We start from the raw sequence: 68,976 nt of genomic DNA on the forward strand, positions 1-68,976 counted from the left end.
GTATAAGCCTAGCCTAAGCTGATTAACAGAATGGGAATTGTGGAAAACATGGAAAAGACTGAAAAAAAGAATGACAATGGTTAACCTGTTCATGTATTTCATGTATTTCTTCTTGTCCTTCCTTGTGCGCATTTTTATGTAGATGTCATGTTATATGGACTAGTTTATAGTATTTTATAACCACTTAGTATTATAATATAAACATACCCTTTCCTCTCCAGAAGTCTTTTGGCTGAGAGTTAGTTGTTGTTTTTGGTTTTGGAGATTGAACCCAGAGGCACTTTACCACTGAGCTCCATCTCCAGCCCTTTTATTTTCTATTTTGAGACATTTTTTATTTTCTATCTTGCTAAGTTGCTGAGGGTCTCAGAAAATTGCTGGCATCAAACTTGTGACCCTTCTGCCAGCACCTATCTAGAAGTCTTAGTCAAACTTTTAATTATTGAATAATATTTCATTGTGACAACAGCTCTCAAAGAGACATTTAGTTTTCCTATTTACATGATCTTATAAACAATACTGCAATAAATATCTTTATGCAGTGTCTGAATCAGTTTGGGCTGCTACAACGAAACATAAATTAGATGGCTTATTAACAATAGGAACTTATTTCTTATACTTCTGGAGGCTGGAAGTCTGAGATCAGGGTGCCAGAGTGGTTGGGTTCTTTTCTAGGTTGCAGGCTGGCTTTGAACTTGCGATCTTCCTGCTTCAGCCTCCTGAGCCTCTGGTATGACAGGTGTGTGCTGCTACTCTTTTATTTTCTCCTCAATTTATTCCCAAGCAGAAGAGTTCCATGGATTTTCTCAGTCTTCAAACCCATGATGTACATACATATTTCTACATACATACATGATACTCTATTTCTGGGAAAGTCAAGTGCATATCAGGATTCTTCTTGCAGGAAAGTAGAGACTTAGGGAGAAATAGATAAAGATATGCTGGCAATGATATGCAAGAGAATCAGCAAGAGAAAAGTTCAGTAAGTGGAGAAAGTGGGAAGGAGGTGTTGCAGGAGGGAAGAGGCCATTCATAACTTTGCCTCACTCTTACAAAATGAATTAGTGTTTTCCAAATCAAAACTTCCTTTCCAAACCTTAGAAATTTTGACCCCAGTTTTGGAAACTGTTCTCTGCTCTAAGTCCTATGGTGTGTGGCTCTGAGCCTATGTCTCATGCCTTTGTTCCCTGTTTCTTGGTTGCTTCGCCATTTAGTTTCATTTCCAAATTTTGGTTTCCTTTCCTAAAAGCTGTCTTGCCTTATGTATGAGTCATAATGCAATACAGAGTAATGGTATATATTGAGGTGGAAACTGTTCTGCAGGGAATATGGTCCCTGCTCTGAGTTCCTTGTTCTGGTCCAATCACCTTGCCCCTCTTCTAGAACCAGGTGTTCCATCTGGAGATATCTGCCTGTTCTGGCATCCACCAGACCTTTTGTTCTGAGCTTGAGCTAAAAGTTAAGAAACTTGTGCTGGGTCTGGAGGCACACAGCTGTAATCCCAGTTACTTGGGTGACTGTAGAGGAAGATCTCAAGTTCAAGTCCAGCCTGGGCAACTTAGTGAGAGCCTGTCTCTAAGTAAAAAAATAAATAAATAAAAAGGACTGGAGAAGTAGTTTAGAGGTAGAGTGCTTGCCTAGTATATGTGAGGCCCTGGGTTCAATCCCTAGCACTGAAGGAAGGAAGTTAGACAGAAAAGGAGGAAGAAGGAAACAAAAAAACGTGTGTAGATTTGGGTTGGAGGGTGTGGCTCTTCACAAACTCAGAGGAAGACCAGATGAGGCAGAGGAGTGACTAGTTGAGGCTAAAGATGACTTGTTTACATAACAGTTTGTCCTGCTTGTGAACAGGAGTGTTTTCAATTTGACATGCACGAAGAGTCATTGGAAAGGCACAAAAACCTTTTGCAAGATTTGGCCAGGGACTTGTGAACCACACACATCAAGGTTTAATATACTATTTTCTGCCTTTTCACAAAAATGGTAAGAATTTGTATTCTATTAGTAATTTTAATAGCAATAACATTTACTACTACAACTATTATTACCAGATCTACTGTTTATAATGCCCCTAGCATTTCCCAGGTGCTCTGATTTGTGCTTAATTTACACTATCCCTAATCTTTATACTTCTATGAGTATAGATTCTTTTCCTCATCTTACAAACTTTATAATACAGAAATTTATGTACTGAGCAGTTAAGCTACTTACACATTGTCACAAAGGGTTATGCAGCTAATAAGTTGCAGAATCAGGTCTATATGACTGCAAAGTATAACAGTTCATGTTTTCATTTGAAAAGGAATTTTTAAATGAAATTATGCTTAAATTTCTTTAGAGTATCAGTGAAATATTTATGTCAGAATTCTCGAAAAATATATTGTTTTTAAAATAGATTCTCTTGGCAACATTTGAATTGAGAGTTTCTGTTGGATTTTATTTAATCTGGCACCAAGTTTTAGAAGCTTAACACAGTGTTCAAACTTTGCATGTTGTATACTTTGAGCTAGTTTCATAAAGTAAGTTTATTCAATATATATATATATATATATATATATATATATATATATATATATATATACAAACACATACATACTAGGGATTGAACCCAGCCAGAGTGCTTTACCAATGAACCATAGCTCCAGCCCTCTTTATTTTTATTTTGAGACAGGGTCTTGCTAAATTGCTTAGGGCCTCCCTAAATGCTGAGGCTGGCCTTGAACTTGCAATCCTGCTGCCTCAGCTGGGATTACAGGGTACACCACCACACCTGGCTATTCAGTAAACTTTGTTGAGGTTAATAGGTTGTCATTTATAAGAGTTAGTGTTGAGAAATAAAGCATTTGCTGTATAATTTTCCTCTACTGGCAGAGAAGGTAATGTGCAAATAATTTAGGAATTTTCCATGGAAGAAAGCAGCCATTGTGTCTTTTCATATGAGTATTTGAATAGGATTTATACTTACCCATGATTATGCTTATTTTTAAATAAAATAATACATAGTTATTCAAGCAAATAGATAAAATACAAAAAGAAAGAAGAAAAGGAATCATTCATAATCCTGCCAAAGATAAAAAATTGACAGAGCACTGTATTTTAAGTCTTCTTTATACTAAAGGGAACATTTTTAAATGTAATTCACTAATCTACAAGAGATTTATTTTAGTATAGGGTGTTTAAACCTTACGTTTCTGCTAAGATGAAGGTAAGCATAAACCTAGTTCCTTAGTTTTCAATGTGACAAGTAAATGATACTCTGTTAGAAATATATAAACTTAGTGTGGAGTAGGGTGAATTCCTCATCAGTTTATATCCATCATTGGGAAAAAGTCACAGATCTCTTGACATATACTAGGTTTATATGTTAAAACTCTGAATGTAAAGATCAAATTTCAGCCAAGAAAATTTAATTTAAAAAATATGAATAAGTGCCTCTGATCAAATTTGAATGTCTCGTTTTTTTTTTTTTTTTTTTTTTTTTTACTGTAAGGTGAGATAGTTTGACAGATGGTAAAAAGAGCAGTAGTCTGAGAAATACAACTTACAATAAGTCTTTGAAGAAATACATTTCAATGCCTGCCAAGAGTTTCTCAACTCCCCAAGCTTAAGTTCCTACTTCTCCTTAAGACATATGCAATATTTTCTTTTTGAATAGATTTTACTTTTTAAGGCAGTTTTATATTCACAGTAACATTGAATGAAAAGTACAGAGTCTCCATACACATCCTGCCTCACTTCCCAAAACCTCTCCGACCATCAACAACCTGCACCAGACTTGGTTGTATCTATTGAAATAGATGAATCTCTGGGCTGGGGATGTGGCTCAAGCGGTAGCGCGCTTGCCTGGCATGCTTGCGACCCGGGTTTGATCCTCAGCACCACACACCAACAAAGATGTGGTGTCCGCCGAGAACTAAAAAATAAATATTAAAAATTCTCTCTCTCTCTCTCCTCTCTCACTCTCTCTTTAAAAAAAAATAAAAGAAATAGATGAATCTACATCTATATGTCAATATTGTCCAAAGGCTTAAGTTTGCACAAGAGTTCACTCTTTTTCATTGTTGTTGAGACAGGCTCTATTTAAGTTGTCCAGGCTGGCTTTGAACTTGTTATTCTCATGCCTTAGCCTCCCTAGTAGCTGGGATTTCAGGTGTGTGCCACCACACCTGGCTGTGGGTTTACTTTTTTAATGGTACTAGGGATTGAATGCAGGGGTGCTTAACCACTGAGCCACATCCCCTGCCCTTTTTATTTTTATTTTGAGACAAGATTCCATTAAATTGCTTAAGGCCTTCCTAAATTGCTGAGGTTGGCTTTGAATTTGTGATTCTCTTGCCTCAGCCTCCCAAGTCACTGGAATTATAGGCCTGCATCACCACACATGGCTGTAGGTTCACTTTTGATGTTGTATGATCTATGAATTTGTACAAATTAAAATGGACACATAGTCACCATTATAGTATCATACATGTTTTCACAGACCTAAAAAATCTTCTGTGCCACATCTATTCATTCCTCCCTTCTGCTAATACCTGACAAACACTGATCTTTTCCTTTTTTTAATATTTATTTTTTAGTTGTAGTTGGACACAATACCTTTATTTTATTTATTTATTTTCACGTGGTGCTGAGGATCAAACCCAGGGCCTCACATGTGCTAGGCAAGTACTCCACCGCTGAGCCACAACTACAAACCAAACACTGATCTTTTTATTGCCTCACAGTAACTATAAGGGAACCTTCTATGTCATTTAACTAGGAAACTTTTCTAAATGCTTTTTTGGAGAGCTGACTGTAAGGATCTCCGATAAGATGGCATAGAACTGTATTTCTATGCCAGGGGCTTTTCTGCTTCAAAACAACAATAGCAAAAAAATGTGCAATGTTCTGGTAATATGGTAATGATTTATAATTGTTAATTTTTGGAGGAGGGTGCTGGAGATTGAACCTAGTGCCTTTGTGTACTAAGTATACACTCTACCCCTGAGCTACACCCCAACCCTTGTGGTTATAATTTGGATTATACTCTTTGCATAATGAGTTTTTATAAGGAATATATGTTCTCACTTCGTACAGTCGATGATCTGCAGCAAATGTGAGTGTGCCAAACTAGTTTGTAGGTTAAGGTCACAAGTGTCCCATATTTAATTGTTTAGAAAGATGCTGAGAGTATGATGAGTTATTTTTTCATAGCCAGGGAACATCTTGTTTTCTGTAAGAAGAGTAAATTCACTCTCTGTTCACTGGGAAATTAGAAAGAAGCACAAAAAGTATCACTTTTAAATCACGTAGCTGTCTGGTCCTATTTGAGATCAGATATTTATGATAACTATCCTAATTTGTATTACATTTGTCCATTTTTGTTTTTGTTCTTTTGATGCTGGAATTTGAACCCAGCTTCTGGCACTTGCTAAATACATGCTCTACCATTGAGTTATACCCCTGGTCCCTTTACTTGTTTTTTGAAGAAATAATTCTAAACTTACAGATAGATTGCAAGAATAGAAATAGTATAAAAGTCATTCATTTATGTTTTATTCAGGTTCACTCACTAATAGTTTGCTTTATTTGATTTATATTTTATGTTCTTTATGTATACTATTTAAATTACATTATATGTGATTTTTTTTCTGAATTGTTTGAAGGCAAATTATGTACATCATGACTCTTTACTCCTAAATGTACATAACCCAAGAATAGAAATATTTTCTTATATAATTAGGACAGAAAATTTAACTTTGATGTAACACTTTTATAAAATTTTCCACTCATCTTCCAGTTTGTCAATTGAGCTGATAATGTCCTTCATAGTATTTTTCTCTTCTATTGCAGGATCCAGTGTAGGGTCAGGTATTGTGTTTAGTTATCATATTCTTTCTCCTCTTTTAATCTAGAACAGTTCCATGCTTTTTTTAATTTTTTTTTTTTTAGAATACAGCCCCCTTCCTTTAAAAAAAATATTCATTTGTGTGTGTGTGTGTGTTTGTCTGAGATTGTCCTAGAAATCTAGAGAAATACATTATTCCCTATGATCTGAGCTACCTGTTCAAAATTATACTGGTGTCTTAGTCCATTTAGGCTGCTATAACAAAATATCTAAGACTGGCAATTGATGAATGATAGAAATGTGTTGCTTACAGTTCAGGAGACTGAGAATTCAAAATTAGGGCACTAGCAGATTTGGATCTGGTGAGGGCCCATTCATCTTAGGTACTTTCTGTATGTCTTCAACTTGGCAGAAGGAACAAAAAAATGCTCCCTGAGACTGCTTTTAAAGGGCACTAATCCCATTCTTGAAACTCCTCATTATCTAGTTACCTTTCAAGGGCTCCACTTTTCCCCAGCTTTCTTTGCAATGATGTTAGGGATTGAATTTGGAACCTCATGCATGCTGGATGAGCACTCTCCCACTCCCAGCCTCCCACCTCTTAATATCAACACTTTGGGGATTAATTTCAACACATGAATTTTGGAGGGACACGGATTCAGATCATAACAGCTGGAGAATACTAGTTTCTCCTTTTCTTCTGCTCTTTAATCTCACATACGAGTCCACTGGCAGAATTGAACATGGAATCATTCAGTAAAAGCACTCTGAAAAATTAGAGTGCTAGGCCTTCTCCCTGTGGTGCAGAGGAGAATGTAGAAATAGGTGGCAGTAATGCCACATAGGCTGCTGACAAGCTTATAGTGAGGCCCTCATAAAGCTTCTAGTCTCCAGGGAGACCTGAAAGTACTGTGAGGAAAATAGAGTCCTGTCGCTGAGGATAACAGGGGCATCCTCTCAGAAACAGTGATAGGGAAGGCCTCTCTGAGGCCTGCAAGATAACAAAGAGCTGCACCTATGTGAAGGGCAGAGAAGGACAGAGTTCTCTCTGACTGCTTAGGTAGAGAGGTGACCATGGCAGTGAGTCCCACAGCAAAAAAGAGCTTGATATATTTTGGGAAATGAAAGAAGGTCAACGTGACTGGAATTTGGTGGAGCTGAGTGTCATTTTAAGAAGGCGGGGACGTCAGGAACTGATTGTGCTAGGCCTTACAAGACCTGGGAAAAGTTGGCATTTTGTTCTAAGTGAAAGAGAAATGTTCTTAGCCAATATGGCACATTTGGGAGAATCAGAAAAATCCGGGGCAGCTGGAAAATTGTTGTAATACACTTTGTTAGAACGAGACATTTTACTGAAATCTGCCAGAAAATATTTATAATAAATATAAAGTTAACAGTGCCTCCAATGTGAAATGTACTCTCCATAGGGTTGTGCTATGGCAGCTTCAGAGATGAGCCACTGAAGGGTTTCTACAGTGGAGAGACCCAGTCTCATGTAGTCCCTGTGAAGAGGAGACCAGAGGAGAGATTAGATGAAGCAAAGATATTTGGAAGCAAAGAGACTGATGAAGGAAATGGGAAAGAGGATGAAAGGATTATGACTCATTAGGTTTGTGGATGGCAGTGCCATTTTACTATGATGGTTAAAGGAATGAAGAAATTAAGGACTAATTCAAATCCAGATATTTTCCATTTCCTTTTGAAGAGCTCTGTTTTCAACTAACAGTTAACCAAACTTCTCTTGAAAAACTTATTCATTTGATTCAAGGACATAACAAGGTCTTCCTTTGACTTTCAGGCTTATAGAATTGAGTTGATTTAAACTCAAATTGTACTAATATTTTCAAGTTCCTCTGGATGGTAGGTACTCTGCCAGAGACTTTACTCACCTCATCTCATTTCTTTCATTCAGCAGTCTATGAAGTAGTTCCTATTTGGGGGCTGGGTACTAGAGATTGAACTCAGGGGCACTCAACCACTGAGTCACATCCCCAGCCCTATTTTATATTTTATTTAGAGACAGGGTCTCACTGAGTTGCTTAGAGAATTGCTTTTGCTGAGGCTGGCTTTGAACTCATGATCCTCCTGCCTCAGTCTCCCCAGCCACTGAGATTACAGGTGTGCAATAATGCCTCGCCCAGCAGTAGTTCCTATATTTTTGTGGCATTGGGGATTAAACCTAGGACTTTCTGCTTGCTAATCAAGTGCTCTGTCACTGGGCTCCATCTCCAGCTCTGTAGTTCCTATTTTTATATCCATATTATGGATATGCTGTGAGGATCACATAAAGATCTTATCACTTGATTTGAACAAGGTACAACAATTACAGGTCTGGGCCAGGAGTTGATCCAACTGCCTTTCAGTCCTTTAAGTGCCTTTGTTCAGCTTGGTCTGTGCCAACAAATAAACTTTCCATGATGTGAATATTTTATAACTCTCTGTCACTTGGTCAGTGTGACTGAGGGACTGAATTTTTTTTTTTTTAAAGAGAGAGTGAGAGAGAGAGAGAGAGAATTTTTAATATTTATTTTTTAGTTCTCGGCGGACACAACATCTTTGTTGGTATGTGGTGCTGAGGATCAAACCCGGGCCGCACGCATGCCAGGCGAGCGCGCTACCGCTTGAGCCACATCCCCAGCCCCTGAATTTTTAATTTAACTAAATTTTATTAAGACACATGATTAGTGATTATCACATTTGTCAACACAACTCTAAATAGCACACATTTCAGGGAGAAGACAGAATATGAAGAATGCAGAAAGAAAAAAATCTATGTTTAAATCATTATTTCTGATTTTTAAAAAATGAGATACCCAACAATTAGGTAAATTGTAATAGGTGTGTAGGTACATATACACTATATGTATGTTTAAGAACTTCTTTTATTTCACACTCATTTAGCAATTACCATGTTCCAGGAATATACTTTACAAATATTAATTCATTTAATCTTCATAATAACTTTGTAAGGTAGTTTCATTTTGCAAATAAAGAATCTAAGGAAATAGTTGGATATGCCCAAGGATATAGGTAGTTGGTGGCAGAGCAAGATTTTGAGTAATCATTCTGCTTTGTATTTATGTATTTTGCTGTAAGCTAAATAAGTATATTGGGGGGAGGGCAACATTTTTACTAATAGAGGTGAGTGACTAAAAATGGCGATTAATGACTAGATCTTGGACAACCAATCAGATACAGCAATTCTTAATTTCAAAATTAAAAGGGATTTTAGAGATTATTTAGTCCAGCCCTACCTCCACTGATAGATATTGCTGTGCGCTTAGAGGAGGATGAGGCCAAGTGAAGATGGGATATGGTAATGGGTAAGCCAGGAGTCCTGGCCACTTGTGATCCTGTCTGTAGGGACAACTAGAGCCAACACATGAAAAGATTGCGTGCTCGTGACCCTATTACTTTCCCTATTGCAAGCTTCATCTTTGCTCTTTTCGTCCTAGCTATTATTTTTTAAAAAACTATTTCAGACATTAAAATAGGGAAGGATGGGAACTAGAAAGCCTGGAGAATTCCAGACTGAAGAACGGGTGGCAAAACGGCAGAATCCAAGCCTGTTCATTTTCTCCTCAGTGCTCTTCTATGTGCAGCTTGGCGTAAATCAGAGCAATCAAAAGTAAAAAAAAAAAAAAAAAAAAAAAAAAAAAAAAAAAAAAAAAAAATCCTTTCATAATAAATCAATAGGAAATATAAAATGTTCCAGACCCAAACTTCATCAACACACTCACACTTTTTGTTTAAAGAATAAGCCGATCTCCCCCACCCTGCCCCCATTCCTTGTCCATCCTAGCTATCTTTGATGCCTCTATAGAAACCCATCAGACGCTTAGCAAACAGGTGCTGTGGAGTAAATGAATCAGGGCACGTTTAACCCTGTATACTATCTTATCATTGCAGTTTCTAGGTATGTGGAGCAGGTAGCTGAATTTTCGCGGCGTCAGAGAAGTTTTGGGAAGACCGGGAGTCCTAATGCATGCACTAAAAAGAATGGGCTATGCGAAGCATGTGGGGTATGTGTGGTAGCTTTCCCTCGTTTCAGGAAGTAGGGGCCTTAGAGCAAGTAAATGGACCGTTTGACGGGAAGCTTCCTCGAGCTAACTGAGACCGGCAAACAACTGTTAGTGAAGGCTTTGGCGTCTAAATCCAAAGCCTCTCTTTCTCATTCTTCAATTCCCCGGGGAAGCGTGTAAAGGGGTGGTAGCGGAGCCGGGGTTTCCTTCCATTCTTCTAATCTCCGTGAGAATTTCGTAGACAGTTGAATAGTCAAGCCAGGAAAGTCAGGTAAGGCGCCTCACAGCCCCAAACCTCTCCTCCTCACGCCTCACCGCGATAAAGCCAAGGAACCCACCTACCCTCGGGTGGCAGCCCCGGGCTCACTGGGCGGGCGTGGCCTCCGCCAATAGCCCCGCCCCTCGAGCGCGTCGCGCAGCCGGGAGAGGCGGGGCAAGGGAACCGGGAAGAAAGGGCGGGGAGCGAGCGGGTTGGGTGTGCTCGTGCCCGCGCGTTCGCCCTTGGCGTGTGGGCGGGGGCGCGCCGTGCCCGCGCATGGGAGAGGCCGGCCCAGGCGGCGGTAGTCGGGTTCGACTGGAGGGGCGGGGGAGTCACCTGCGAGCCGCCGCGCCGGCCGGCTGCCCGCCGCGTCCGGAACGCGCTGGCTGCGCGGGTCCGCAGGCCGCACACACCCAGAGAGGTCGGGCTTGGGAACTGGCAGAGTCCGCGCCCGGCGTCTGCGACGAGGAGTCGGACCTTCGCGCTACTGCCGTTGCCCGTGCTCGGCCGGGTAGGTGAAGCTGGGGTTGGTGGTCCGCGGGCTTCTGGCGGACTGGGAGTGGAGAAGCGAAACTTTCCGGGCGCTTCCTCCGCGGTCCCAGGGCCGTCCGCGGCGCCGGGAGGTGTCGTCGCGGGCGGCGACGGCGGCCGACGCCATGTTGGGGTCTAAGAAACGGGGCGCTCCCGGGCCGCTCCCCTCGCGCTGAGGCCGGCCCTCGGGCTGGACGCCGCCGCCGTCCCGCGGTGCCCGCCAGCGCCTTGGCGAGCCGCGCCCGCCCGCAGGACGCCGCCGCCGTGGGGGGCCGCCGGGAGGGTCCGGCGGGCGGACGCGGGAAGGGGCCCCGAGGTCCGGCGAGAAGTTGTGGGACGCCAGGACTAGGGTCCTAGACGTGGCCAGTGGAGTCTCAGGGCTCCAGCATTTTCCTGCCCCCCAAAGTTTTCAGGGTCTGGGCATCACGGTGCACGTTGCAACTTGAACAGCGTATTTTGTAGGGAGTTTTGGGTGAAAAATGGCACCACAGAATTTGTTCGTATAGAAGCGATGGCTACTACGCTCTTTATTTGGAGTCTTTTAAAGCTTTATGGTCTTAGGCCGAATTTATTTTTCTTTAAAAAATGTTATTAAAGACCGAGAGCTCGCTACTGATGTTGCTTGACCAGCTTTCTGTGCTCCTAGAACATTATAGCAATAACCTGTGTGGGTGCGCAATGGAAATGAGGACTGTGAAGGTTATAGATACCTAAGTCCTTCGTAATTCGTGCACACAAAAAGTATCTTAGATCGATAAATGCCCTCTTTATAGTTTTATTGCTTTGCTGAGGAAACTCATTAAAGAAAGATTTTGACACAGTAAAGGCATGTGTTGTTCTCTTAAGAATAAATAATCTTGACATTTTGAAGTGTTCCACTCCCATTGGTTCTTTGAGGGTGCATTCCTTCCTATTTTGAGCATTTACCTTTTTCTCAACTCTGGTAGCTCATGGGGTCCTCAGGTTAATTCAGTATTAACAGAGGCTTCTATTTTTAATCTCTTTAGGTCATGACAGCATTGAGAGGTGAATGGTATTAGGTTACTTTTTTGGAAGGCACATGTAATCGCCTCAAACAACAACAAAAAAGACAAAAACCAAAACTGGTGTACTGATTAAGGCATCAAAAGTAAAGATTCAGCATGAATTATTCCAGCAAATGAACATAAAAATTTTTTAAAATATAAAGACAGCTTTAAAATTCTTTTAAATGAATTGATAAACCCTGAACCATGTCTTGGAGAATTTCTCTTTTTACTCCTTAATAGGTAAAAATGTACTTTCTGCTTTGATTTTACTCCCAGTTTCCTTAGTTCTTAAAAATCTTCTTTTGCTTCATTGTCAAGTTAATGCCATTGTACATATTTATTGAGTAAACTTAACTAATTTCTCAAATTTAGAAACTTAGCTGGTATTTAATAAGGTCTTTTCATTCTCTTATAGTGATAGGATATATAACTCATTCCTGTCTGTCCACGGTGTTTGCTCTTTTCTTATCACTGCTGTTTCTAATTTGAATTTAGTTCTTAAGTACAAATACTTATTTCCTAGAGAGCTGTTAAAAGGGCTCTTGTCCTGAAGTTTTTCCTCTTAAAGATATTTAAACCTATACTTTTTGAAGGCTTTCTACTTTGCTTCCATCTACCTTCTCTACCCAGGAAATCAATTCACTTCTCCAATAGTATCCATCAGTATTGTATGGATCTGTAAGGGCTCCTTCTTGACAGCAGGCATCACATTGGGTTTGATTTGCCTCCCCATTCTCAGCAAGCTGAGAATGTGGCAGGTGCTCAGGAAAGGTTTAAATGGATAACTCCACATGTTTGTTTCTTGTAAATATGCTTCATGAGTTTCTTATTAAATTTTAATTTCCATGGCTATAGTTGTTAAATCTCGGTGGTATTTTCCTTAGTAGATGCCATGGACACCATTAAATGCGCAGATTGTGTGCTCTCTCTTGTTTTTTTTTTTTTTGATGAGAATTTATTGTTGTGAAGATTCAGATTATTGTGGTAACTCAATGAATTTTGGCCTGGGGTACAGAACTTGAATGTTCATGAAATTTCCAAGAAGATAATAGACTGGAATGTAACCAGTGATGAATGGAGAGATGCCATGGATCAATAAAAGGATTATAATCATGATTCTAAAAGGAGATTGACTTTTTTACACTTGATGAAAATTTGGTTAATGCCTCACATTTTGAAGGTCATGTTTATATAGACTGCTTAATAGAGCAAATTTTTGTTTTTTCAGAATTATCTTTGAATATTAAAGTCCCCTTATTGGAAAACAAAAACATTACTTTTCTATTGATAAGTTTATCTTTGAGAACCAGGTTTGTGCATTAACTGCCTGCTACTTGCATGCTTATTTGAAAATAAATAAAATAAAATAAATAAAATACTTAATAGATACACTTTTATGGTGCTAATTTAAGTTTCAGAACATCTCTAGGTTAAGGTTTTCTGTAATTCTGTAATGACTATAGAATTTGGGGCTAATTTCCTGCCTCTACCCAATACAACTTTCTCCCCAGCAAATCTGTAAACCACAAGCTAGTGTGTACAATTTGAGGAAGTCCTGGGAAAGAGATAGAAGGCATTCAAATAATTGGTCTGAGTGTAATAGAAAGCAAATTTCATATAGGTGTACTGGAAAAATCAAACTGAGTGCTTGCCACTGTTGCTAGCTAGTTTATGACTCTTGAACAGATCACTTATCTAAGCTTCACTGGAGTCATTTATAAAATGGACATAGAAATATTTGCCTACAGGGTTGTTTTGAAGATTCAGTGAGAGTTTATGGAAATGACTGACACATGATAGTATTGTTTTAACAAGTAAACAGTAGCAGTGAATCACAGAATTTAAAATTTTAAAAGGTTAGCAGTCTTTAGCAATAACTAGTTCAGTTGTCAACCTTGGCTGTGCGTTAGAATCACCTCAAGAGCTTCTTAAAAATCCTTATGTCTAAACTTCACCCCAAAATGAATAGGATTATGGATGTGGGGTCAGGCTTAAGTAGTTTTATGCCCCTGCCCCCTTTTTTTTCGAGCACTCGTGATTTTAATGTACAGATTGAGAATCTTGAATGAAATATAAAGGTTAAGTGTCAGCCAAGTTTACTAATAGGCTAGAAAGGATATATTTGTAACTGAGAAAAAAGTGAAGTACATAGAAATTAGGTAACAGTTAAATTATTTCTGGCCAGACTGTATATTTGGGACTAGGGTTCACTAACTCCCATGATTTTCACCTCCCCTCTGTATGAAAAATCCACACATATGACCCTGTTATTTCACCTTATTATTATTCGGCACTACTGTACCTGAAGTCTTCACCCTGTGGCCAAATGGTGATCCAAAGGCCAGCTTTCTCTTTCTCTTTTTCCATCATACCTGGGGAAGTAGTTTTTTGTCCTCATTATCATTTTCAGGCCTTCACAGTGTTAATCTTCCTTCTTTCCAACCTTGAACTCTTCAGTTATATTTGAAGTTTGATCTTTGCTGAATATAACTGGTCAATTCTTTTTGTGTGTGTGTTGCTGGGGGGGGGGGGTGTTGGGGATTGAGGATTGAACCCAGGGGTGCTTAATCACTGAGCCAAATCCCTAGCCCTTTTTATATTTTATTTTGAGACAGAGTCTCACTAAGTTACTTATGACCTTGCTAAGTTGCTGGGGCTGGCTCTGAATTTGCAGTCCTCCTGCCTCAGCCTCTAGAGCCACAGGCATGCACCACTACACTGGACTGTTACTGGTCAGTTTTTAATTTGTAAATATCAATTTACTTTTTCTGCTGTGCCTCTGCCCCATAACTCTCCAAAAGGTCATACTGTGGTGACTTTGTTTTCCTGTGACTTATGTACTAATTGCTTTCTGATCCCATTCTCATCCTCAGATTGACTTTACTTGTTCTATTGCTATTTCACTCTTCAGGCTGGGAACCCAGGTCTTAAAACATGTTACTCTTGGTAACAACCTTGCTTCCCTCTATGGTCATTTAAGATTTTATGGGACTGGGGATGTAGCTCCATGGTAGAATGCTTGCTTGCATGCTCAAGGCCCTGCATTTCTTCTCCAGTAACACACACCACATACACATGCATGCACACTCATGCACGCACACAAAATTATGATGTGAATTTTCTGTTTTCTTCTTTGCATCATCATCTTCATCTTTTTTTTTTTCCTTGACGCTTTTGGAAGTGGAGCTACCTTTGTACTTGTTTTGTTTAAACAATAGTTGGGGGGAGTCAAAAACATTTTGTATTTATATTTTTATTAATTGTATATGTATTTGTATTTTACTTTTTATACTTGTATTTTTCTACATATTGTTCGCATTTTGTTCTTAGATTTAAGTTTTTTTTGTAGGCAGTATCAAAATATTATCAAAATATTGTCACTCTAGTGCTTAAAAGAGAGCCAGTATTAATTTTTCAGTGTGTATCTTTACAGTGTAATAAAAAATAAATAGGTTTATACTATATATGTTGTTTAAAAAGCTTTATTTAATAAAATGTCTTTTTTAAAATCAGTTTTCCACATTAAGTATTAATCTATGTTCTTTCAAAAGCTGCCTGAAAATCCATGGGTATGCCATGTTTTATTTAATTAGTTTTCTGTTGTTGAGTATTTAGATTGTTTTTGACTTTTCATTATTATAAACAGAGCTACAGTGAATTTTTTTTTTTACAAACAGCTTTGTACAATGATTTAATTATTTTTTGTGTGTATTCTTGGTGGTAGATTATATAAACTTTTGAAAGCATTTATATTGCCAAGGTGGCAATTAGAAACGTTGTTTCAGTGTATTCTGTCCAGAATATGAATGCCTATTTTCCCCACATCTTAGAAAGGTGAATAATTTATCATTTTAATTTTATTTTTTTTTTATTATGAAGGAGTCAGCTTTTTTTTCTATTTAGGGGTTATTGTTTTTTTTTTTTTATGTGAAATTGCCATTTGTGTCATTTTTCTCTTGGAGTTTTCTTATGGATTTACAGGAGTCTTTTGTGTATTAAGAATGTTGAGGGGCCGGGGCTGTGGCTCAGTGGTTGAGCACTTGCCTCATGTGCATGAGGCACTGGGTTCGATCCTTGGCACCACATACAAAAAATAAATAAATAAAACAAAGATACTGTGTTCATCTACAACTAAAAAAAAAATTAAGAATGTTGACCCTTTGCCATCTTTTGCAAATATTTTTTAAACTTTTAATAGATTTTGCTTCCAATGTTGAAATTTAAAGTTTCATGTAGTAACAGGTTTTCATTTTTGATAGTTGACTTTTTCAAAATATGTTTAACTATTCCTTTGTGGCTAGAAAATTAGGTTTTGTTTTTTCACTATGACCTAGAGGAAAAACTTTTTATATGCAACACCCTCTCTTCCTTCTCCTTTAATTTAGTTCTCCAGGATACATTTATAAGAATAAAAATTCCAGGATCACAGTCAAACTTTCTAAAATATTGCCATACATTGCCATTAGTCCTCAATCATTCCACATGTTCCGTTGCTTATTGTGATCTTGTGTCAAGTTATTTAGTCTCTGAGAGTTGTGAAACGTGAATGCGCATTGAAAAGATGCTGTGTTCTCTTGTCTGCCATTCTTGCTTTCCTTAACACTCTTGCTTTATAATCTAGGTGGTACCTCAAATTTTAGTCCTCTGCCCCTTCTTTCTTTCACATATTAGCCAGCATCTCTAGGTGGGTGACTACCAAATCTCTCTGTAGTCTTGGAATTCCCTCTTGTCCTGGCATCTCTGACAGATGGTCGTCTATTGTGTACCCTGAAGGACTTCAAGATAAATATGTCCCAAACTCATTTCTTCTCCCTCCTGAAACAAGGCTAGCATCTGCCCAGGGACTTATACTTAAACTCTTCAAGTTGAATTATACTCACTTGGTGTTCCTTAGTAATCTCTCTTCCTTTCATTCTTCCCTTTTTATTTCTGCTGCCAATTATTGTGGTTCAGGCTTTTATTACCTTTCATTCTCTCTTTGGAGACTATCATCATATTCTTCTGATTGGTTTCTTTGCTTTCTAACTTGCTTCCTTATATTCTCTCTAGCCCATTTTATGTACTACTTTTGTGCATTGATTAGTATTTTCCTATTAAAAACCTTTGTCTTCCATTTCCTATATATTAAAATCTAAACCCTTTAATCCAAAGTTTACTTTCTTTTGCAATTTGTTACCTCCCTATCTTATTAATCTTCTATTCTGCCACTGTAACTTCTCCTGGGCTTGCATCCTCCATCCTGAACTCCAATATTTCCATTTCTGAGAAATAGCTCACCCTGCTAAATTGTTTGGCCTACTATTGCTGTGAGACCCAGTTTGAATTTGTAGTCCCTTAAGATTTGTTCCTAGATGTTCCACCTGGTCAAAATTACATCACAGCTCAACTCCAAATCAAGTCCTTTGGCCTTGGGACCTTCATTGTTCTTTTTAATTCAATTTAATTTTCTGTTAAATGGTTTTGGTTTGTTTTTCCTTTGCTGTTTACACTTTGAGTCTGCAGATTTGAGGTAATTGTATTCCTCAATTTATAGTATATTACAGGGGTACCAAATGCCTTTCTTCTTTTTATTTTTTCCCTTGTCAGTTACTTCTGTCATTTTCTTTGCCATAGAAACACACCTGTATAATATATAATATATATGTATATATATATAAAAAATATATATATGTATGTCTGTATAAATTTAAGAATATAGCTGTCTTTCCACAGAGATTTTAGTTTTGAGTTTTTTTCTTTCTCTTTTAATACAGTTTTGCACAGAGCAAGTGATCAGTACATGTTTGGCTATTTGGAATTCATTAAAAATCATTAATGCTTTTATTTGCTTCCATACTACTTAGACTAAATTCTGGAGATTGATTCTAGCTTTACTCATCCATATTCAGTTAGTCATTGTAATCCTGAATCTGACCTATCCTTTCTATTCTGTTGCAAGCTTCAGACTCTTCATCAACTTTCCTCTGTTTTTTTTTTTTTTTCCTCCATGCTAGGGATGCAGGTACATCCCTATCCCCTTTTATTATTTTTGGAACAGGGTTTTATTAAGCTTGCAGAGGCTGGCCTTGAACTTGGAATCCTCCTATCTCACTCTCCCAAGTTGCTGGGATTAAGGGCCAGTGCCACCATTCCCGGCTTCCCTCTAATTTTATAATACCTCTATACCTGGATCTTGCTTTTAATCTCTCCGTTCTGTTTGTCTTTCATTGTTTCTAGTTACCTTAGGAAAATCCAGATCAAATCAGGCCACTCCTTAAGTTTAAGAAAGAAATCTCGGGAATCAACAAGGTATCTCGTCTTGCGTTTCTCTTTTCACACTAAGTAACTCTTTATATCCTTTGCTGCATGTTTACCATGTGACTTTTAAAATATTTTTATTTTATTTTTTTGCAGTCCTGGGGATTGAATCCAGGGCTTTAGGCAAGTTCCCTACCACTGAGCCACATCCCCAATGTGTGAGGGTTTTTTATGTTTTTTGTTTTTTGTTTTTTTTTGGGTGGGGGTTACTGGGGATTGAACTCAGGAGCACTCAATCTTGAGCTACATCCCCAGCCCTATTTTGTATTTTATGTAGAGACAGGATCTCGCTGAATTGCTTAGAGCTAAATTGCTGAGGCTGGCTTTAAACTCTTGGTCTTCCTACCTTTTCTTCCCAAACCACCAGGATTATAGGCTTGTGCCACTGTATCTGGCCAACTTTTTTAAAACACATTTTTACTTCCAGAACTTTATGCTTTTGCTTAAGGTAAGTAAAGTACCCCCGCCTTTTTTTTTTTTTTTTAACTTTTGAAATTAATCTTTCAGATGTGCAAATGCTACTCTATGACTTGCCCTTAATCTTTTTTTTTTTTTGCTTCCTTACTACTTTGTTGATATTCTTAATTAATTAATTATAGTACTTATCGTATTGTGCTGTGTATTAAGCTTTGTGGTATATATCTTTTTCCACATTTTTTATTGACATTATAGTTGTACATAATGGTGGGATTTGTTATTACATATTCATGCATGCACACAGTATAAGAATATTATATGGACAACATCATTTCCAATATTTCCCTGCCCCCTTACCCTCTTTTCATTCCTCCCCCAGTCCTTTTCTTCTACTTTATTGATCTCCCTTTGATTTTCATGAGACACCCCCACCTTCTTTCCTTTTTCTATTTTAGCTTCTGTAGATGAGAGAAAACATGATGGTGATATATATCTTAATTCCCAGTGTCTGTTTATTCTTTTTTCTATTAAGCATAAAACCTCAAATGTCATGAGAAGATCACAACTATTTTGAATGATAACTGTTACTGGGACTATCCTGGAGAGGTCCCCCCAAAAGAGAGATGGACCTCAATTCAGGGTCCTTATCTCATTGCAAAAAGGAATTTAAGGATGGGTCAAAGTGAAGCACAGACAGAATTAGGAGAAAGAAAAGGTAGATTATGGGCATTGGAGAGGAATATGCTGGCTACATTTTAGCTAGACACATATATATGTATAAGATCGGTAAAGCAGGGATGATCTGAGCAGGTGTTACTAGTACTCCATTGTGTTGATAACTGGACACGTTGACCATTAACCAGGATGGGGGTCTGCCGCAGTCTGGCTGGGCACAATTCAGGAGCCACTTGTCAAAAGAAACAAACTTTATTTTTAGAACTACAAACACCAAACAAAACAGCTCCTCAGGAAAAAACCCTCAGAGCCCAACTGTCACCACCGGCTTCCCACAAGCCTCTCACCCACACAAGCCTCACCACCTCCCACAATCCTCCTGCTCTTGAGGCCGATTGGCTGGGTCGCGTGGGCGGAGCCAAAGAAGTCCCCCAATGAGCAGCTCCGTGGTCTGAAAGGGCAGGGAAACAGCCCAATGAACATCACCGCAGAGGAGCCAATCAGCTAGATGTTGCTGGGGCCGCTGTGAGCCAATCATCAGCTTTGCAGTCTGAAGGGCGGGGAAACAGCCCAATGAACATCACTGCAGAGGAGCCAATCAACTAGATGTTGCTGGGGCCGCTGTGAGCCAATCATCAGCTGGCAGTCTGAAGGGCGGGGAAACAGCCCAATGAACATCACTGCAGAGGAGCCAATCAGCTAGATGTTGCTGAGGCAGCTGTGAACCAATCATCAGCCGGCAGCTGGAAGTTTGCTGGCAGCTGGAAGTTTGCTGGGGCCCCTTTGGCTGTGGCTCTCAACATCTCCCCCTCTCTGTTTAAACAACAAGCATGTATCTTAGGGACCGTGCCTGCCTTAGGTTGTCCAATACTACATATGGTCCTTACCCGTTTTCGGATGAGCTGACCTCAGGGCGTCAGCCTCCTGTCTTAGGTTGGTACCATTGTAATTGGATCTTACCCGTCATTGACTACCGGTCCAGTATACAGCCACACCTGTGGAGAGGTCTTTGTCATGACAAGCAGAAGGGAGGAAGATACACCAAGCCAATTGACGGCTCTTGTTGGAAAAATTGTACCACCGATGACATCATCAGCAAAAATACCCCAACACTACCACAAGTCGCTTCACCAACAGATAGTTCACAATGCCTAGTCTAGGCAAGTCCTGCAAGTTCTGCACATAGTCTAGGCAAGTTCTGCAAGCAGTTCAGTGATGGCTATTGCAGAAGCTGTAGATTAGTTTTATCTTTGTCTTCACCGGCACTGGGATGAAGATAGGAATTCTGGCAATAATGGCTAAAGAAAAAATTATGTAACATTCCAGAAGGCACTAAAAGAAAACAATTTTCTTAACAATTTACATTATCTTGAAGAGAATTATTAAATATAATGAAAAGGAAAGGTGAAAGTAAACAAACAGATCTGTTAACCTCCTTTTTTTTTATTGGTTGTTCAAAACATTACAAAGCTCTTGACATATCATATTTCATACATAAGCTTCAAGTGAGTTATGAACTCCCATTTTTACCCCACAGATTGCAAAATCATATCAGTTATACATCCACATTTTTACATAATGCCTTACTAGTAACTGTTGTATTCTGCTACCTTTCCTATCCTATACTATCCCCCCTCCCCTCCCCTCCCCTCCTCTCTATCTACCCCACCTACTGTAATTCATTTCTCTCCTTGTTTATTTTCCCATTCCCCTCACAGCCTCTTATATGTAATTTTGTATAACAATGAGGGTCTCCCTCCATTTCCATGCAATTCCCCTTTTCTCTCCCTTTCCCTTCCCCTTCATGTCTCTGTTTAATGTTAATCTTTTCTTCCTGCTCTTCCTCCCTGCTCTATTCTTAGTTGCTCTCATTATATCAAAGAAGACATTTGATATTTGTTTTTTAGGGATTGGCTAGCTTCACTAAGCATAATCTGCTCTAGTGCCATCCATTTCCCTGCGAATTCCATGATTTTGTCATTTTTTAGTGCTGCGTAATACTCCATGGTGTATAGATGCCACATTTTTTAATCCATTCATCCATTGAAGGGCATCTGGGTTGTTTCCACAGTCTAGCTATTGTGAATTGTGCTGCTATGAACATCGATGTGGCAGTATCCCTGTAGTACGCTCTTTTAAGGTCTTCAGGGAATAGTCCGAGAAGGGCAATAGCTGGACTCAAATGGTGGATCCATTCCCAGCTTTCCCAGGAATCTCCATACTGCTTTCCAAAGTGGCCGAACCAGTTTGCAGTCCCACCAGCAATGTAAAAGAGTACCCTTTTCCCCACATCCTCTCCAGCATTTGTTGTTGTTTGACTTCATAATGGCTGCCAATCTTACTGGAGTGAGATGGTATCTTAGGGTGGTTTTGATTTGCATTTCTCTGACTGCTAGAGATGGAGAGCATTTTTTCATGTACTCGTTGATTGATTGTATATCCTCCTCTGAGAAGTGTCTGTTCAGATCCTTGGCCCATTTGTTGATTGGGTTATTTGTTATCTTATTGTCTAATTTTTTGAGTTCTTTGTATACTCTGGATATTAGGACTCTGTCTGAAGTGTGAGAAGTAAAAATTTGTTCCCATGATGTAGGCTCCCTATTTACCTCTCTTATTGTTTCTCTTGCTGTGAAAAAACTTTTTAGTTTAAGTAAGTCCCAATTGTTGATTCTTGTTATTAACTCTTGTGCTATGGGTGTCCTATTAAGGAATTTGGAGCCCGACCCTACAATATGTAGATCAGGGCCAACCTTTTCTTCTATCAGACGCAGAGTCTCTGATTTGATATCAAGGTCTTTGATCCATTTTGAGTTAACTTTTGTGCATGGTGAGAGGAGAGGATTTAGTTTCATTTTGTTGCATATGGATTTCCAGTTTTCCCAACACCATTTGTTGAATGTTAACCTCCTTTTTTGTTTACATATTAAAACAATCCTTAACAGTTATTTACCCAATTTAAATTAAACTATTTAAATCACGTGAATAAAAAAAAATATTTGGATCCATTTTTTCATGAGCACTCATCATATATGATATATGGACATACGTACATTCAAACATATAACACAAAACACAAGTGTGCCCACATAATATAATACATACAACACATAACATAATAGTAAAGGCCTTATAACTTTTTACAGGTGAAACCTCCATTGCAATGTTTAAAAACTCTATAGTCAAAAAAAAAAAAAAATAGAACTGATCAGCAAAACTTAACCTAGGTCTGTATGAGCTCAAAAAACAAAATAGAACTTCATGATATGGGAAAGGGCAATAATAAAATAGATATTGAAAAAAGCATCCTAGTTCTGTTGCAGATGTAAGAATAGCCAAACTGGAGTTTTGGATATCAGCTGTTATGGATTTGAGCCAAATCATCTTTTTGGTCTGTAGAAATCGCTTTAGTTAATCTCTCTGGAATCCAAATCGGCTGCTGTTCTCCCTGTGGAAACGCACAAACAGGCCCCCGAATCCAGACAATCACTGGGTCAGGACTTTAGTAAAATCTCTCCAGAATCCAAATCGGCTGCTGTTCTTCCTGTGGAAACACACAAACAGACCCCCGACTCCAGATAATTACTGGGTCAGGACCTTGGTTGACCTCTCTGGAATCCAAATCGGCTGCTGTTCTTCCTGTGGAAACACACAAACAGACCCCCAACTCCAGACAATTACTGGGTCAGGACCTTTCCATTGTCCTGTTAGAATATCTTTCCAAAGTACCTTGGGCGTATGTACATTTTTTGGACACATATGCCTTTCTGCAGCACTAAGTCCTGATGAATCCAAATTTAAAAAGTTTAGAGTAAAAAGGGTTATTTTAAGTTTATCTTTGGGGAATATATACCCCTTCCCAATTCCATCTTTTTGCTTTAATAAGTACATTTTAATAGTTTGATGAGCTCTTTCAACTATGCCTTGTCCCTGTGGATTGTATGGGATTCCTGTTATATGAGTAATGCCAAATGATGAGCAAAATTGTTTAAAAGAGGTAGAAGTATAACCAGGGGCATTATCTGTTTTTAACTGTTTTGGAATGCCCACAGTGGCAAAATTTTGTAAGCAATGAGCTATAACATCTTTAGTTTTTTCTCCGGCATGAAGGGAGCCCATCAAAAATCCAGAAGAAGTATCAACTGTAACATGCAAATATTTTAATTTTCCAAATTCTGGCAAATGTGTGACGTCCATCTGCCAAATATGGTTAGGTATCAATCCTCTAGGATTGACTCCAAGATTAACTTGTGGTAAAAAGGTCACACAATTTTGACATTGTTTTATTATTTGTCTAGCTTGTTCCTTAGTTATTTTAAAACACTTTTGTAAAGTATTAGCATTGACATGGAACCTTTTATGAAAATTTATAGCTTCTTCTAGTGTAGAGAAAATATGTATGTCATGTGTAGTTTTATCTGCTAAATCATTGCCCAAACTAAGGGCTTCAGGCAATCCTGTATGTGCCCTGATATGTCCTATAAAGAATGGATCTTTTCTGTCCCAGATTAAACTTTGTATAGTGGAAAACAGAGAAAACAGTAGAAGAAGGGGAACTCCTACCAGCATCTTCAAGGGATACTATAGCATTAACTATATACTGACTATCAGAAAATAAATTAAATACAGAATCTTTAAACATCACAAAAGCTTGTAATACTGCATTAAGCTGTACCTTTTGTGCTGATTGTTTGGGTACTAAAAATGTAAAAGTTTGATCAGATGTAACTATTGCTGCTGTACCATTATTTGACCCATCAGTGAATATATTTGGAGCATTCATGATAGGTGTTTTTCTTGTCATTTTTGGAAAAATTACAGGATGCAATGACCAAAAAGACAATAAAGGATTAGATGGTAAGTGGTTATCAAATGAAACATTAGATTTGCACATGATTTTTGCCCAAGTATATAACTCATTAGCTAATTCATCAATTTGATTCATAGTATATGGAGTCATAATTTTATTGGGAGAAATTCCAAATACTCCCTTTGCTGTTTTTATTCCTTTTGAGTATCAATTGTCCTACAGCCTCAGGATACCTAGTAAGAATAGTGTTAGGAGAATAAGATAAATGTATCCATAATAATGGACCTTCTTGCCAAAATACTCCTGTGGGAATATTTTTTGTTGGTAGTACAATAAATAATAAAAGCAAACTTATATCAATTCTATCCAAATGCATATTTTCCATATATGTTTCAATGATTTTTAATGCCTTTCTTGCTTCAGGCGTTAACATTCGGGGTGAATTTGGATCTGATGGACCTTTTAGGATATCAAATAAAGGTCCCAATTCTCCTGTTGGAATACCTAGATAAGGCCTTATCCAATTTATGTCTCCTAATAACCTTTGAAAGTCATTAAGTGATTTGAGTTGATCTACTCGTATTTGAATTTTTGGTGGACGGACCATGGTTGAGGATAATAGAACTCCTAAATAATTAATTGGAATATTTAATTGTACTTTATCTATTGCTATCTCTAGATTATAATTTTTTAATAAGTTTGTAAGTGTGGCATAACATTCTAGCAATGTGTTTTTAGCTTTGTGTGCTAATACATCATCCATATAGTGAAATATTTGTAGTTCAGGATTTTGATTTCTAAGTGGCTGGATTACTTTGTTAACGTAAATTTGACACATAGTTGGGCTGTTAGCCATCCCTTGAGGGAGTACTTTCCATTCATGTCTCTGATCAGGACCTTCATGATTCAGTGCAGGGATAGTAAATGCAAAACGTGGACTATCCTCAGGATGAATTGGAATTGAAAAAAACAATCTTTAATATCTATAACTAAAACATACCAAGTTTTTGGCAAAGCAGACAATTGAGGAATCCCTGATTGAGCAGGTCCTATAATGACCATTTCATTATTAATGGCTCTTAAATCTTGCAATAATCTCCATTTACCAGATTTCTTTTTGATGACAAAAATGGGAGTATTATGGGGAGATACAGAAGGTTGTATATGTCCTTCCGCTAATTGTTGTTTGACCAGATCATGGGCTACTTGTATCTTTTCTTTAGTTAAGGGCCACTGAAGAGCCCATACTGGTCTTTCTGATTTCCATGTAATTTTTATTGTCTCAGTGGCCCTTTGTGAAAATCCAACCCATGTCTGTCTGTTCCTTGATCTATTTGTATTGGTGCTGCTATACCTTGTTCTTGTTTTTCTAATCTTTTTCCTTTCCTAAAACCTTGTCTAGCCATAATAGTGGGTGCATTTTGATTGATATTATTTGTTAATGTCAAACCTAATTGATCTAAGACATCTCGTCCCCATAAATTTATGGGACGATGATCCAATACATATGGCTGTATAGTTCCTTCACATCCTTCAGGATCCTTCCAATCTAATACCATTGCACTTCTATGGGGATTAGTCGCCACTCCTAGGCCTCGAAGCGTTTGAGTGGCTTGTTGTAATGGCCAATGTTTTGGCCATTCTTGCCGAGAGATGATGCTAAGGTCTGCACCTGTATCCAGTAGCCCATTAAATTCATGTCCTTGAATATTTAGTTTTAGCATGGGGCGAGAATCTAAATTTAAAGAAAGCATAGCCCAATCTACACCTGTGGAGCCTAATCCCTTGGAACCTCTTTCTACAGCATGACTGGAAAATTTATCATGTAGGCTTGGTATTATTAGTAACTGTGCTATTCTATCTCCTGGTGAAATTACTGATATACCCTTTGGAGAACTGGCTATAATTTTTATTTCACCTTCATAATCGGGATCAATTACCCCAGGACTTATCAAAAGTCCTTTTAGAGTAGAAGAGCTGCGTCCCAATAATAAGCCTACTGTTCCTTTGGGAAGAGGTCCTTTTACCCCTGTGGGAATGATTTGAACTCCCATCTCTGGAGTTAGTACTGATCTGGCGGAGGCGCAGATGTCCAACCCTGCGCTCCCTCTGGTTTGTCTGATGAGGGATCTGATGGACAATGTGTCCTGGGCACTACCCTGATGGGGTTGCTGGGTTCCTCCAGTGCTCTGTATATTTGTGGTTTGGGGCCCCGGAGCATTGGGGCCCCCTGTCCATTCTTTGTTTTTGATGTGTTTTGCTCCATGGATTTACTCAGTACAACATTTGTGTACAGGTGGATAAGGTCTGATAATTGATTTAAATAGTGCTGTTTGTGATCTTTAAATCTGGATATTTAATCCATGTGAAAGTGGACTGTAAATCTTCACATGGTCAGTCTTGTCCCACATGCCTCCTTTCTACCTGTCCTTATGTCCTCTGTCCTACCTCAGTACTACAGAAATTTGTTAGGGATTTGAAGGGATTACCAATTCCACAGTAGTGTTTTAGTTGATTTTTACCAACATTTTTTTTCAAATGTTATACTGTGCCGTCTTTGCAGCTGTTAGCACTGTATAACTGCCCCACATAAATACTTTTTGAAATGATGCAGTTTTTTTGTCTGAATTTCATTGGTGAAAATATGCACACATCATCATTTTTTATTTACTAACTAAACAGCTGTGCTTTTTGAAGAGTGAAGAAATCATTTAGATATATTATCATGAGATTAAGATTTAAAAAAAAATAGATCTGCCCTCCCTTAATACTCAATAGCATTCATAATTAAATATTATAGTTAAGTAGATGATGATGTTTGCTGGTAAATTTAAAATCTGAATCTAGTGAAGCAGTTGATGTATAGGGTGTGGTTCCTGTTTTTTTTTTTTTTTAATTTACAGATGTGGAAAATGAAGTTTGGTTTTCAGCAAACTCCAGATTGAGAAGCTGCTGTCACTTCTACCTGCCGGTTATATTCAGTGCTCAGTGTACATTGACTGTATACACAATCATTTTTTTTAAAATTTCAATACTTATTTTTCGGTGGACACAACATCTTTCTTTGTATGTGGTGCTGAGGATCGAACCCTGGTCTCACGAGTGCCAGGCGAGCGCGCTAATGCCTGAGCCACATCCCCAGCCCTACACAATCATTTTTGTGGGTACTGTTGAAAATTCAAAGTTGTAGGAAATCATGTTCTTTTCTCAGGAATTTCCACATCTGTTTGGAATAAGCAGGTATTCAAATTGTTACAAAACATAACAAAGTGGTATAGGTAAAGCCATGTGAGGATTTGAAGATCAAATAGTATCTGGCTGTGAGGCTGTTAATCTAAGGTATGTCTTGATGTCTTGAGGAACTGTTGAGATTTCAGCAAATAGAGAAGAGCAAGAGATGGAAGACACACGAGCTTAGAAGTAGGGAAGATCTATTATTACTTAGAAGTAGGGACTATCCCAGAGAATATTCTGGCAATAATAGCCTGTTTTGATTGTAATAAAGAAAATGTATAGAAAGAAGTAAAACTGTTAAGATAGACTATAATTGTAATTGGCCAGGACTTGACTGTGAAAGGCTTTGAACACCAGGTTAAGGATTTGGAGTTTAATTTTTCTGGTCTGGGTATTGATTTTTTTTTTTTTTTTTTTTTTTTTTTTTTTTTTTTTTGTGGTCCTGGGGATTGAACCCCAGAGCCTTGTGCATCCGAGGCAAGGACTCGGACCAACTGAGCTATATCCCCAGCCCAGGGGTATCTGATTTTTGAATAATTACCTGATTATAGTGATAAGGAATATTAATCCTAGCTGTATGCAGTGGTGTATACCTGTAATCCCAGTGACTCAGGAGGCTGCTACTAGAGGATTGTGAGTTAAAAACCAGCCTCAGCAGTGGCAAGGTGCTAAGCAACTCAGTGAGACCTTGTCTCTAAATAAAAATACAAAATAGGGCTGGGGATTTGGCTCAGTGATTGAGTGCCCATGAGTTCAATTCCTGGTACCCCCCCCCCCAAAAAAAAGGAATATTAATGTTGTCTTCTGTGAAATGACTTAAATATTAAAGACTTAGAGTCTTATTAGAATTTGAGGTTCACATTCTTCTCTTCTTTTGTCCTATCTCTCTCTGAACATCTTTGTTTGTTTGTTTAAACTCCCCAATATGGGTATTCTGGTTTTTCAAATTAATTTTCTAAATCCTCACCTGTGACTTAGTTATTCTTACGTTTTCTCTTTCAAACTTAACCTGCTTGGAACTGCTTTTACTGATACCCCAAATTAGTCAGAGCTCTACTTTTTGCTTCCTTGTGGTATTTGAAGAATCATTTTGAATTTATTTTATACTTACTATCATTTGTTTAAATTTTTTTTCTCCTCTAAATTTGTTAATGTCATTCCCCAAATACATAATAAAGGTCTACGTAAGTGAAGTATTTCTGAAACTAGCAAGATATAATACAAATATCATGAATTAAAAAAAAAAAAAGCTGGACAGTTGTGAGTTTGAAGTCAGTCTGGGCAACTTAGACACTATCTCAAAAAAACTGGGGGGCTGGGGATGTAGCTCAGTGATAAGGCACCCCTGGGCTCATTTCCCAGTACTGGAGAAAGGAAAAGAAAAGAAAAGAAAAAAAAATTAGGTGTGAAGTCAGAGAACAATTGCTCAACTAGTTTAAGACTAAGTAACTTTTTTTGTAAAATGGATGTAATTTCTATTAACAAAATTCAGATTATTAAGTGAAAGATAAAATGTGGATGTGCCTAGCATACATTGTGGTATTAAATAAATCTTAGGTTTTTCTTTTTTCCTTTCTTGGCTTGACTTTAAAATAAGTCAACTTTTCAATAATAGGCATATTTGGCACCCAGTAGAGGTTTTTAAACATAATTACAGCTTCACTGTGATTTAAAATTTTGGTTTCATTTTTTTCAGTTCAGCTTTAATAAGTTTAAGCATGAAATATAAAAGTTTGTTCCCTTTTTTCTTAACTAAGAAATGAACCTATTTCCTTTATCACTACTGATTTCTGCAGTGCATCTGTGTAATTGGTTAGATACAGTAGCAGAAATCTCAGTGGAAAGAGACAGAGAAACTGTCTCTTTTTGTTGATGAACTAAGTAAAATTTTACTGAAATTTCAAATTTAATTCCCTAGATTTTCAAATATTTCTTCTTTGCTTTATCCTAGTATTTTATGTAGACTTTTATCTAAAATTCCCTGATGATTATGCTGTTAGTTTTTACTTTTAATATTTCTATAATCTATCTTAGAGTTCCTTAAAAATGGTAGGAACTCCAAATATTTGTTGGTTTCATTTAGATGCACTGGAGAGGGAGTAGTTTGTTCTAATATTATCTAGTTGCCCAGGGAGAATACCTCTGGTAGTTTGTTGTTGGTTTTTGGGGTTTGAGGAAGGTGGCTGCTTGGGGTCCAGCAAGCTGTACTACAGCTCTTTTTATTCCTCAGCACTTTTTTCCTTTTTTTTAATACATGACATAGAATGTATTTTAACATACATATATGGACTACAGTTTCCCTTTATTCTGGTTGTACATGATGTGGATTACATTGGTGGTATATTCATATATGAACATACGAAAATAATATCCGATTCATTCTATTAATATTCCTACTCCCAATCCCCTTTCTTTTGTCTAATCCAAAGTACTTCTATTTTCCCCTCCCCCCAACCTCTTATTGTGAGTTAGCACATCAGAGAGGACAATCATCCTTTGGTTTTTTGGGATTGGCTTACTTTACTTATGATAGTCTTCAGTTCCATCCATTTACCAGTAAATGCCATAATTTCATTCTTCTTTATGGATGAATAATATTCCATTGTGTGTGTGTGTGTGTGTGTGTGTGTGTGTGTGTGTGTATATATCACATTTTCTTTATCCATTCATCTGTTGATGGATTCCATAGTTTAGCTATTGTGAATTGAGCTGCTATAAGTACTGAATGGTTGTGTCACTCTAGTGTGCTGATTTTAAGTCCTTTGGGTATAAACCTAGGAGTGGGATGACTAGGTCAAGTGATGATGATTTGTTCCATTCCAAGTTTTTTGAGGAGACTCTGTACTGCTTTCCATAGTGGTTGCACCAATTTGCAGTCTTACCAACAGTATATGAGTGAACCTTTCCCCCCACATTCTTATATTCTTTTTTTTTTTTTAATTTTTTTGTAGTTGTAGATGGATAACATGACTTTATTTTATTTATTTTTGTATGCGGTGTTAAGGATCGAACCCAGTGCCTTACACATGCTAGGCAAGTTGTCTGCCACTGAGCCCCAGCCCTTTTTATATTTTTCTTTATTTTTCCCCCAACAAAATGAAAGTTAATTTTATTGGGATTTTACAAGATATTTTTCATAACCAAGTGTCTTTGAGAGTTTATTACAAAGGGTACTGAAATATCAAAGAAGCTAAGATATTTATTTATTTTTTAAAGTATTTATTCTAATTTTTTATATATGACAGCCGAATGCAACTCATTTCATATCATACATATAGAGCACAATTTTTCAAGTCACTGGTTTACACAAAGTATTTTCATACCATTTGTGTCTTCATATATGTACTTAGGATAATGATGTCTAATTCATTCCACTGTCTTTCCTACTCCCATGACCCCTCCCTTCCCCTTCCACCCCTTTGCCCTATCTAAAGTTCCTCCATTCCTCCCATGCTCCCTCACCATCGCCATTATGAGTCAGCATTCTCATATCAAAGAAAACATTCGGCCTTTGGTTTTGGGGATTGGCTTACTTCACTTAGCATTATATTCTCCAACTCCATCCATTTACCTGCAAATGCCATGATTTTATTCTCTTTTAAGCAATATTCCATTGTGTATATATACCAGAGTTTCCCTATCCATTCATCTACTGAAGGGCATCTGGGTTGATTTCACAATTTAGCTATTGTGAATTGTGCTGCTGTAAACATTCATATGGCTATGTCCCTGTAGTATGTTGTTTTTAAGTCCTCTGGGTATAAACCAATAGGAGTGGAATAGCTGGGTCAAATGGTAGTTTCTTTCCAAGGGATTTCCGTACTCCTTTCCAGATTGGCTGCACCGATTTGCAGTCCCATCAGCAATGTATGAGTGTGCCTCCCCCCCCATCTTCACCAACACTGATGTTGTTTATATTCTTGATAGCTGTCATTCTGACTGGAGTGAGATGAAATCTTAAGAGTAGTTTTGATTTGCATTTCTCTAATTGCTAGAGATGATGAACATTGTTTCATATATTTGTTGCTTGATTGTATATCCTCTTCTGAAAAGTGTCTGTTCAGTTCCTTGGCCCATTTATTGATTGGGTTATTTGTTTTTTTGGTGTTAACTTTTTTGAGTATTTATATATCCTGGAGATTAATGCTCTATCTGGGATGCAGGTGGCAAAGATGTTCTCCCATTCTGTAGGCTCTTTCTTCATGTTCTTGATTATTTCCTTTGCTGTGAAGAAGCTTTTTAGTTTGAATCCATCTGATTTGTTGATTCTTGCTTTTACTTCTTGTGTTTTAGAAGTCTTGTTAAGGAAGTCAGTTCCTAAGCCAACGTGATGTAGATTTGGGCCTACTTTTTCTTCTCTTAGGAGCAGGGTCTCAGGTCTAATCCTTAGGTACTTGATCTACTTTGAGTTGAGTTTTGTCCAAGGTGAGATATAGGGATTTAATTTCATTTTACTGCATATGGATTTGCAGTTTTATAAGCACCATTTGTTGAAGAAGCTATCTTTTCTCCAATGTAGTTTTTGGCACCTTTGTCTAGTATGAGATAACTGTATTTATGTGGGTTTGTCTCTTTGTCTTCTGTTATGTATTTTAGGAGAGGAAAAGTTTATTTAGGGGCTCATGGTTTCTGAGGTCTTCATCCACGGAAGGCTGGCTTCATTCCTTGGGGCTTGAGGTGAGGGTGAACATCATGGCGGGAGAGTGTGGCAGAGGGAAGCAGTTCATATATCAGGAAACAGGGAGAGAGATAGTCCTCCACTTGCCAGATACAAATATGTACACCAAAGTCATTCCCCTGATTGCCACCTTCTCCAGCTGTACATTACCACTTTAGTTACCACTCAATTAATCTGTATCAGGGGATTGATTCACCCAATTTCTCCTCTGAACTATCTCTCATATGAGTTTTGTGGGACACCTCATATTCAAACCATAACATGTGCCTTTGATCTACATGTCTGTTTTCGTGCCAACACTGTGTCATTTTTTAAGTTCTAGTATTGTGATGCCTCCTGCTTTACTTTTTTTTTTTTTTTTTTTTTTAAACTAAGGATTGCTTTGGCTATTCTAGATCTCTTTATATTTACAAACATCATTTGTTTTTCTTTTAATTTTACTTCCCTGTTGGTCTTTCTCTTTCAAGTTTTCTGTTAATTATTAATTTAGCATTTTAAAATCTTGATTGATGGTAATCAAGACAATAAAAAATTTGATTAAAAGTTAATTTGTAGGCAAGTAAGGCTTGTAGTAAATCAGAAATATGGCTGGTTTACTATCAGAGACTCATTATTTTAAAGACAGAAGGGACTTTACAGATTATTTAAGGCTGCTTGCTATTGCTTCTGCTTTTAAAAAAAGAAGTTAGGTAATTTGAAATCACTTATCTGGTATCTGAACTAAGATTAGAATGCAGGTCTTTTAGTTCATAGTTCATTGGCTTTTTTCACTAAAATGTACAGTTGAAAACTGAAGCTCACTAGTATCAGATATCAGGGATATGTATAAGAGTTAAATTAGATCTGAGTTTTTGTTTTAAACTCACCTGTAAGGATGAGATAAGAAGCATTGATTTATTTCAGTAGGAAGAACTAGGGCATAGACTGTGACAGTTGGATTTCTTCTCAATTGTAAATTGGATTCTTTGTCTATTTTTTAAAAAGAGCTTTTGTCTCTTCTAGTATTACATTTTTAACAGGTGGTAGGCACCCTAGCAAAGAATGTATTACTTTAAAAGCAAGATGTTACCAAAAGAATAGGTAGGATGGACAATTTAAATGCAGTTCTTGTCTGCATTTGTTAAGACAATAGCTTGAGACCTTTGAGTGCTTATTTTAAGTTGTTGTATAAAAAGGTGGCTTTATAAAAGTATGCTTTTGCTATAGCTCTTACATTTTAACTGAATTATTTGTTGGAAAAGAAGATATCAAAGTAAAAAATATAAGTCAAGAATATAATTTGGAAAACTTTAGAGTAGCTGAACATGAAAAGAAACAGAAATATAATTTACCTGTCAACACTATTAACTAATTAGAAAACAATGTGAAAATGAGATTAGATTCAAAGTGACAACAAAAATTATAAAGTATCTGACAATCTACTTAAAAGAAAATGTAACCATGTAAGGAGAGAGACAGACAAGGAAGACAGAAAGAATAAAAAAAAGCAGTAAAACCACTTGTGAGGAGAAAATTAAAATTACTGAGCCATAAAAGAAATCTTGGAAAGAGACATTGCTCTGACTAGGAACATTAAAAATTGTACAGATTACAGTCATCATGCTGCTGAATGGAAATTTTGTAAAAGGTAGCAAGACTTTTAAACATTTGTGCCTTTTGACCCAGTAATTTTACTTCTTGGAATTTGACCTAAAGTCATCATTGGGGCGTTTTCTTGGCTCTCCCTATATTATCTGGTATTCAGTCTCAATGAAAGTAGACAATAATCAAATTGGGCTACATTTTACTGTTCTTTTCTGCTTTCTCTTTCTGTGCCCCTTTATGAGTAAAATATGCAAAGGATGAGTGAGGTGTAGCTCAAGTATAGAGGGCTTGCCTAGCATGCATCCCCTGGGTTCTATCCCCAGCATCACAAACAAGCAAACAAACCAAACAAAACCCCTGAAGGACTCAATTCTTTGCCAGGTCTAGTAATCCATCCATCCATCCATCCATCCATCCATCCATTTATTTATTGGCTACACAACAGCAGTAGAAAGCATTACAATTCTTATTACACATATAGGGCACAATTTTTCATATCTCTGATATAAAGTATGTTCAAGCCAATTTATGCCTATATACATGTACTTTATTGCTTTTTTTGCATTACAATTCTTATTACACATATATACCACTATTTTTGTATCTCTGTATATAAAGTATGTTGACACCCAATTCAAGTCTTCATATCAGTAATCTTTATCTTCTAGTTCTTTTATAGAAATCTTTGAAAATTCTTACTGCTTTGAACACCTCAGTGTGATGGTGGTAAATTTGGATTTGAGCTTTGGAGGAAGAGAGAGGTCCTGTTTAGACTTTGAGCCAAAGGGTAGTGCCTTGATGTGGTTCACCAGAGAATGTTGCTTTGGGGGTATCTAGCAGCAACCAACATAAGAGTGATATTTTGATTTCCCCTTTAATAATTTCCTGTACTCCATATTCCTCTCTCAGCTTCCTCTACCTTCCCTTTCTTCCCTCCCTTCCTCCCATATTTGTGCAGATGGCAGAGTTTTTGTAATCTAGAGTTTTCTTTAGTTCATTGGTTTTCTTATCAGACACATAGAGAAAATATTTCAAGACCAAGGATAATGGAAGGGGCTATATAAAGCCAAAGCCTTTGTGTTTTTAGGGTTTGTAGTGTGCAAAGATTAATAACTTTTCAGACTTCTTGTAGAATTGGTGGAGTTTTGAGGAACAATAAGTGTACCATAATATACTGTGGTAACAGCACATAAAAATGAGATTTGTACCCTGTTTTGTTGTGACAGGCTTGGCCAAATTACTGAACTCCTTTATGGCTGTTTACTCATCCAGAAAATGGAGCTAATAGTGTGTATGTTATAAGGTTGTTAAGAGTAAGAAATATGGTAATGAATGCAAATTGCTCAGCACATGGCTTGAACTTTCAGTAAGTAGTTAATTCTAGGCTAAGTTTTGCTTCTTACATTATTAAATCTCTGTGTCTTAGTTTCTCCTTCAGCTCACATTTTAGCCAATGTTATTAGATACTTCTTTGGAGAATCAAAAACTTCTTTAGTCATTTTACAAGAGTTTGAGACAAAATCAGATTATAGTATGTTTGAAAAGCATGATATAAATTTATAGTACTCTAATTCCAGTAGTAGCAGTAATAGGAAACCTATTGGCATTATATGGGAACTCATTAATAACTGTGTGTCCAAATGGATAGAATTCAGATAAGGATAAGTGGATACTTTAGTTCTTTAAAAGTGCCATCCTCTTTCCTGCCTTAGGGCTTTTACATTATTCTTTTTGCCCAGAATTTTCCACCCTGTGCCCATACCTTATGTTTGCCTATTTTACCAGGATGCCACTTTAGAAAGATCTTTCCTGACCATCTAGTCTGAGTGGCTTCCAGTTGATCTTTTAAAATTAATTTAAAAAAAATCATGGCAGTAATTATTACTTGATTCTAGATTTTGGGTTTTTTTCCCCTCTCCAATTAGAATGTAAACCTTGAAGAGCAGGGTCCTTGCCTGTATTGTTTACTGCACATAGATCAAATGCCTAAAAATCATTTGTCGAATGTTTGAATATGAAATTTGAAAGAATTGTTTATAGACATTACCTAGAAATAAATGACTATTGTTGATGGTGTGCTATATAGTTTTATAATTTTATTTTCTTTGTGTGCTTACATATTTATGAGTATCTCTGGTTGTGCTTTTATAGTCTATTTCATTCAGTCTAAAGATACCTTATAAATTGTATTTTATGTCTCTGAAATTGGGATGTCTTATAATCAAGTGTGTGCTGTGGTTTATTTGACAGTATTTTTTAAATCAGTGGCACATAAAATGAAGATGTCTTAAAATCTGTAGCATCTTAGATTTGATGATATATCATCAAATACACACATATGTTGGGAAAAAATGAAATTATGGTGTTCAACTCTTCTCCCCACCTGCATACCTTGAGAATTTCCCATCTGGCTATATTTCTATCTATCTTTTGTATCCCCCACATCGTGTGTGTGTGTGTGTGTGTGTGTGTGTGTGTGTGAGAGAGAGAGAGAGAGAGAGAGAGAGATTAAGGATATATTATAAATTGTTAAACTACTTCCTCTTGATGAACATTTGTACCTTTCCCATTTTTTTTTTCCCTGTTAAAGGCCTTGCATGTATCTTCATGCAGTCAGAATTTCTTTTGATGAGATACCTAGATTGGTTGGTACACATATTTTCTGTAGTTTATTAAATAATCTTAAGTTTATTAAATATTACATCTTAGGGAATTAAAAAAATTTAATCTTATAAGTGAAAAATATCTTAGTGTTTAATGTTATTTCTTTAATTATAAATGAAGTTTGGTGTCTCTATACTTTTTTTTTTTTTTGAGAGAGAGAGAGAGAGAATTTTTTTTAATATTTTTTAGTTTTCAGTGGACACAACATCTTTGTTTGTATGTGGTGCTGAGGATCGAACCCAGGCCGCACGCATGCCAGGCAAGCACGCTACCGCTTGAGCCACATCCCCAGCCCGGATGTCTCTATACTTATTAGCTGTTTTTATTTCCTCTTCTGTGATGTACTTTTGTATAGAATGGTACACTTGTATTTGGCTAACAGATTCACCCTAAGAAAGAATCCTTCAAAGTTTAGAGCTATGCATTATTATTCTTGGGAACAACTTTCTGGCCTGCCAGATTCTACTCTTGTGGTGGAGGATAAGAAGGCTTTATAGGGACCCAAATTGGAGGAGAGAGAGAACTCAGAAATAATCAGAAGTAGAGTATCCTTTATAATGGAGGCCAGGAAGAGTTATAATATCATTCGTTTGTGCACTGAAGACTGGAACCTGGACCATGCTGTGTTAGTCTTTAAACTTTAAATATTCCTCTTTTCAAACTTTATTTTCCTTTAATGTGATTCAGTGGTAATATAGTAGTATTAAGTTAGTAGGTTTGAAAAAGAATGCTTCTCCAAGACTTGAGTGAAATTAGTATTGGATCTAGATATCGAACCTGTGATCATTTAATAATATGGTTCTTTTGCACATTGCTTAATAGTGTTCTTGTTAACATTGTTTAGTACTTTTGTTATGTCAGACCATATCAGTTTCAAATATGGATATCAGATGGTCTCTGCCTTTTTAGGTTCCTTTGCACTCTATGGAGGAGACAGATTTCAGTTTTGGAAAAAGTGAAGCTAGAATATACATAGAATATGGTGAGCACAGAGGAGGAAGGTTTTCTGGTCTAGTCTGGGAGTTTAGGGAATTTGAGAATTTAAAGAAGTCTTTTTGGAGGAGGGATGTTAAACTAAACAGACTTGAAGGATGAGTAAAAGTTATCTGGAGTAGTAACTAGTAAAGGGAAACAACAGTGAAATGGAATAAAATAGTTTTCTTCACATATAAATTTTGTGAGGTGAGGAGTGATGTGGGGAAGATAAGCAAGGTTCGATAATGAAGGGCCTTGAATACCACGTTAAGGATCTTATATTTTAAAGGCTAAAGGGAATCATTTTGAGCAACTGCATGGTCAAATTAGCATTTTAGAGATCACTGCCTAAAGATGGTTTAGAGGGTAAGTCCGAAAACAAGAAGACATGGTGGGAAACAGTCTGGTAATCCATGTGAGAGAATTAAGGCCTGAGCTCATAGTAATAGCTCACTGGGAAAATGGTAATAATTTTTCTTAGTTTATGTATTATTTGGCCCTCTGTTCAGAATCCCATTGAGAATAACTTGTATGAAACTGTGCTTATTATTTTGCAAAGATAATTTATATTGTTAATTGTCCAGTTCTCCACTCTCTGTTTATACTTTTCTAAATATAAAGAAGTTTATACTTTTATAAATATTTAACTAATACAATTCTATATGGACATGTTTAGTGTTTTTGATAATTATAAAAACTGAGAGATGTAAAAAAATAAATAAAATTTAAAAAAATTGAGAGATGTTAGCCCTTTTAGTATGCTTAATGATTACCTAGAAGGAAGGAATATTAGACTATTTTGCCTTTGTGAAAAACAATGATTTGTTAGATTAAATTTAGATTACATAAAACTTACTTATTTGTGGGAATTTATAATTTGTGTGCTAATTTATTTTTCTTCTTTTTTTTTTTTCCCCAAAGGCTATTAGCAAAAGATGGTGGATCGCTTGGCAAACAGTGAAGCAAATACTAGACGTATAAGTATAGTGGAAAACTGTTTTGGAGCAGCTGGTCAACCCTTAACTATCCCGGGACGAGTTCTTATTGGAGAAGGAGTATTGACTAAGTTGTGCAGAAAGAAGCCTAAAGCAAGGCAGTTTTTCTTGTTTAATGATATTCTTGTATATGGCAATATTGTCATTCAGAAGAAAAAATATAACAAACAACATATTATTCCCCTAGAAAATGTCACTATTGATTCCATCAAAGATGAGGGAGATTTAAGGAATGGATGGCTTATTAAGACACCAACTAAATCATTTGCAGTTTATGCTGCCACTGCCACTGAGAAATCAGAATGGATGAATCATATCAATAAATGTGTTACTGATTTACTCTCCAAAAGTGGGAAGACACCCAGTAATGAACATGCTGCTGTCTGGGTTCCTGACTCTGAGGCAACTGTATGTATGCGTTGTCAGAAAGCAAAATTTACACCTGTTAATCGTCGTCACCATTGCCGCAAATGTGGTTTTGTTGTTTGTGGGCCCTGCTCTGAAAAGAGATTTCTTCTTCCCAGCCAGTCCTCTAAGCCTGTGCGGATTTGTGACTTCTGCTATGACCTGCTTTCCACTGGGGACATGGCCACGTGCCAACCTACTAGATCAGACTCTTACAGTCAGTCATTGAAGTCTCCATTAAATGATGTATCGGATGATGATGATGATGATGATAGCAGTGACTAAACACACATTTTGAAATATTTAATTGGATCTGAGAAAATCATCGTTGGGGGAAATGCAAAATTCTGAGCTCCATTTACTCTAGCCATGAATTTGCCTGAGAAACTTAACCTATGTGCCTCAATATAGTCTATAGAAAATAGGTACCCCCTGCCTTCTCTCTTCCCCACACTCTTCTACAGGGATGGACTGTTGTGAATATATCAGATAAAGTTTGGGTTTCTTATTCTTGTTCATTTCTAGATTATTTTCTTGGAAAGTTGGGAAAAGATGTTTATTTAACAGATCATGTATTATATTGTTGTTTTTACTTTTGTTGTATGGAAAAACTAAAAGCACAGAATGTTTGAAACAGGAGTGTAGCTGATTAATTAATAAAGTTGTTAGTCTTTTTTAAAACCATCCTATCTAATGGTTAAGACACCAGTGACAAAAACACATGGTTTGGAAATACTTTGCTTTTTTTGTATACCAAGTGGTGCCTTATGGTAGTAGCACTGTTACATGATACATTAGTCCCTACTTTCTTACTTTTTGGTTTGTTTAAAAAATACACTGGTGCTCTTTGGGGTGATAAAATGAATGTTTATGAATGCTTGTTATTAGCAGTACTTCTCATTTGACAACTACAAATAACTAAATTTGCAGTTATCTCCATTCTATATGAATAAATATTTTTTCCATAAAATAGTTGTGGTTATATTTTTATGTTTTATAGGCACCAAATTACGATTGTCAGATACATATTTTAAATTAATACTAGGTTGCCATTCTTAGGGATTTGGTTTGAAACTTATAAATAATGTAGAAATGTTATATCACATTTGCTTCTTCTTTTAGTAAGATATAGTTTAAGATTCATCTGCTTTGACATTATTTCTAGAACAAAAAACCCTTGAAAATAAACAGTCTCTTAAAACAAAAAAATTCCATGAAAGCACAGATCCACTTAGGCTTGAAGATTTGGAAGATGATAACAGTGACTTAATACATAAGAATGATCAAGATAGACCACTCTTAAGTTTGACTAGACTTTATATTTATAGAAGTATTGTCTATTTCAGTATGAATTTGAATTTACAAAGTGTTATATTTTATAAATTTTTGTAAAGCCCAACACAACTTATATTTTTGTAAAACAATTGTGTGTTTGTGAAATCATTTTGCAGTTTATGGAAATAGAGTAGCAATTGATATTTCTAAATTGTGAACTTTAAGTCTCAATTGCTTTTGGGAAGTGGTAGTTTTTCACTCTTTGCTTTTGAGGCAGCCATGAAGTTGAAAATATATTTATCATATAAAACTTGATGCATTTTGCACTACTTTCCATTTTTATGCTGCAAATAACTATAGTCTTTTAAATATGGGAAATTGGCAGTCTAGAGTTTAATAAGTTTTAAATTAAAAAAAAATCTTTTAAATCTGGATATCCTTCAAATGTTGTCAGAGGTTTGGTTCAGTAACTTGAATGGAGGTTTCTTTGGTATCTTACTGTTTGTTAAGGCACTAATTTTATTTTACTGTTAAATTTTGAAAGCATCTGAGATAAACAGGTTTCCCTGTAGGAAATGTGAAAGAAAAGCACAACAGAACAAGGATTTTTTGGTTTTGTTTTTGAGTTTTTTATTTTTTTTACTTTTTGGTTGGTTTTTGGTATCCGATGGATTTTTGCTTCTATGCAATATATGCATATAATCAATCAACACATCTGAAAAGGACCTTAAAAACCTGAGAAATGTTAATGGAGACTTGCTGGTACATAGGAGCCTAGCTAATTCAGGAACCAAGGGGAAGTGTTCTGAGATAATATTTGCATTGTAAACCTCTCTTGACTGTTTTTACAATAAGCATTTTACAACTTCTTGTTTTCTGTGTATTATGACTTGAAGATTTTTCTCCTTTGCTAAATTAATAAAGATGTTAATATTTTGTCTCATTATTCAACAGTTGTGAGTGCCTACTCTTGTTAAACATTGTGTTAGACCCTAGGGGTAGAGCAGTAAACACAAATTCCCTGCATTTCATGAACTTTGCATGCAAATAGAATCCAGAATGTATTTTCCTTCAGAATTTTTTAATTTTTAAGGCTCTTATAAATCTTAGTTTATATAAGCCTGAAACAATTTTGTGTTGACTTTTTCATTCTGTGTCTCTCTTTTTTTAAAGTATGTTTTTAGTTATAGATGGACACAATACCTTTATTTTATTTTTATGTGGTGCTGAGGATCAAACCCAGTGCCTTCCACATGCGAGACTATCACTCTACCACTGAGCTACAACCGTAGCCCTCATTCTGTGCCTCTTTTTTTTTTTTTTTTTTTTTTTTTTAAGAGAGAGGTGAGAGAGAGAGTAGTTTTTGGCAGGCACAACATCTTTGTTTGTATGTGGTGCTGAGGATCGAACCCGGGCCGCACGCATGCCAGGCGAGCGCGCTGCCGCTTGAGCCACATCCCCAGCCTTCATTCTGTGCCTCTTGAGTGAAATTTACTTACTTGGGCTGGGGATATAGCTCAGATGGTAGAGTGCTTGCCTTTCATGCACAAAGCCCTGGGTTCAAATCCCAACCCCACCAAAAAAAAAAAAAACAACACTGCACAGTACATTAACCAAATTTATAACTTAATGTAAAGGAGGGTAAGATTCTATATAGATGTACCAGAAAAATATTAAATTAAATATACCTTAATATGGACATTTCATGCTTTAGTCAGATGCGCAAAATGGCCACGGTTAAAGTTATATGTTATGTTTATGTAAAAATTATCTTACATCCATAGTATTTAATTATAATTCCTCTTATACTAATTTTGTTCTTAAAGGTAACTTTGAAACAGTACAGTAGCAATTATTTATCGTCATAGCCATGCCTACTAGATTGCCATATATTTTATAAGTAAAATTTAATAGTTAAGTTTAGGATAAAAATACCTACAATGGTGTTATGTTTATTTGTCTTTTTTTTAAAAGACATTTATTCAGCATCATGATCAGACTAACATTTAGCAATCAACAGCATGGGTGGGGAAAAAAAGTCTACATTAAAATCTTTGTTGGAATGTTGGAATACTTTACACTTTCCACAGAACAGAAACTAAGATGACCTGTTATACTTTTTGTCCATACACACGAGTACTGTCTAAATCATTTCTTCTTTGTTGCAGCTAGGCCCTGCTACCACTGTGCTTAGATAAGTTCACAATCTGTAGCTGTAGCTTCCCTGTCACTTCTCTGGCTCTCCTGTCCTGCTAAGCTGTTTCCTGGCAGTAGTGAAACCTTCTACCGCTGTCATAACTCCTGCTATTGCTGGAACCACCATGGCCACCTTGGATTTGTGATTCAGCAAACTATTGGCCTCTAACACCAAGGAGTCCAGAGATTCTGCCTCCAAAGTTTCCACCCTTTGTGGGTCCAAAATTTGATGACTCATTGTTGTAATTGCCAAAATAATTAAATGAGCTTCCACCATCTCCAAAATTGGTTCCATCATTACCAAATCCATTGTAGCCATCCCCACTGCCACCAAAACCAACACAACCACTCAAGTTTTCTCCAAGACCCAAACTGTCATTTCTACACCTCTACAACCATCAAAATTAATATTATGTCTCATTATTCAACAATTGAATAAAACCATCAAAATGGCTAAATTAAGCACTAGCCATCTCTTGCTTTGACAGGGCTTTCATCACTTCAGTTGTGGCCACTCACAGTATGGTATTTCTGAACGACAATCTTATCCACAGTCATGGTCATCAAAAGTTACAACAGCAAAGGTCCTCTTCTTTTCACTGCCTCAGTCAGTCGTTATTTCAGTAACTTCAGTTTTCTCAAACTGTTAATAATAATCTCATGTGATGTTCTTCAGTGACTTCTTTAATGCCACCAGCAAAGGTGTTTTTCACAGTTAAGTATGCCCATGGTCTTTGAAAATCTTCTCTTGGGACAGCTCTTTGGTTTCACATCTCTTTCATGTATCTTGTGTGGTGCTGCACTCATGGCTGTGTCCACTTCCTCCACAGTGGCTTAAGTGACAAACCCAAAGCTCCTGGAGCACTTGATGTTTGGGTCTCTCATTACCACACAGTCCGTGAGTGTTTCCGATTACTCAAAATAGCATCTCAGACTCTCATCAGTTGTTTCAAAGCTCAGCCGTTTGATGAACAGCTTCTGCAGATGTTCAGGTGCTCTGGGGACTCTGATTTAGAGATGATGGTAGTAGGAAGACTAACAATGCTTTCTTGGCATCCATTGGCAAAACGCAACCTCATCTTTTCCCACTATCTCACTGTTCATGAAGTGTAAGTCACATGTGCTTCATTTTGAAGTGGGAACAAAACAAGTTCAGGGGCTGGGGATGTGGCTCAAGCGGTAGCGCGCTCGCCTGGCATGCGTGCGGCCCAGGTTTGATCCTCAGCACCACATACCAACAAAGATGTTTTGTCCGCCGAGAACTAAAAAATAAATATTAAAAATTCTCTCTCTCACTCTCTCTTTAAAAAAAAAATTTAAAAATACTTAAAAAAACCAAAACAAGTTCACAGTTTGCCCCATAGCTTTTACACTGGCTCTTTCCCCTATTCCAGTAATGCTCCTTCTAATCTCTCAGTCTTCGACTCAAGTAACTATTCCACCTTGACTAATTTTCTATACAGAACTTATTTCAGAAGGGTAGGTATGCATTGTCCCTGTATATGTGAAGAAGCAACTTGTTTTTGCACATTCTCAGCTATTCCTTTATGTATCTATTCATTTCTGATTTTACCTACTAATTTTGAATTTTTTATATCTTTGTACTGAGAGCAAGTAGACTAGTTTAATCTGTACCAAATAATGCTAGAGAGTTTACCAACAGTTCACAACATATAATTGAGGTTTCCAAGGAACTTATTTCATCAGAATTTTACAGGACTCTAGAAACCTGCATTTCTAACAAGCGTTTGATTAAAAGTATGATTTGGGGAAGCAATTTTAATTTTCATTTTGTGTCTGATCACATAATACAATAAAATTAAATTAAGTCATTTAATTAAACAAAAGTCTTTACACAAATTACTGATACCTAAACACAATTTGATTTGGAAAATGAAGTAAAATGAAATCATACAGTTGTATTCATAAGATAAGTGTGCTAAATGAAAAACTGTATAATAATGAGAAACATTCAATGGTCAAATCCAGGTACAAAGGAAGACACTCCTCTGAATTCCCATGTTTCATTGAGCATCAAAAGCCACCAATCTTTTCGTTCTTTTCTTGTACATTATTTTGTATCCACATTCTCTGCATCTGATTGGATCCCTGGATTTTATTTCATTTTCTGTGTGACATTCTCCACAGATATATATCATTGGCTGCTGCTTTGGGGGTTGAACATCCTTCTGAGTGTCCATTCCTACACAGCACGCAGACTTTCCTATTGGTCATTTTTAAAAAGCCTTTTCTCCAAGTCTGTTTTAGATTCACTTACTGTTATGAAGCACCCGTTAAGTCAGGTCTTACAATATTTGCTGTGGTTTATCCACCAAAACTCATGTTGAGGCTTGATCCTCCCAGTGTGGTAGGTTGGGAAGTTGGCCATTTCTTCCTGGGTTACTATCCATAGCATTCCCATAAATATCTTAAAAATTACTTTGTACTTGGCATCTATATAATTGAAAATTTTTACAACCATGTTCAGTTGTGCATATTTAATGGAAAATATGTTCTGATAAAATCATTGGTTGGTGATTTTTGTCATTGTGTGAACATCACAGAGTGTATGTATGCAAGCTAAGGCAGCTACAGCAGCCCTAGGTGACATAATCTTCATTCATCAAAATGATGTTAGGTGGCACATGACTGATCCACATAACAAATTATAGCACTAGAAAGCATAATTATAAAACAACTTATAGTAAGTATCTCTCTTTGTATGTATTTTCTCTTATATTACATGGTAGTTGTCTAATACAACAGTAGAATCACTTGAGTTTGATAATCCGATTATTCTACCAAGAATAGAAAGAGTAGGTGATAGACAACACCATCTTATTATCTTCATCATCCAAAAGTTATAGTAAATGATTCACACTAGTTAAAAGGAATAGCCATAAAGTTTTTGATGTTAATATCTAACAGTTTAAAGGTAATAGTATCACTCTAATCAGTGTGTTTACATTCGTGACAGTTTAATGTTTAGAGAAAATTATGTTTTACTAATTTTTAACAGGTTTGATGAGTAATTTTAAACAGCTTTATTAAGATACAGTCCATGGGCTGGGGATGTGGCTCAAGTGGTAGCACGCTCGCCTGGCATGCATGCGGCCCGGGTTCGATCCTCAGCACCACATACCAACAAAGATGTTGTGACCTCCGATAAATAAAAAATAAATATTAAAATTCTCTCTCTCTCTCTCTCTCTCTCTCTCTCTCTCTCTCTCTCTCTCTCTGTCTCTCTCTCTCAAAAAAAAAAAAAAGATACAGTCCATGTTCCATACACAATTCACCCACTTAAGGTGTTCAATTCAGAGGAGTTTGTATGTTCACTAAAACCAATATCACTACCTGTTTCCAGAACATTTTTATCACCCCAAACCATTAGCTATCACTCCTCATTCTTTCCCCAATCCCCTGGCCCCTAGTCAACCACTTTCTCTGTGGATTTGCCTTTTCTGAATATTTCACAAATAAAGTCACTAATGGCTAACGATATGAAGGATACTTTTATTCTGCTTTTTTTTTTGTCATTTTTGGAGAAAAGCCTATTCATATCTATTCATATTCGTTTGCCCATTTTTAAATTAGGGTTTAAAATTATTCCAATTTAAGTTTCTTATGTATTCTGATTACAAGACCATTAACAGACACATAATTTGCAAATATTTTATCCCATTCTATGGTCATCTTTTCCCTTTATTGATTGAATTGTTTGAAGTGCAAAAATTGATGAATTTAAATTTCTTTTGTCACGCATGCTTTTGTGTTATATCTCGAAAACCACTGCCTGATTCTCGAGCACAAATATTATTCCTGTTTTCTTCTTGACTCTGATGAGTATTTTTGATTATTGATGTATAGAATTTATTTTTTCCATGTTTTTTAAATTGGTGTGTTATAGTTATACATAATGGTGGGATTTATTGTTACATGCACACAATATAACAGTATAATTTTGCCAATATCATTCCCCAATATTTCCCCTTTCCCTCCCCTCCTACCTCCTTTACTGATGTCCCTTTGATAGTCATAATATCCACCCTCACAATACACCATTCTCTTCCTTTTTTCCTTTCTAACTTCCGCATGTGAGAGAAAACATACAACTCTTGACTGGAGTTGGACTTATTTCACTTAATGTTCTCAAGTTCCATCCATTTTCCTGCAAGTAACATAATTTCATTTTTCTTTATGACTGAATAAAACTAAATACACACCCCATTTTCTTTATCCATTCATCCATTGATGGACACTAGGCTTGTTCCATAGTTTGGCTGTTGTGAATTGTGCTGCTATAATGGGTATGCATAGATCACTGTAGCATGATGACTTTAATTCTTTAGGATAAGAAGGAAGAAATAGTATAGCTGGGTCATATGGTGGTTCCATGACTAGTCTAGAGGAACCTCCATACTAATTTCCAATTCCACTGACAGTGGGATTGTGCTAATTTCCAATCCCACTAGCAGTATAGAAGTGTTCCTTTCCCCCTATATCCTCTCCAACATTTATTGTTTGTATTTTTGATGGCTACGATTCGGCCTGGATTTAGGTGAAATCTCAGTATAGTTTTAATTTGCATTTTCCTAATTGCTAATGATGTTGAACTTTTTTTAAAATATATTTGTTGGCCATTTGTGTTTAATTTGAGAAATGTCTGTTTAATTTATTTGCCCATTAGATTGTTTTATGATTTTTAGTTTAGATTGTTTTATGATTTTTAAAGAAATTTTTTGAGTTCTTTATATATTCTGGATGTTAATCTGTCAGAAGAGTAGTTAGCAAAATTTTTCTCCCTTTTTCTCTCTTCACATTCTTGTTTCTTTTACTGTGCAGAATCTTTTAAATTTAATACCTCCTATTTATTGGCATTATTTCTTAATTTTCCTAAGATTTAAGGATACTATTGAGAAAGTCATGACCTGTGCCTATATGTGGGAGTGTTTACCCTACATTTTCTTCTTGGAGCTTCATAGTTTCTGGACTAATTTCTGTCTTTGATCCATTTTGAATTATCTTTTGTGCAGGGTGAGATATAAAGGTCTAGTTTCATTCTTGTACTTATGGATAATCAGTGTTGCTAGTACCATTTGTTTAAAAGGCTGTCTTTTCTCCAGTGTATGTTTTGGGCATCTTTGTCAAGGATCAGATGACTATCTGTGTGGCGTTGTCTCTATATCTTCTGTTCTCAACCATTGGTCTATGTGACTTTTTATGCCAGTACCATGCAGTTTTTATTACTATAGCTCTGTAATATAATTTAAATCAGGCATTGTGATGCCTCAGTATTGCATTTTTTTGGGGGGGAGGGCTTAGAATTGCTTTGGGTTTTCTGGGTCTTTTATTCTTCAAAATGAATTTTAGGACTTTTTTTTCTGTGAAGAATATCATTGGTATTTTGATGGGTATTACAAATTGAATATGTATATTGGTTTTGGTAGTATGGCCATTTTAACAATATTAATTCTGCTTATCTATGAACATCGGAGCTCTCTCCATCTTGTGTTGTCTTCAGTTTCTTTCTTCCTTGTTCTATAGTTTTCACTGTAGATGTCTTTCGCCTCCTTGGTTAGATTTATTCCTGGGTGTTTTGTTTGTTTGTTTATTTTGAGGCTATTGTGAATGGAATTGTTTTTCTGATTTCTTTCTCAGCATATTTATTACTGATATATAGGGAAGCTATTAATTTTGTATGTTGATTTTGTAACATGCTCTGTTGCTGAATTTATTAGTTCTAGCAGTCTTCTGTGGAGCCTTTTGGATCTTCTGTGTTTGGTAGGATCATATCTTCTGCAAACAATGATAATTTGACTTTTTCCTTTCCTATTTTTATCTCCTTTATTTCCTTCTCTTGCCTAATTTCTCTGGCTAAAATTTCTAGTACTGTATTGAATATGAGTGGTAAGAGTGGCCATCCTTGTCTTGTTCCAGATTTTTTTTTCTTTTTTTAAACTCAGGGCCTTGTGCATGCAAAGCAAGCACTCTACCAACTGAGCTATATCCCCAGCCCTTGTTCCAGATTTTAAAGGAAATGCTTTCATATTTTCCCCATTCACTATGCTCCTGGCTTTGGATTTGTTGAATGTAGTCTTTATGATGTTGATGTAAGTTCCTTATATCCCTAATTTCTTCAGGATTTTTATCATGAATGGATGCTGAATTTTGTCAAAGGCTTTGTCTGTGTCTGTTGAAATGACTGTAATTTTTCTCCTTAATTCTGTTTAAGTGATGGATTATGTTTATTGATTTGCATGTGTTAAAACTATCCTTGCATTCCTGGGGTGAAACCAACTTGATCATGATGTGCAGTCATCTTAATATGCTATTGAATATGATTTGTTATTTTTTTGGTACTGGCTATTGTGAATAAAATTGCTTTCCTGATTTATTTCTTAGTATATTCATTATTGGTATGTAGGAAAGCTATTAACTTTGTGTGTTGATTGAACCCAGGGGTGCTTAACTATTGAGTCACATCCCCAGCCCTTTTTAATATTTTAATTTGAGGCAGGGTTTTGCTAAGTTCTAAGGCCTTGCTAAATTTTTGAGACTGACCTTGAGTTTTTCAAATATCCTGCCTCAGCCGCTGGAGCTGTTGGGATTACAGGTGTGTGCCACTGCCCCAGCAAGATTTGCAATTTTATTAAGGATTTTTGTATCAAGGTTATCTGGGATATTGGTCTATTGTTTTCTTTCCTTGATGTTCTTTACCTGTTTTTGGTAGGAGTGTGGTACTGGCTTCATAGAATGAATTTGGAAGTGTTCTGTTGCTTTCTATTTCATGAACTAATTTGAGGAGCATTGGCATTAGTTCTTTTTTTTTTTTCAATTTATTTTTTAGTTCTCGGCGGACACAACATCTTTGTTGGTATGTGGTGCTGAGGATCGAACCCGGGCCGCACGCATGCCAGGCGAGCGCGCTACCGCTTGAGCCACATCCCCAGCCCTGGCATTAGTTCTTATTTAAAGGTTTAGTAGAATTTAACTGAGAATCTATCTGGTGCCTAGCTTTCCTTTGTTGGAAGTCTTTTCAGTCTATCTCAATGCTATTTATTGGTCTGTTTAGATTTTGTATGTCCTTGATTTACTTTGGCAAGTTATATGTGTCTAGAAATGGTTCCATATTTTTTTCAAATGGATCCATTTCTTATACTTTAATTTATAACTTTTTACAGTAGTCCTCAGGATTTCTGTAATGTCTGTGGTGATTTCTTCTTTTATCTCTAATTTTATTAATTTGGGTCTTCCTCTTTTGGTTCATTTGACTAAGGATTTATCAATCTTGTTTATCTTTTCAAAGAACCAACTATTTCATTGATCCTTTGTATTGTTCTCAACTTCATTGATTATGGCTCTGATCTTAATTATTTCCTTCCTTTACTAGTTTTGGAATTGGTTTGTTCTTGTTTTTCAAGGGCCTTGAGATGCATCATTAGCTTGTTTAATTGGGATTTTTCTGATTATCTTATGTGGACACTCATAGTTATACACTTTCCTCTTAGAATTGTGGAACTTAGGAACTCTTTTCCTCTTAGAACTTCACAGTGTCTCACAGATTCTGATACGTTGAACTATCACTATTCTCATTTGAGTATAAGAATTTTAAAATTTCTTTAAAATTGATTTCTTCTGTCACCCATTCATATTCAAAGGTGTATAATTCAATCTCCATATGCTTATATAGTTTCTGTAGTAGGAGTTTTTTGGTGATTTCTAATTTTATTCTATTATGATCTGATAAAATGCAAGGTATTATATCAGGTTTTTTTTTTTCTATTTGCCATCTAAAGTATTGTCTCTTTTGGAGAAGAATCTATTTAGCTGTTTTGGTTGAAATATTTTATTAATGTCCTTTAAGTCCATTTGATTTATATTATAAGTCTGAAAAGTCTTTACTGAGTTTATGTTTGAATGACCTATCTATTGGTGAGAGAGTACTACCGTAATGGGATTTGAGTCTTTAATTCAAGTCATGTCTGTTTTGTGTAATCTGATTTCCCAATCTTTAGGGAATGATTATTTACTGATGTATCTTTTTGTTGGATTGTTCTCTTTACCAGTATGAAGTGACCTTCTTTGTCTCTTCTGATTAATTTTGGCTTGAAGTCTGCCTTGTTTGATATGAGATCTATTCACATGGTATATCAACATCCATCTTTTTACTTTCTTTGCCTTTAAGCAGAGTCTCTTGCAAATAACACATGATTGGGTCTTGGTTTTTAATCCATTTTGCCAGTTCTATGTCTTTTAATTGAAGAGTTGAGACCATTTATATTTCATATTATTACAGAGATATTTATGAATTATTGCTATTTTGATTTATTTCTGATGTTTAATTTGGTCTATTTCTCATTTGCTTAACTACTCTTCAAATGAAATTTGTGCATTTGTGAGCTCTATGGTTTGTTTTTGATTTCTTCTGTGTAGAGTATTAAGTAAGTTCTGTAATGCCTGCTTAGTGGTCATGAATTGCTCTTTCTAAATAAACATGACAGTAGGTTATATTTTGACATTTTATACATACATAGAATAAGTATAATTTGTTCCAATTGGGTTATATATGATGTGGAGTTACATTGGTCATGTATTCTAATGTAAGGATAGGAAAGATATGTCTGATTCATTCTACTGTATTTTCTACACCCATTCCCTTGTTCCCTTCATTTCCCTTTGTTGAATTCAGTGAACTTCTAATCTTCCTTTCCCTTGTTGTGGGTTAGCATCTGCATATCTGAGAGAACATTCAGCCTTTGGTTTTTTGAGATTGGCTTAGTTCACTTAACATGATAGTCTCCAGTTCCATCCGTTTACCAGTAAATGCCATGATTTCATTCTTCTTTATGGCTGAGTAGTATTCTATTGTGTTTATGTACCACATTTTCTTTATCCACTCATCTGTTGTGGGGTACCTAGGTTGATTCCATAGCTTAGCTATTATGAATTGAGCTGCTATAAACACTGAAGTGGCTGTCATAATAGTATACCAATTTTAAGTCCTTTGAGTATAAACTGAGGAATGGGATAATTGGATCCAAGGTTTATAAAGAATCTCCATACTGCTTTCCAGAGTGCACCCATTTGCAGTCCCACCAGCAATGTAGAAGTGAACCTTTTCTTCCACATCCTTACCAACATTTATTGCTACTTGTATTTTTGATAATTGACAATGAATTATTTTAGTGTATACTATCCTGGAAGGTTTTTCTATTTCAATTTTTTTTTGGTAGATTGACACAATACCTTTATTTTGTTTATTTATGTATTTTTTTATTTTTTAATGAGGTGCTGGGGATTGAACCCACTGCTTCACGCATGCAAGGCAAACTCTCTTCCACTCAGCCACAATCCCGGCCCCTCTATTTTGATTTTTGAAGCATAGCTTTGTTGGATGTAGCTGTCTTGGTTGACAATTTTGGTTTTCTTTCAGGGTTTGGAATACATCATTCCAAGCCCTCCTGAATTTTAGAGTTTGTGCTGAGAAATCATAAGTAATTTTGACTGGTTTGCCTCTGTGACCTGATGTTTTTCTCCTGAGGCTTTTAAAATTCTATCCTATTCTTTGTATTAGGCATTTTAATTATATTGTATCATGAGAGTTTTTTTTTTTAATGTTCTCTATTTAGGGTTCTGAATGACTTCTTCTGTATCTGGCTGTCCATCTCATTTGCAAGGTTTGGAATATTTTCAGTTATTATTTCCCTGAAGAGGTTATCAATTCCATTAGCCTGCATCTCACAACCCTCTTCAATTCCAGTGATTCTTAAATTTGGTCTCAATGTTGTCCAGATTTCTTTATATTTTGATTATGGGCACTTCTTTTTCTTTTCTTTTTTTTTTTTTTCTTGTCTGAATGTTCAATGTTGTGTATCAGCTGTGAGGTTCTTTCTTCAACCTGGTCTTCTCTATTAGATGTTCAACTAAACATTTTATTTGATCTATTTTCTTTCATTTTCATGATTTGTGTTTGGTTCTTTTTTAGTCTCTCTTATCTCCTTATTGAATTTCTCATTCATATTCTGTGCAGACTTTCTTAATTCATAAGTGAATGATTTCTTGGAATTCATTGATCATTTTCATAAATCTTCCTTTTGAATTCTTTATCTGGTATTTCATCCACTTCAGTATCTTTGGAGTCAGTTGTTGGTGAATTATGAATTTTGGCAATGTTATGTTACCTTTTTTTTCATATTTCTTGTATTCCTGTGTTGGGTTTTATGCCTCTGTTTGGATGGATTTATCTTTACTCATATGTGGGCCTTTGGGGGGCATAGTTTTCTCATGTCAAAGTGTCTTACGGTGATCTAGATTGAGACCCCTTGAAGGTGTTGTATCCATAGCCTTTGTGTAAATTTTGGTTTTGCTATAGAAGTCTGTGTGTGCAACCTGAGGGCCCACCACTAGCCATTCCTCCTTGGGACCTGGTCATTAGTTTGGGTTTTTGTCTCTTCTATTTTTTTTATATTAAAATATTGCTGAAAATTGAGTGTTGTTAATTTGTGTATGGAGCAAAGTGTACTGTGCTTTGGATGAGATTAGCTCAGCAGTAGATCTGAACATGAGGTGTGCTTATTTCCTTGAAGAAAATTTTGTTCCCAATCCCTTTCACAAGATAAATCCAGGGAACCTATGTATGTATGTACATATAGACACATGAATTTATATCTAAGTATCTGTTGATATCCATGTCTTCATACTCTCCAATTCTAACCACAATATGGGATGCCTCCCTTCTCTGACATTGAGGGACTCAATTTCATTGGCATTAAGATAGTTAAATAATTTGACCAAACTCCCTGCATGTAACCAATCTCTCATCACCACTGCTGCCCCTCTCTCTTTCAAGTGGACAGGCTCTGATATTTCATGCCAGAATGCTATCATGGATGCACCCCTTTATCTCACTTGGGCTCCCATACCTGGTTCCCTGTGTGGACATCCTTTTTGCTCTGTTTGGTCTCTGACCTCATTCTGGGCTCCTTCACATGTGGATGCCCTCCACATTTCATCCGGGCTCCAGCATTGAACCTTAGACCACCATTCTGGAGAGATGCCTGACACTACACTCTGGGCAATTCACACAAGAGGACACTTTACCCTGCTTGGTCTCTGATTCTTCTGATTGGTCACCCCTGTATCTGAGATCCCTTACCCTGCTTGAGCTTGGACAGAAGACCCTGGACCTTCCCCCTGAGTGGATCCTCTTCACTCTGCCTAGAACTTTAAGCTGGGCTGCCCATGTGGGAAGGTGTTCCCATCCCTACTCTACTCAGCTCTTACTATGCATGCCAGGATGGCCCCATGTGGATACTCACCCTCTTCGGGTTCTCACTTCCTGCACCAGGCTGCCCCACCTACTCTCCACTACTGACACTCTCCTGGGCTTGCTCTGCCCCTCATACCAGGCACCTCTCTACACAGATGCTGATCTCACTTTGACCCACTTAATGGCTTTAGGACTGGATTGTTCAGAAGGGGAAAGGAAAGGTTATGCCCATAATATTGTACACGTGGTGTTAGGTTTGAGAGAGAGAAAGGAGGGAGTGAGGGACAGGAAGGAAGGAGTGAAGGAGAGAAGGAAAGAAGGGCAAGCAAGCAAGTTTGTCTTTTTTAAAAAATATTTTTTAGTTGTAGATGGACACAATACACTTATTTATTTATCTTCTTGTGGTGCTGAGGATTGAACCCAGTGCCTCACATGGGCTAGGTGAGCACTCTACCACTGAGCCATAATAACCCCAGCCACCAAGTTTGTTTCTTAAAGACAAACTCACCTCTGTGTCTTGTACGACCAGAGAAATTAAAACTTGTGCTCTATTTGTGTACAATGAGTCAAAATGCATCCTGCTGTCATGGATCACTAATTAGAACAACAGCAAACAACAAAAGACAAACTCACCTGGCAGCGTGTACAAACAAGACAGACAGAACTAGAGCTCTCAGACTTCTCTGGCTAATGGAAGGCTGCAGAGCCAAGAACCAGGCAGCCTTTCTCTCAGCTTGTCCTAACTCCACTTTACCCAGGCCCCAGGGAATATGAGAACCACTGCTTTAAACCAAATCAGGTGACATTTGTGTACCCAAGTGGTAGCCTGCCCAAGATAACCCAGTTGGTTTCCAGTTGTTCATATTTAATAACAAATGAAAAACAAAAGAGAAAAGAACTTTTGATCCTCCTGTCTCAGCTTCTGAGTAGCTGGGATTACAGGTGTGCACCACCACACCTGGCCAGCAATAGGTGTTCGTAAAAATGAGTGAGGGCAAATGTTTGGAGTTTGATTTATGCCATTAAACTTGCACTTGGGTTTCTGTGATATTATATATGAATCTGAGTTTGCATGGTGTTTTCCTTCATTGTACCCCTAGGTCTTAGGCAACTTGGAATCGTTGCTGCTCTGAAGCCTTCCTACCTTCATCCCTGCTCACACTGTCTCTTCTTACACCCAATTCTTACACATTTGCTCCATTCTTGCTCTGCTGGAAGACCAGCTCTTTGGAGCCTTTCTACCCTATTTGAGCTGAGATAACCCCTATGATCATTGCAAGCGTGCCTTATAAGTATGCTATAGCCAGGGCTATTTCTACATGCTGCTAGTTCCTTTAACACAAGTGTGGTATATAACAATATTTTATAAGCCAGCAGCCTGTACATACAAATTACTTGATAAAAATTGAATAAATATTTGTTTTCTTAGGACAGAAAAATCTATTTTTCCTTTCTGGCATTAAAAGTTCTTACGTGGGCTGGGGCCATAACTCAGTGGCAGAGCGCTTGCCTAGCATGCATGAGGCACTGGGTTGGATCCCCAGCATCACATAAACATAAGCAAGGAATTCTGTCTATCTATAACTACAAAAAAAAAATTTTTAAGTTCTTATGCAATTTGATATATAGCAAATTAATATAGCTGTAAAAATCTTGAAAGAAAAACAGGATCCTTCCAGTTCATGGGTTGCTGATAGGCTGTGTCAGGTCTGCATAAAACACTTTATAACTCTTAAAAACAAATAAGTAAAGAAGATATCATATTATTATTTGCTGTGCCTTATGGAGTTCCTCACACAGGGCCAAGTATCTAGTCAATCCTCCTCTTTGGCTTGTGGGAAACCGTGCTGAGGGTCTAAGAATGATTCAGTTTGATTTCCCTTTTACATTAAAAGCTGTGTAGGAGCAGTGTGACTCACACCTGTAATCCCAGCTCTCCAGGAGGCTGAGACAGGCCAGCCCAGGCAATTTAGCAAGACCCTAACTCAAAATAAAATAAAAAGGCTTGGTGGTATAGCTCAGTGGTAGAGCACATGCCTACTTTGGATTCAATCCCCACAGCAGACACACACACAAAAACTGTGCTGGTGTTTAGGGACAAGATTTACCTGCACTGTTAAATTTGACTTCCCTCCTGGTAATGGTCCACATTTGGAACCTCAGCTGGCCTCACAATTGCAAATGGTATAGGGAAAAGTAAAACTGCCTTCAAATCATAGTTGGTATTTTTTTTATACTCGGGCATGTTTCCACGAACAACAACAACAACAATCACTGCCATAGTAACTTAATGTCACTTGCTCTGTCAGGCCTTGTTCTAATTGCAGTTACTAAGTCAGTTGGATTTTCATGTGAGCCCTGTGAGGAAGGTATAGTATTATTATCCTTAGTGTGTGGAGACAGGGAGGGGGCGGGTCAGACAGCTAATAAGTGGAAGGCTCAGGATGTGAACCCAGGAAGTTTGGCTCCAGAGCTCACGTCTTTGTGCCTAAACCAAAGAGGCTATTCAAGAAAGTCTCTGTGTTTGAGGCAACTACTAAAGGTTTTTGAGCAAATGAGAAACACTGGCAGATTCTGACTCTCACAGTCAGCCCCAGCTCAAATGTCTCACCCATCTTCCTCATTTAGTTTTTGATTTTCTGGGGTTTCATTTGCGATTTATTTATTTGTTTGGCATGTTTCTTACAATGTTTTGGTTTACATGTCTGTCTTGCCTACTAAATGTGACTTTTTGAAGGGGAGGGATTCCATATTGTTAGTGGCAGGAATGGAACTGCTCTCCCAGTCTCACCAAATCACCCCAGATCATGATGTAAGTGAAAGCAATGTGCTTGCTATGCAAGCCAGCTTTGAGGCAAGTTTCTTCTTCTGCATCCTAGCCCAGCAACACTTTTCTTATGGAAATGAGGTAACTGCCACTAAATTCTGCAACTTTGTGCCAGCTACATAACACAATGCCTGGTTCATTCATTCACCTGAGTGGCAGGGTTACTGCTCTTATTGAGCAAGTACTTTCTTGCCAGGCACTGTGTTAGGCTCTGGAATAACAGCAGTGATTAAAACAGTCAAAAGTTCTTGTCCTCACGAAACCTGTGTCCTAGTGTATTATATAATGTAATGCCAGGCAGCATTAAGTGCTATGTTGAAAAATGAGGTAGAGTGCCGGGGCTTGAGAGTAATGGAAGAAGCTCTGTGTTGAGTCCCTACTGTATACATAGCAGAGGCCTTATAAATACTAGTATGAATCAAACTTAAAGTTTATAATGCAAATTAAGCTTATGGTACTGAACAAGAACCCATTTTTATGTGATAATCTCACCCGAAAGGGTGAGCATTTAAGTAACCCATGCTCAAAAATCAAGTCAGCTTCCAGTTCTTGGGAGAGGTTGGCCTTAATGGAAATGTTTTCCTTGGTTTCAAGAACCTGCTCGCTTACTGTATTCAAACAGAATGATTGTTTTCAGGGTTAAGTTTACATGCATCTTTTAATTAATTAATGAATTCGTTAATATTTCCCTTTGGGGACTACCGAAGAAAGATTTATCTTGCTCTCGGGTGACAACGAGAAAAAAAGACACTTCTGAATGAATAAGTTCGGCATGCTGGCAATGGTGATCATTGGGATGCCGTCCAAAATGTAGCTCAGCCAGGGCTCATTCTCATTTAAAATCATCCCGTGTCCTAGTCTGTCATCAGAAGAGTGGCTTTGAAGCCTGCTACCCGGCTGCTTTGTTTGGCTTCGGGGTACAACCACTAATTAGGACTTTATGTATCTAAAGAATGCAGTTCTTTGCAAGCCTTTGCCAGTTCTTTGGACAAGGAACTTTGAAAGGAAAGAGTGGGGTTTGCTTCCTGGCACTGGGGTTTGGAGAACACCCAGCTCAAATGTGACTGCTCTGGGTCTGGAGAGCCTTCCCAGCACCCGCCTTCTGCACACCCCACCTCCCCGAGGGAACGCTCTTTTTACCACTTGCCCAGCACTGCTTCTGATGGATTGAGGTGCTTTACCCTGTGTCTATTTCTTTCTCCCTCTTCCCTCCCCAATACTGAGGATCGAACCCAGAGCATGGATGCTAGGCAATGGCTTCACAATTGAGTCCACCTCTCCAGTCTTTTTGTAAAATTAAAAAAAAAAAATTGTTTTTTTGAGACAGGGTCTTGCTAAGTTGCTGGGGCTGACCTCGAATTTTTGATTCTCCTGCCTCAGCCTCCTGAGGAGCTGGGATCGCAGGCATGCACCACCACGCCCACCCATGCCTGTTTGTTAGGCTAGTTTGGGACTCTGTATAAAGGGGGGCTTCCTTGTCCTTCCTTTTACCACAGCACCTCACACAGTGGTGGGCATATGGTAGGTGCTCAATAATTGCTTGCTGAACTGACTTTTGATAAAAGTGTCCACTTGAGCATAGTCTCTTAGGAGAAAGATGGAAATCTTGTGAGTCCCTAGACATCTGTTTTCTTCTCTGAGCAGGTGCAGAAGCCTAAGAGAAGCCCTGCTGTGCAGTTCACGGGGTGAGTGCCAAGCTGAGCCAGGCGCCTGCTCCTGCTTCACAGGCTGCTCTGTGGGAGGGACAGGAAGGATGGCTCACCCGCCTGGTGTTCCCAGTGCCTGCAGGACCAGCCCATGGAGGGGATTTTCTTCTGAAAAGACATCTGTGCCACTTCACGGGGCCTGTGCTTTGCCTTGGCTTCTCCAGCCCCACCTCTCATTTGCAAAGGCCTTTTCTTGATTTTTCACATATTCAGAAAAGAAGGTCCAGCACGTTTTTCTTTCTCAGAGGGAACTTTGGAAAAGACAGATGGAAGTTGGTCTAGCAAAGGTGGAGAAGGTTCCTTCCGCTCCTCACCACTTCTTTCCTACTCTCCTACTTTGTCACACTCATGCTCTTCCCAAGCAAACCTAAGGACACTAAGCATTAGACCCATTTCTGTGGATTTCCACCTCCTCTCAGGAGGAAAAGCCTCTTTGCCAGCTTTTCTTTGTGAGCATAGTGAATCTAGCAGATTCACTACTATGTGGGTTTTTTTGTGTGTGTGGGGGGGGGGAAAGAAAACGCAAAGCTGCCTCTTCACTGAAGCTCCCCGCTATTTTTCAGGTCAGCGAAGGCTACATACTGTGATCAACTGGTAATTTCAAAAAATATAGCCCACGAGTAATCTCTTTAAAGAATGTGATCTTTAAAGTGAGTTCCGAGTGACTGACACCTGTAGTCTCAACTACTTAGGAGGCCGAGACAAGGGGATCACAAGTTCAAGGCCTACCTGGGCAATGTAGGGAGACCCCCATCTTAAAATAAGCAAATAATATAAAAATAAAGTCACTTCTAGGGAAATCTCTGGTGCATTCATGTTGATCATAACGCTGTATATTGTTACATGTCATAGAAAGATTTTTTGTTAACATCGTTAGTAGGTTTATAATTCTACTAGTATAGAAATTCCCAGATTGGAGAAGCAATAGGTACCAAGGAGGTGGGCTTTAGTTTGGCCAGAATCAAGTTTATATTCACTCCAGCCATCAATGGCTAACTGTAAGAGCTTGGGTTGATTATATGACCTGAGTTTCAGTTTCTTCATCTGAAAGTTGGGGTTGGTAATACCTTGCCGAATTATTGGAAAGGTTCAAGGGTGTCCATAAAGGTCTTAACGTCTGTGCTTGACATACAATAATTTCTCAAAACATTGTGGCTATCATCATTTTTAAACTATCTCACTGTACAAAAGCTATAAACACCCATCAGGAACAAATTTAATTTTGTTCTTTTGGCAGTATTTTATACCTATTTTTATGTCAAGATAATTTCTCTAGTTCCAAAAATTAAATATAGAATTATATAGTCTCCTTGCAAAAGCAAATAACTTGGCTTCTTATGTAGAAAAGAAAAGCCAGAAATATCCAAGCAAGAGTAAATGAGATTATTCAGAGAGAGTAGGAGGAATCTGATAGAGGCAGAGAAAGGAGCAGTCAGGAACACTGATGTTCAAGAGTCAGGCAGGAGATACCCAGGGAGGCGATTTAGGGGAGATTCAGTGCATCCTTGAAGCTAAGAGCATTTTACTGATGAATCAGGAGGGTCCAACATGAGAGGTCGCCTCTGGAATACATAGGGGATCAGGAGCTACCTGGCTTAGGAGCAGTTGTGCCCAAAGTCTGATTGCAGCATGGAGCAGAGAGGGGAGGAGAGTGTGGAGATGAAGATCCTCTCATCAAAGTTGACTAGGAAGAGAGTACTGGCCAGAAAGGGGCTTGGAGATGAGCCCCTACGATTTTCTTAAGTTGGTAGCCATTGAACCTACTTAAATGCTGATGGGAAAACAGAGGATGAGTGATGGATCTGTGAGTCCAAAGAGGCAGGGAGGGTGGGCATACTAGAAAGAAAGATATGGAGGGAGTCAGGGTATAGATACAGTTGAGCTTGTAGGTAACCCAGGGAGCTCTCTGCCCTGGACTTCTCTTTTCTTGTGAAGTAGGAGATGTGATGCTTTTCTGAAGAGGCAGAGTGTGGGTGGAAGTGATGGATTAGGAGTTTTGAGGAACAGAAAATTTGAATTGACTTCCATGGACACAGCGAGGGAAAGCTGATCAGAAACCTAGAGGGATTGCTTGACCATCCTGGAGCCCTGTGTACCATGAACTTGGAGGGGCCCAACATGAGGATAAGGGACATTTCTGCAGTTTCGCTTTGAAGCCTAGGTTTAGAAGTGGGGTAGAGTGGGGCTGGAGTTTCCAAGTGTGGGATGTTGCTGGTGAGTGCCTTGTAAAAGCAATGCATGTAGAAGTGGAATTGGAGAAATTTACAAGACAGATAAGTCACGGAGTCTGGGTTTAATATGGAGGGAAATATAAATAGGAAGGGATTGATGGAGAAGGTGAAAGTAACAGAGTCAAGATCCTGAAGATCTTGCTGAAATAAAATACAAAAGTGCTCATAGTAATTGGAGAGAAAAGTGGTAGCTTGTGATTAGAGTAGGCTGCTGGGTTAAAGATTTCAGAAGAAAGTAATTCTGGGTGATGACAAGGTCCAGGGTGTAGATGAGGGAAGGATGTCTTAAATGGCATTGAGGGGACCGTCCTTTGAGATTAAAGGACTGAGATGTTGAAACTACAAAGAATCATGGCAGGACTTGGTGTGGAAAGGAAGACTGAGCCAGGCTTCAAAGGCACCTTGAATGAGAAGGAGGAATGAATAGAGGTTGGCATTTGACCTTGGCAGTGTGGAGAACAAAGGCCAGATTAGCAGTCAGCCTGAGGGGTAGGGGAATTCTCCTCAAAAGTTTTTCAAAACAATCATTCAGAAATCTTTTGTAGTTGGGCAGAGGAGGAGGATTCAAGGCCTTCTGGAAGGAGGCAGCCTTCCTTGAACTGGGGAGGGAGGATTTACAGAGAGGGACATGGTCAGAGGCACAGAGAAGGGGAAGAGGGAGTTTCACTAGGGTAGTTCAGTGCAGTTGGGATGCTGTTTGTGGAAGAGTGACCGAGTGTCTGGTGGGGCCAGATCACAAGGGGCCCTGAGGCACTTCTCAAGAGTCTAGACTAAAGCAAGGATATGATGCAATCAGAGCAAAGTGAGGCCAGTGAGGGGGATGGGCCGAATGCAGACCAGACAGGAGCATTTATGCATTTGCTGGGGTCTTGGTGAACAGGGTTAGAGAGGAGATAGAGGTAACACCCAATAAGAGAGAGGGTGGGGGGTTCTGCCCAGGCTTATGCTAGATGCAGGAGCATCTAGATGCCAACATGGGCACCAAGGAACAGGCCTCCTATTTGTATATTTTGCTTTTTGGATCTGAAATGAACAAATAGTTGTAGTAGCTATTTTTGTAACCCTTTCTTTTTTGTGTGTGGGTTACTGGGAGTTGAACCCAGGGCCTCCAACATGTTAGATAAATGCTCTATCACTGAACCACACCCCCAGCCCTTTTAAGTTTTTATTTTGAGACAGAATCTTGCTAAATTGCTCAAGCTGGCCTCAAACTTGCAATCCACCTGTCTCAGCCTCCCACATAGCTGGGATTACCAAGTCTGGCTTTATCCAACACACCTGTAATATTATCTTTTTTTCTTTTTGTAAGTGGTGATTATCAACTATAGTAAATCTCTGGTAATTAATCTAAGATTCTGAATCATATAGAAGTCAAATGTATGCACATCACTGTTCACTGTTGCTCACCTGACAGTCCTTCAATGGGACATTGTTATTCTTTTTTTTTTTTTTTTTAGGGGGGGGGGAGGGAGAGAGAGAGAGAGAGAGAGATAGATTATTTTTTTGTTTTTTTTTTGGCGGACACAACATCTTTATTTGTATGTGGTGCTGAGGATCCATCCCAGGCTGCACGCATGCCAGGCAAGCGCACTACCGCTTGAGCCACATCCCCAGCCCAACATTGTTATTCTTGATTTGTAAATTTATTCGTAGCTTGACTTCTTTAATGAAAGATCTCAGAGAGAGGTCAATCAGAAACCGGAGGACAAGCTAGAGAAATAAAAAGTAGCTAAAAATACAAGTCTAAGAAGGGACTCAAGGTAGAGATTGGGACTGAATTGCTATAGTGATTGATGAATTTACAGGGTGAATGTTAGATGCAACATTCTCAAAATCGTTGACCATTTGGTTGTTTAAATATCTGAATTTATTCTGGGTTTATTCAAGATTACTCAAAAAAAATTAAAAAAAAATTTTTTAGTTTTGTTGGACACAATACCTTTATTTAATTTATTTATTTTTATGTGGTGCTGAGGACCAAACCCAGTGCCTCGCACACGCTACCGCTGAGCCACAAGCCCAGCTCCACCACTCAATAATTGATATTAACTCATCACTATGGCTTTTCCCCCCCTTTTGTGATTGAAGACAACTGGAGTCTATATAGATTGCAAAGTTCAGTGCCACTATAGGTAAAGGGCAGATTGTTTTGCTGACCTTATCATTTGTTGTTTTAAAATGTTCTCATAAGCATCACCTCCGAGTTGGAGTAGAATCTTTAACAGATTTTCTTTTTTTTTTTTTTAATATTTATTTTTTAGTTCTCGGCGGACACAACATCTTTGTTTGTATGTGGTGCTGAGGGTCGAACCCGGGCCGCACGCATGCCAGACGAGCGCGCTACCGCTTGAGCCACATCCCCAGCCCATCTTTAACAGATTTTCACCAACGACTGCCAATCTCGTCATTCTTTAATTGATTGAACATTTGTTCTTTCATTGTTATCATTTTTAAAAATCTTGTCATTTTATCTTAACGAGAGCCACTTGTTTCCATACTAGAATTCAATCCTGCAATGGAGATTGTTCCTTTTCCCCCATATTTGTGTAATTCGAGTTCCTTAACTCACACGTGACATATGAAGTAGAGACTCAGCTGTATTTGTGTGCGTGCACATGTAAGTGTGTGTGTTCTTGTATATAAGGGTAAACTGGTCAGTTTTGGGTGGAATATCCAAGGTCAGAATCTGAGATTTAGTTTTAACTCCAGCTTTCACTTGCTGTGATGCATTATGCAAATACAATAATAGAAGTTTGTAGCTGGAGGGGCTTCAGGTCAAATGATCATGCACAGATGAGGGATCTGAGATCCAGGGCGACTAGCTTGCTCTAGGTCATGCAGAGGAGTGAGACAGACCAGAATTCAAATTTCCTGATATTTCTTGTTACTCACTGGCATTTGCTAATCAGGATGATTGAGGTACTGGTGTAATTTTGACTCAGAACACATAAGTGAAGATTTATTGTTTAAAATGAATTTTTTGAGAAAGAACAAAAGGCAAGAAGATTCCTTGGGTATGACTTCTAATGGTTCATCTTACAGGTCTCGATGGCTCTTGTGAATGGGTGTATTGGTAGGGAGTCAAAGGATGGCTTCCTTCTGTCCCTTATGCCCTCTATACATCAAGCCAAGTTAGATAGGGCTCCTCTTGAAAATCTCTCTAAGGCAGAGATTCAAATAGTCTTGCTGGAAAACACCAGTAATATCTCCTCCAGCATCCAACAAATGTCTGTTTCTTCATATAAGCAAGAGGTGAAGTCACTGGCTTGTGTTTAGGGGCCATGGTACACCTCAAACATATCTTTAAGCACTGAGCAGTGAGATCCTCACCCATGAGAGGCTCATGGTCCAAGGCTAGCTGAGGGGGCAGCCAGCTCTTTTGGGAACCCTGCTCACTCTGTATTTAAGCTCCTAGGGAAGAGGGCTGGCAGTGGCATCTAAGCTAAACAAAAACTAAAAACTCTTTGAGTATTTTTGAGCTTAATTAATTTAAAAGCTCATTTGCATACTTGATACCTAGACTCATTTTGAAGCCAATCAATTCCAATATGAAAGTGATGTGAATGAGACTGTCCGACATCATCAAAATCTTGCCTTCTCTTATGTATTCTTTTCCTCCACTTATTTTCTTTCTCCAAACTTAGCTCCATTTTTTTATTCAGTAATTGTGATCACTTAGAAAATGATTTCCATTTTCTATGTCTATTTACTTTTTAAAAAAATATATATATTTTTAGTTGTTGATAGATCTTTATTTTTTATTTATTTATACATGGTGCTGAGAATCGCACCTAGTGCCTCACACATGCCAGGGAAGTGTTCTACCGCTAAGCCCCTGCCTTAGCCCCTCTATTTACTTTTTTATTCTTCCCTTTTCCAAGCTGATCAACTATAGTTTACTCTTTAGCGGTAAAGGCAAAGCTTTGTTGTGGTTATTTTTTAATTTAAATTTTTTTACATGTTTATTTTGTTTCCTTTTAGGAAAGAAGTACTTAATGACTTCCTTTTTCTGTACTTTTTTTTCTCTTTTCAATTAATGCTATTTTCCTTTCTTAGTCCTTTATTGGCTTTATGATTTGATACAGTTTTTTTTTAACCTATTCAAGCCTGTTTCCTTGCCATAAAATAAGGATAACAATAGCATTTTCCTTATTGTTGTCTTTAAAAAGTCAATAAGATAAAGTGTGTAGTTCAGGGTATGGCAGATGTTTAATTGGTGGTAACCACTAAGACGTTCAGTTTTAAAATATAATACTTATAATACTTAAATGACATGCAAATAGCTGCTGCCTAAGGAAAAAGAATGCTTTTATTGTTAGTTTTCATTTCATTTCATCATTATGGTATATGTGAATAATTGGGCTTGGGTTATAAAAACTATTTTTGAATAGGGAGATTTCCTTTTTGCTTTTTATTTACTTTTTCACGTTTAATGGACTTTATTTTTTAAGCGCAGTGTTAGGTTCCCTGCAAAATACAGCAAATGATAGGAAGTTCCTGTATGGAATGCACCTCCTCCTCCCATAACATCCTGCACCAGAGTGAGATGTTTGTTAAAATCAATGGACCTGCGTTAGCTCTTTATTTATTTTTTTTATCCATAAACTTTGATGCTAGGGAAGGTAGCGGGTGGCTGGTATACATCTGTGCATTAACCTTTCATTATCTATTCAAGATGCAGGAGCTCCTGGGAATCCGATGGTCTGGTAAGAATAGTACAACCAGTGTGTCCTGTCTGAGTGCCCCTTTTCTTGTCCTTCTACTTCATGAAATTCTTTAAGAGCCTCGAAATTCAGAAACGCAGCCGGAACCAGACAATGAGGTGGGAGACAAAGCCAGCTTCAGAGATGCCAGCGCTTATGCAGAAGGGACGTGGGCAGAATCTGCAGGCAAATAATCGTGCCAGGGTTCTTTCAGCCCCAGGTCGGAGCTGGAGTGAGACCGAATAACCAGTGTCCCCAGCAGCCCTCTTGGTTCTGCCTGAGAGCACAGGATGAACCACGCTGGGCGGAGAGCATCCCAACCTGCAGTCAGTCTTTCCACACCTTCCAGGAGCAAGCTTGCAGAACAGGGCAGGAGGCTTTGGCTAAGCATTAACATTCAAGTGCATTCCCAGATTAAAGAGGGAACAAATATGGAGTGTGGCCTGCGTCTGGATGGTTAGAATCTTCCATCCAGTTGCTTCTTTACCAGGTTATGATGCTTTTAGTTTCAGAAGTGACAATATATTTTCTTCTTCCCTGACAGCCAGACATTTTAAAAATTAATAAAAGTGGAACTTGGACTTGGGCTGTAAAAATGACTCTAGAGCAAGGTCCTGGAGGGCCTCCTCATAATCTTTGTCTACTGATTTACTAGGAGAGGGAGAAAAACATCTTAAGAGCAAGGAAATAAAGAGGAAATCTTATTGTTTTTTCCCTAGATTTTCCATCTTCATGTCTTTTGTCTAGTATTTGTCAAAAAATGCACTGTAACTGTATTTTAAAAGGTGAACAGAAATTAATATGCGCTTCTCTTGGACAGTGACTTGAATTGGTTTCTTGGGGGTGTTTATAAAGGCTCAAATGTCTGGTGTTTTTGCAGGTCTGATGTTGAGCTGGGCGGAATAGAACAGCCCTGATGGGTAACACCTCACCCACTCATTCACTTGGGCAAATTGGACATCTGGTTTACAAGATGGTGGGAAACACACACACACACACACACACACACACACACACAAATTCACACTACTTTTGGCTTAAGTTAGGGTGCTTAATCAACTGGCTCATTTAACCAAAAATCTGCAAAGTTTGATTGAAAAGCCAATTTAACTTTTCTGGCTACAAGAACTGATCGTTTCTTCAGCCGTTATATTCAGCAAAACTTTTTAAAATGAATTTTATTTCAAATCACACCAAATAGAGCAACTTGGCTGGAAGGCACAGGAGGGCCCCTGGGCAGCCTGAGATTACAGCTGGTCATCATTTTCTACTGACCAGCACCTTCCACATTCTCTATCAGTTTTCTCAGCTTTCTCCTATCATATTTTCTCTACTTCTATTATATCGCTTCTAAAAATATGAATGTTAACATCTAAAGCTTCACCCTCTGCCCCTCTCCATTCCTTCCTCCCCTTACCCTGGTTTATTTTTGTTTCCTTGGGACTTACCACCATTTAACATATTATATATTATATCTACACATTCTATTCATTGTCCCAACCTCCTCTTTCTCCTATTTGAAAGTAAGCTTCATGAGGTCAGGGTTTGTTTATTGTTTTATATCCAGTACTTAAAAAGGTGTCTGGCACACAGTTGGTGTTCAATAAATACCTGGGGAAATGAATGAATCATGGCAGACCCCATAGCTTATGCCCACTTCATACCTCTTTGTATGTGTTGCTCATAGTTACTGTGGGATGAGTTGATTTTGTGGCAGGGTTGAAGGGGGAGGAATATGGTTATCATCACAGGTGTGCATGGCACAGTCACAGAGGGCCTCAGAAGGGTCTTGTACTTGGTTTAATACTCTGCTGTTTCAAAATTATTAATCAATTTTTCTATAAACTTTGGCTTTGGAAGTGAAGTCCAGAGGGACAATGGAGCACACACGTGAGAGATAACATGCAATATGAGGGTCCAGCACCAGTCCTTGCCGCTGTGTGTGCAGATGTCCTTCATGATGCCCTGGGGACACAGACATCTGGTGGACCCGCGGTGCATGGAGTTCAGAGACTTAAAGCAAGTACAAGTGCTGCATCTGTGCTGGGGGAGGAGAAGTTCTAAGCCTGGAAGTCTGTGCTTTGAGTTCTGCTTTAAACACAGAAAGAAGACAGGAAGGGACCCTGTTGTGTCCTCCCTTACTTACTCCTATTGCTTACGTGAATCAGCCAACCACTTACACTGAAAATGAAGGGACAGATAAGGCAATCCTAGTGCCTTTCCCCTGAGTCCTTCCCACTGGTCAGTGAGCTGAAGTGGGATATTGATACTCTGCCTTGTACTGAGACATGAAATCACATGAGGTAAGTTAGTTGGTGTAGCATTTCCACTGTTGTGATAAGAAAGAAATACGTAAGTGTGTGTAGCATCTCTGAAATGAGAAGTATATGGAATCTTCTTATACTTACATTTGAAACTGGCATTGTACAATGAAGAGCAAAACTCCAGCTAATGATTTTAAAATTGACTTTGTCTTTACTGAGAACAACAACGCATTTAATGGTGAAGAAAAAGCACTATGGTAAATCAAGATACACTGTGGAAGAAAAACAGAGGCCTTATATTTTTGTACTTTCAATGGATTTTTTAAAATGGATTTTTGTCGTTGTTAGTGGTGCTGGAGATTGAACCCAGGTCCCTCCCTGTGCATGCTGGTCAGCACTCTGAACTAGCATTCCTAGCCTTTGATGGTTCTTTTCTCCTGCTTTTTGAACAAAGGGCCTGTCATTGGGCCCTGCAAATCATCTAGCTGGCCCAGGTTCTCATGGCTACAGTCGAATAATTCTTTCCAGCCTGTCAAATTCTGGGACCATGTTTCTAAAATAATTTCTTAAGTAAACGAAGCCTCAACTCACTAACAGATTGTGTTCCAACTTATTTTATAAGCCAGCAGCTTGAAACTTGGCACATATTTTCTTATAGGAACAGTGTTTTGAATAGTGGTCCAGTTTCCAAGCTAGCCCATAAAACCTGAGACTATAATATATAGCTGATTGTCTTCAGTGTAGTTGAATTGTTATCCTAATGTAGCTGAAGACCATTTGTGCTATTGACCAAATATTGCACTGTAGGATTGCCCTGAACCATGGGATAGAGCCATGGGAAAACTGGTTCTGGCCAGTGAGTTGTGAGCATGGATGTGTGTCACCTTGGACAGAGCATTTAGTGGGCAATGTGAGACCCCCAGGTTCTCCTTTTCTTCTGTCATGGTGACTGTATCCCCATGAAGGGATGACACAGAGCTGATCCCTGGTGGACTGTGAAGGTATAAAGTATACACAAGAAACTGGCCTTTGGAATTTCAGCCATTGTGGTTTTGGGTTGTTAATCAGAGCAAAACAACCTCCTTGGATTACTAAAGGCTGCAGTATAGTTCTTTGTTTGCAAGCAATGGAAGCCAATTCTGACTAATTAAAGAGGGGACTTTTGGATCCTGGGCAGCTCACAGACTTGAAGAAGGGGCTGAACATCCAGGTCGTGGGCATCAGGGAAGCTCCAAGATTCTTGGTTGGTCATCCCTGGACTGATTCCAGGGTAACTCAGCTCTAGCCATTTTCTGCTCCTATGTTAATCCACCCTGAGTCAGGTCCCCAGGAGGGAAGGTTGGATTGGTTCAGTTTTCCCCTCCATTCATCAGGATGTGGGGACCTTGATGGACAGTCCCAGTAGGACTGCCCTCAAAGAAACTTGGAAGTGCTGTTACCAAAAAGCAACCTAACTCTGCACATTCACCCCTGGAGCAGCCTAGGGGGCAGAGGAAGAGGAAACTACGGAAGCCACCGGTACCCCTGGAACAGTGTTTCATAGGTTAGGGCCTGTAGCTCAGGGATGCTGATAACATTTTGCGTCTGTGTATTATCATGGCTGCTGTGGATATTACAGTGTGTGGAGAGTTCCCTCCTCAGCTTTTAGACCAGTTGTTCTGTTCCCTGAGTGTAGCTGGGAAAAGGGAGTTTTTGTAAAATTACCCAATGCCCAGGCCTTACTTCTGAGATTCTGATTTAATTGTCTGGAGCCAGAATTTGTTAACAACTCCACTGTTAAGCCAATATGTAGCCGGGGATGAATGAATCTTGTCCCTAACATGGCCAAGCCCTACCACAGCACCTGATCATTAAAGTGGGGGAGGGCTGTGTGTGTCTGTGTGTGTGTGTGTGTGGGGGTGTTCCCCTCCAGAAAGTTTTCCTGAAAGAAGGTAAAGCTGCTTATTCTTTTTCTATAATCTCAACATATATTTTTCTGCAATGGCTTAGTCCCACTTTCTTTACTCAAATACAAATTTAGGCTTGCTGCTGGATCTTGCTATTGATGTACTCAACACTCAGAGGTGAAAGAGGAGAAAACCTGGAAGGAATTTGGCTGGAACCCATT

General features: G+C 37.9%; 2 protein-coding genes across 4 annotated transcripts; one reads left to right on the top strand and one right to left on the bottom strand.

Annotated features, from left to right (window-relative positions):
• The first annotated feature begins 10,283 nt into the window (after positions 1 to 10,283).
• On the top strand, positions 10,284 to 39,368 carry PLEKHF2 (pleckstrin homology and FYVE domain containing 2). 3 transcript variants are annotated; one of them, XM_081266136.1, is made up of 2 exons: positions 10,284 to 10,619; positions 17,884 to 17,983. In XM_081266136.1, exons 1-2 carry the CDS (start codon positions 10,385 to 10,387, stop codon positions 17,922 to 17,924), a joined length of 276 nt encoding a protein of 91 aa, XP_081122262.1. In that variant the 5' UTR covers positions 10,284 to 10,384; the 3' UTR covers positions 17,925 to 17,983. The 3 variants fall into 3 exon arrangements, with proteins under 3 accessions (XP_081122262.1, XP_081122260.1, XP_081122261.1); XM_081266134.1 differs by lacking the exon at positions 17,884 to 17,983 and adding an exon at positions 37,920 to 39,368 and having other exon boundaries at positions 10,286 to 10,619; XM_081266135.1 differs by lacking the exons at positions 10,284 to 10,619; positions 17,884 to 17,983 and adding exons at positions 18,281 to 18,412; positions 37,920 to 39,368.
• A 4,525-nt stretch (positions 39,369 to 43,893) lies between these two features.
• Positions 43,894 to 44,077, bottom strand: LOC308633748 (DNA-directed RNA polymerases I, II, and III subunit RPABC4-like; the record flags this gene model as incomplete). Its single annotated transcript, XM_081266792.1, has 1 exon — positions 43,894 to 44,077. The coding sequence occupies exon 1, from the start codon at positions 44,068 to 44,070 to the stop codon at positions 43,894 to 43,896; it is 177 nt and encodes a 58-aa protein (XP_081122918.1). The 5' UTR covers positions 44,071 to 44,077.
• Between the last annotated feature and the right edge of the window lie 24,899 nt (positions 44,078 to 68,976).

This window comes from Spermophilus citellus, assembly GCF_964194105.1.
Source record: "Spermophilus citellus genome assembly, chromosome: 14".
Classification (NCBI taxonomy): Eukaryota; Metazoa; Chordata; class Mammalia; order Rodentia; family Sciuridae; genus Spermophilus; species Spermophilus citellus.

Excerpts from the sequence above, each read along its gene's own strand:
- PLEKHF2 (XM_081266134.1), top strand. The coding sequence starts at position 37,934 with ATGGTGGATCGCTTGGCAAACAGTGAAGCAAATACTAGACGTATAAGT.